General features: G+C 41.2%; 1 pseudogene; it reads left to right on the forward strand.

Moving 5' to 3' along the window:
- Positions 1-14,783: 14,783 nt before the first annotated feature.
- LOC100972932 (large ribosomal subunit protein uL30-like) lies at positions 14,784-15,525 on the forward strand (annotated as a pseudogene).
- The last annotated feature ends 56,564 nt before the right edge of the window (positions 15,526-72,089 follow it).

Genomic DNA, 72,089 nt, shown 5'->3' on the forward strand with positions numbered 1-72,089 from the left:
TCATTCATTTTCATTCTCCTTTCACTTCCTATAGCAATATATATATTTTTGATCATGTAGGTTGTATTTTGAAATGAGTGCAAAGGCAATGTACATTTGTTCATAAAATGACACTATCATTTTGCATAAATAAAATAACACTAAAAATTATATATTGTGATAAAGATAGAGAAAGAGATTTTAGCAAACTTCTTTTTCATCAAAGAATATATCAGTTGAATGCAAAATAGGTTCTGTGTTTGCGTAAATATCTTCTTCCTTTCAGTATACTCTTTCTCTTTTCTTCAGAAATCTCACGAAGCCCACAGACTTTATAGTAAGTACTTTTTTCTCGTTCTTTTTTCAACTTCTATATTAGAATCAGAGGATACACGTAGATGCCGAGGTTTGGTGTATGAATGAAACCTTCACCCAGGTAGTGATCATAGAACCCAACAGGTAGTTTTTTTCAACCCTTATCCCACTCCCACCCACCTCACTCTTGTATCCCCCATTGTCCATTGTTCCCACTTTTATGACCATGTGTACCCAACTTCTAGCTCCCACTTAGAAGTGAGAACCTGTGGTATTTGGTTTTCTGTTCCTGCACTGATTTGCTTAGGATAATGGTTTCTGGCTGCATCCATGTTGCTGCAAAGGACACAATCTCATTCTTTTTTATGGCTGCATAGTATTCCATGGTGTATAGGTACCACATTTTCTTTGTCCAATACACTGTTGATGGGCACCTGGGTTGATTCTATGTCTTTATAGCAAGATTTCTGATTGAAACACAAAGACTTTCTCTTCTGCCTTCTGAAAAATGTTAAGAAACTGAACATGTGTGTATGTGTGTATATACATATGTGTGTATATATGTATATATATGTGTGTATATATACACGCACATATGTATATATGTGTGTGTGTGTATATATATGCTTTTCCGTGGCCCTGAGAAGTTGCTTAAGCCTCGACAAATTTCCTATCACCTCCATGGGGGGGGGCTTATCTGCCCTGATAAGGGCCCCATAGGCTTTTCATGGTCCTGCTTACCCTCTCACACCCCTGGAAATGTTTCATTTATATGATGTCTTCCAACTTGAACTTGAAGAGATGACATTCTTTTCACTGCTCCCTCAGTGCCAAATTAATATCCAAAGTACAGTTGAAGTTTAAAGATTCAGTCTGTTGGACTGGGAACTGGATCCTAGTTTCTATTTATCTGCCTGTCTAGCTAGTTATCCTCTTTTTCTCCCACTCTCTCTCTCCTGGTCTCTCTTTCAATCTCCCTTTCCCACTATCATCTCTCAATCTACCACCTTTTTCTCTCTTTCTGTTTCTGTATCTTTCTATCTGGCCATCACTTACTGGTCATCTCTTTCTCTCTCTTCCTGCCAACCCTATCTACCGCCCCTGTGTCTATCCTCTATCCTTGCATATTTGTGTATGTAAATATTTTAAAATATACCTTTATATTTGGGAAAAAATGGGTTAAAGTAGTACTTTTTGATCAGGCTGTTGATAAAGTAATCTTAACAGAAATGGCACAAGAACAAGTCGCTATCTACAAAGGAAACCAAGGCCAGTAAACCCAACACAAAGTTTTAGAATAATTGCAATTTAAGGTGCCCTGGAATTATTTCCACACTCAAAATCATTTTTTTTTTCCATTTGAAGTGATTTGGCAGAGGGAAAATTACACCTTTTCCCCTTGCTATACAAAGAGATGCCCCCTCTTCATTCTTTTGTAATTCTAATACAAACCTTGGCAAATGAGACATGGGTTCTAAGGAACATCAAATTCCATGAGTTGAGGAATATCAGAAATAGGCATTTTGCTTCAGTTGGGCAAAATAGCATCTGTGTGTGAGGATGAGACTAAAAGATTACTCTTCTAGTGTGTTTCCATGTGTAACACATGCTGTATTCAAACTGCCAATTTGTTATTGGCTTTATGTCCTATTCATAGCATTGATTTCGTGTTCATCCTGTTTCCTAAGTTTTGGGTACTCTGTAGTATACATGTTTCTTTGCATCCACCATGATTTCTCCGTGAAAGCTGCGTTCCCAGTCCTTTGTTCATTCCCTGTCTCTTTCCCCTTACCTTCCCCCTGGGCCTAATTATGAAACAACTTCAAATAAATACAAAAATTTTTAAACAAAAAAAAATTCTGCTTCCTGTGAGCAATTGCCTAGCTTTTCCCCCCCTTTTCTCTTCAAGAGTTCTAATTCACTTGGAGTACCATGCAGTTGGCCAGGCCTGAGATTTCTGGAAGCTGTAATTGTGTCTCATTAATTCTTACAGTAATGTAGGGTAACTATAAGGAACATGCAATTAGTGGTTTGGTCAATGAACAGAGCAGTTAATCAGCAGACAAAAGATGGGGCTCAGGGCCCATTAGGCTAAAAGGAAGTGTGAGGGCTGTTCCGGGCTCCAGGAATGTATTCGAACATGCCTGACTGTTGGACAGGCTCAGAAGACTATGTTTGTCTTTTTGCTAAACCGGCTTTTTTTTTTTAATCGGTGTGGTATGTGTTTATTCAAACACTTGAGAGATTCCTGAGTATTCCGCAAGAGTACCCCAAGCCTTTTTCTCTCCTTGCGTTAGCTGGCCTCGGCTTCTTCCCTCCATTGTGCAAATAAACCCCCAATACACACATAACAAAAAAGCAAAAACAAGCCAAAAACAAACGAACCGACCTCCGCAATAAAAATAAAGAAGAAGAAAAGCACAATACTGCTTTACTGGAGCGTATTAAACATGGAAGTCCTGAGCTGACCCCTCTGTCATCAGAAAATAAATGAATGTGGAGACCAATAACGTTGAAATAAGCTTTTGTGTTCTCAATCATCCCCTCCGTATCCATCTCTAGAAAGTGGACCTTTATGCTTTTGAATGGAGGTGCTTTAAATACATGTAAATGTATGCAGATAAGCATATGAGTTTTAAAATGTTGCAGGCCTTATAGCTACAAGTAACCTCAATTGTGTGTTTTCTGTGAGAAAATCTTGTCACATTACTTTGGAAATTTGAATACAGAAGTTAACCCCAAGGAATAAGGTCCCTTTTTCTGGGTAACATGGACTATACTGCCCTTGCCTAGAAAAACCATGTGAAGTTTACAGATAGAATCCTGTGAAATGTTGTAAATGTGAAGCGATGATTATACAAGAAAATGGATTTATCAATAATACATTGCCCTGGGGTAATTCTGAGCTTGAGCAAACAGTTCTTCAAATAGCATGACATCGCTACTCCTAAGTAAAGCATACATTTGGAATGAAGAAGGAATCATTACATTTGCTTTTCAAAAGTGAAACCAGTTTAATTATTAACTTATTTCCTGAGTCAAGTGCAGGTCTGAAAACAAAGGTAGGGTTTTTTCTTTCTCCAAACCTGTCTGCGTTCTTATCTTCTTGGGATTCACATTGGAAACAAAGAAATGTTCAAAAAATGAATTCTCTTAGGCATTATGTTAGAGCTTCAGTTGTTTTTGAATAATTAGCTCATTTGTTAAATATTTGAAACATTTTTTACTTGGAGATAAGAATAGCCTAGTGGACGATGAGAGTTACAAATGATATACCCTTCTTATCAATTAATTAGGAACAGTAAACCCACTCAACCTCTTTTTTTGTTTATTTTGATTTTCTTCTGTAAAGAAGTGTTTTGTTTTATTTATTTATTTTTGAAATGGAGCCTCACTCTGTTGTCCAGGCTGGAGTGCAATGGCGCAATCTTGGCTCATTGCAACCTACCCGTCCAGGGTTCAAGCAATCCTTCTGCCTCAGCCTCCTGAGTAGCTGGGATAACAGGCATGCACCATCACACATGGCTAATTTTTGTATTTTTAATAGAAACAGGGATTTGCCATGTTGGCCAGGCTGTTCTCGAACTCCTGACCTTAGGTGATCCGCCTGCCTCGGCCTCCCAAAGTGCTGGGATTATAGGTATGAGCCACTGCACCCAGCCAAGAAGTGTTAATTTTTAATTCAAAACATCATGAAGTTTCTTATTTCCTTCAATGACATGCCATGCATTGTTTCAGAAATTGGGAGACTGGTGGGGATAGGGAAGGCGGTTTAATTCTGCACCAACTAGCTTTGGAGAGACAAAGGAATTAACCTTTGCACCTCAGTTTCCTCATCTGTAAAATAAGGATTTTTAGTCAAAGTAATCTTCAAGTCTCCTTTTAACTGTGCTCTTTTGCGACTCTTTTCAGCCAACAGTGAAACTGTTCCGAGTATTATTTAAACATAGGATTTATGTCACAAACTATCCATGGTAAACCATGGTTCCAGTTTGCTGCTGCTGATGCGGGCTATGGAATCATTAGAGGTTACTACCAGCATTAAATTTGTTGTGAAAGGGTTTTCTCTGTAATCAGTTTTTTTCTCCTTGTCTTGATTTGCCTGATTGCTAAATATCTCCCTTGTTTCCTAGTGAATAACACTCCTTCATGTTTCAGGAGCTTGTAATTACCTTGGTCTTTCGGGCAGCATGCTGTCTGCCTGCTTTCATCTGTGAGTGGTCTCTACTGGTCTAGGGTTTCATGTTGTGTATCATAAATCTCAGCAACAAACGGACTTCAAAATCTTCTGTACTTCTGTAAAGTGATACAATTGGGTTTTATGGCTGCACATTGCTTTATAAAGTAATCTGCTCTGGAATACATCTCAGAAACCATAAACACGGTGGCTGGGTATGGTGGTTTATGCCTGTAATTCCAGTGCTTTGGGAGGCCGAGGAGGGAAGGATTGCTTGAGGCCAGGAGTTCAAGACCAGCCTGAGGAACATAGTGAGACCCTGTCTCTTCAAAAAAAAAAAAAAAAAAAAATTCGTTGGGAGAGGTGGTGTGTGCCTGTAGTTTCAGCTACTCAGGAGGCTGAGGTGGGAGGATCACTTGAGCCAGGGAGGTTGAGGTGGCAGTGAGCCATCATGGTGCCACTGCACTCTCGCCTGCCAGAACAAGACCCTGCCTTGAAAAGAAAAGAAAAAAATGAAGAAACCACAAACATGTTACTTTTCTCATCAGGAACGGTTCTGCTTCACTTCAGCCTCATACTCCCAAGGAAAAGTTATTCACATATATATCGGCCACTTAGGAGGCCCATCCATACCCCCACCTGGCTGGAATTTCTGATACTGCTCAGCCCTCAAGGTCCAATCCATCCTGTTGGTTTCTCTGTCTTTTGTGACCCAACCCCTTTCCCTAAGACTTTACCTTTAACCACCCTTCCCATTTTAGAAATTCTGTCTTTTCATCAGATTGCACTGGGCAAAAGTCTTTCCTTCTTTTCTTTCCTGCCAAGATTTTCTCCAGCATAAATGTAATCTTCAGAGAATACAGAAGAATCAGTAAATTAACAATACATTCATGACTTATTCACGGCACAGGGTCAGAAACTCTCAGGCCAACATAGGCTAGGCAGATAACGTAGGAGTTAGGTGAGCCCAAGAGAAAATCACAGAAAGTGGTGGCGGGGTGGGGGTAGGGGGTATAGTGTTGAGGAGATGGGAAGCTGGGGTTGGTGAGGGGGTGGGGGGTGGAGCCCTCCAAAGGACAGGCCTCTGCTAAAGACAGCAGCCTGCTCTCCCTCCAGCCAATTATCGCCATACGGGAATGTAACCTGATATGGTTAGAGCTTCTGATTTAAAAAAAATAATAATAAGTTGGAAATGTAGATTTTATGCAAACTCTCCCAATTTTTATTTTTATATTTATTTATTTATTTATTTTGGGACAGGGTCTCTCTTTGTCACTCAGGCTGGAGTGCAGTGGTGCAATTTGGGCTTACTGCACCCTCAGCCTCCTGGGGTCAAGCAATCCTCCTGCCTGAGCCTTCCAAGAAGCTGGGACTACAGATGCACACCACTATGCCTGGCTAATTTTTTTTAAAATTTTTTTGGTCAGCACAAGATCTCTCTGTTACCCAGGCTGGTCTCAAACCCCTGGCCTCAAGAAATCCTTCTGCCTCAGCCTCCAAAAGCACTAGGATTACAGTTGGTGAGCCACCACTCTGGTAAAACTGCCTTTTGTTTAATTACTTGTGCAAGGAATCTTTTTGTTTTGAAAGGGTAAGCTGAATAAGAAAAAGTTTGTTTTTAGATTACTCAAATTACTTTAATTCCAAGGAGTTGGGTGAGGCAACAATATGTATTGCCCATAATATGAGGATGTTATTTAATTATATCTGGAGTTACTTGGCCAAGAGGGTGGTTAAAAGTTAGGTAATTTTTCTCCTTTAACCCTCACCATCCTGTTTGACATTCTCATATTTAATGCACGTAGAAGCCAAGACTTGTCACGGAGTTAGTAAGTGGTAGAGCCTGGCCCTAGCTCAAAGGTGCATGCTCTGCACCATCCCTGCCAAAGGGCTGGTCCAGGATCTCGGACATTCTTCAGCCTGACATTCCAGGTTCCATGCCGGATAATTATCCTCAGGATAATGCAGGGGTTACCTACTATTTTAAAAGAACTACAATCTTGGCCAGGTGCAGTGGCTCACGCCTGTAATCCCAGCACTTTGGCAGGCCGAGACGGGCGGATCACCTGAGGTTGGGAGTTCAAGACCAGCCTGGCCAAGATGGTGCAATCCTGTCTCTACAAAAATACAAAAATTAGGCTGGGCGCCATGGCTCATGCCTGTAATCCCAGCACTTTGTGAGGCAGAGGTGGGTGGATCACCTGAGGTCAGGAGTTAGAGACCAGCCTGGCCAACATGATGAAACCCCGTCTCTACTAAAAATACAAAAATTAGCCAGGTGTGGTGGGGGGCGCCTGTAATCCCAGCTACAGGGGAGGCTGAGGCAGGAGAATTTCTTGAACCCGGGAGGCAGAGGTTGCAGTAAGCCGAGATTGTGCCACTATACTAGAGCCTGGGCAACAAGAGCAAGACTCTATCTCAAAAAGAAAACAAAAACAAAAGCAAAATTAGTCAGGCATGATGGTGGGTGCCTGTAATCCCAGCTACTCGGGAGGCTGAGGCGGGAGAATCATTTGAACCCGGGAGGTGGAGGTTGCAGTGAGCAGAGGTCACGCCATTGCAGTCTAGCCTCGGTGACAGAGCAAGACTCCATCTCAAAAAAGAAAACAAAACAACACAAACAAACAAACAAACAAAACAAAAAAACAAAACTGCAATCTTAAGAAATTGAAGCTTCGTTAGACTTTGGTTGAAGGACCTGAGAGAGTAGAATTCCTTCAAAGTGTTCCTGAGGCAGGTCTTTATCCCTGAACATCTCAAAGAATAGAAAGCATGGGAGGGACTTACGCTTCGGTTGGCCAAGTGGTCACATGCTTCATATGATTTAGTATGGACTGCCAAGGGCCCCCTGCTGCTTCCAAAATAATTCCATCACCAGGCTGCCATGCTCTCAGCCATTCCCACCATTAGAAACCCATTCCTTTGGGTTAATAAAATGATCTCTAGAAATGCCTTGACGACCTACAAGTGGCAGGAGACTGGCTGAAATAACACATAAAACTGTAGACTGAATGATTTGATAATATTAGCAAAACTTTGAAATAATATGAGACAAGACATGGTATTTGTAACACATATAAAATATTTAACAGTGCCTGGTGTATAGTAAACAGTCAAACACTGTTCAAAGAGCGAAAATAAGGGATGGGAGGGGTGAAGTTGGGGGAGGCAGGAACAGGGTGGATGTGGTGGTGGCCGATGGGACACAGGACATGAGAGAGGGGCAGGGTTGTGAAGAAAGGAGGCTGAGACAGATGTGGCCTGCCACAGAGGTGAAGTTCAGCCCTGAGCCCTGGTTGTAGCAGTTTTCTCTCTTTCATCATAGTAGAAATCAGGCAGAATTTATGCCCACAATTTGACCATTGCAGGAGCTTTCTGGTTCCAGGGTTTTAGGACACACAGGTTTTGTTTCAGCGGTTTAAACTTACACATTTCAGCCAAGATGATGATAAACCTCAGGAAATTAAGGAAAGGAATACATGTGATATCAAAACCAAAAATTCAATCTTCCTTCGTATGTAAAACACGAAAGCCATAAGCCTGTAAACCCAAATTCTGGTAAAAATCCACTACAATGGGTTATTCAGCCAGTATGAAATTTATGTGCACCTTAAGCAAGGGGTTATTTCGCTTCCTGTATTTCCTGTTTCCAAATACTCTTTTGAATTGAAAATGGTGAGAAGAGTAAATTATATGACACTGGAAACGTCTTTCCTATTTCATTTACGATCAAGAACTACTGTTTGCATTTGTATTATGTAGCTACTGTAGATATTGACCAAATGTTGACAGACAAAAGGCACATGCACCCTGACAAGAGCCAAAACAAACAGGAAGGAACCAACAAGGTAGAACTGTTGGAAAGAACAAAGGATACACACACACGGGACCATGTGAACCTGTTCTTTGCAAGATGAGCCACTACAGCCGGGTGCGTAGAAGGTTAATGAGCCTGATGGATGGAAATGGAGCTGGGTTCTTCTGTGCATGGTGCAGGCTCTAATCCAATCTGGACCCACTATGAGTTAAAGGAGACACTGGCTTTCCAGGGAGCCATGCACACAGCTAGATGGGTTTCTGGGGAACTGGAAATCGTGGTTCCACCGCCTTCTTCTCCCATCTTTCAGGTGCAAACTTTTCACCTGAAAGGCTTTCTATTTAGACCTTCCAGGAAGTGAGACTAAATGGTGTGAAGAGGAGTGAGTAAAGACCAACCCTGAATGATTGATTGAGGATGCGTGTTAGAATGGGGCTAAAGCCCTGCCGATCCATCTTTTCTTTCCATAAGGCTTTTAGTTGGTTGCCACAATGGAGAGCAAAGGTAAGATGAGGAGACAGAGGAAGAGGAAGACTAATTTCTTTCCGGTTAGGAACAGGCAGACAGTAGAGAATAACTCCAGGCAATCTGGAGTCAAGGCAAAATGATCTATGTCCAGATCCCAGTCTTTCCGCTGCAGTCCACATTTAGAATAAACATACATGCATCTACACTGTTGGGTTTCTTCCCAAGCTGGAAAGGCCATAGTAGTAAGTTGGCAATTCAGACTTTTTTTTTTTTCCTTTTATTGACTAGATTCCAAATTGGGGGTAGAGGGGAGAGATAAAACTCAAATACCCCAAATTTGAACCAGATGACAAAATGTCACCCAAACCTTTTGCAAGGCAAGGCTGAAGGGTGCAGGTGTGTGTATCGGGTGTCGGTTCTTCCCTCCTTGGGTATTGACACAGTTTGCCTCTTCCCCGAGATTCAGTGAGTAGCTACTGCTGCACATAGGTACCCAGTCCCTAATGAAACTCAGCTGCACGAGTTTCATGGGGCTTTAAGATTTGTAAGCCCATGATTGGGGTTGAAGCCTTCCAGGAACCGCTGCCCTAATAGAACAGGGAAGGAAAGCTGATCTATCTCTGCAGGCCTACTTTTCATTTTAATGAGTGGCTCTGAAGGACGAGCAGGCTGCTAAACAATTTATTTTTCAGATAATACGAGGAACGGACTGGAAATACATTCAGAAGGAAAACACAGTAATTAATTTGTCACTGAAACCTGAGGGGTCCGGATCCACTTATAGGTGATAATGAATGTTTTGCATGTAATTAGCAAGAATAATTAGCACATTCCTGGTAACAAATGGACTGACTGGTACTCTGCAAACAAAATTAATTGTTGTGCTAACAGAGGCAATTGTGTCTCTTTATTGTCTGACAATGTCCCTTATATGCACTAATACCTACTTTAGAACTCAGCGGCTTTGTGCAGATAGGAAGGGGAATCTATAAAATTGTACCCCTTCCATCTGCTTCTCAGAAATTTCAAGACCACCAGGGGACTTGTTTGTCAAAACTTGTTAAACAATTTGTAATCTTTAACATGTGTTTTACTGTATTAACGGATGAACCGTTCAAATCAACTCACTGGTTAAGCCAGGAAAGCTACTCTAATCAATCAAATGCTGACATTTTAAACTCTGGGAACTTTTTTTCCTTTACCTTCTTTGGAAAGGAATAGATAAAAATATTGAACTAGAAGTGAGAGGGAAAAATTTCTTAAGTTCTACTGATGCATATTGAGTTTATTTCTGTTGTCTTGGCCTTATAAGGTGGGTCTGACTTGGAAGCCTGTTTGTGTTTGCAGGCTTGCAATTAGGCTGCTCAGAAGAAACACAGTGGTATCCCTTTTACAGTCCTTTAGACAGTTTTAAGCAGCATGTAAAATTTATACACACAGTAGGCTTCTTTCTCCCTGACTTTGAAACCTATTTTTTAAACTTCTACAGCTTACAATATAGGAAAATAATTTAATGAACATGAATATTCTAGTAATTCTTAGGATGGTTGGAGAAGCTGAGAATACTATGATATACTTTAAAGAGGATTCCCTAGGTCTGGTGCAGTGGCTCAGACGCCTGTAATCCCAGCACTTTGGGATGCTGAGGTGGGAGGATCACTTGAGCCCAGGAGTTTCAGACCAGCATAGGCAATATGACAAGAACCCATCTCTATAAAAAATAAAACACTTAGCCATGCATGGTGGTGCGTGCCTGTGGTTCTAGCTACTTGGGAGGCTGAAGTGGGAGGATCTCTTGAGCCTGGGAGGTTAAGGCTGCAGTGAGCCATGATTGTGCCACTACACTACAGCCTGGGTGACAGAGTGAGACCCTGACTCAAAAAAAGAGAGGATCGTTTATCAGAACTACATCCCTGTGTGTGCACAATAAATGATTATATGAACAGAACTGAAATCGAATTCAGGCTGCTGGTGGGTACCAGATTTCCACACACTAACCTGGCTTCCTGAGAGGAGTGGAGCAGAGCAAGGCTGGCCTTATTCTTGAGGTGTGATGTGGGGTCTCGCCCTTGGCGTCTTTGGGGCACCACTCTTGGGCAGGTACTTTTCCTCCAGCAAATTGTCTGCTCCTGGGTTTCTGTGATTCCATTTTTTCCTGGCTCTTCTCTCATCCCTTTAAAGTTCTTCTCAGTTTCTGTCCTTGTGCCCTTACCCCTTCCTCTTAGGGGAACTGTCCTCCAGTTCTGGGGCCCTCAGTAGTTCCCTTTTTGGGCACAGGGGTTGTTTGGCATCATCACTTGGCGGCCATATCCGTCTCATATTTCCAACTCCTTGTTGTCTACTTTCGTCTAGTAGACAAAGAAGAAAAGATCCTTTCCTTTTTCTCTCAAACACCTACAGATTTCTCTAAAACAAAATGGATTTTCTGCCTCCAATTTCTGCTTTCTGTTCATGAAACCACCATTTTGTCAGACACAGGGTGGGTGCAGTGGCTCATGCCTGTAATCCCAGCACCTTGGGAGGCTGAGACAGGTGAATTACTTGAGGCCAGGAGCTTGAGACCAGCCTGGGCAACATGGTAAAACCCCATCTTTACTAAAAATACAAAAATTAGTCAGGCATGGTGGCACTCACCTGTAGGCCCAGCTACTGGAGAAGCTGAAGTAGAAGAATTGTTTGAACCCGGGAGGCAGAGGATGCAGTGAGCGGAGATCGCACCACTGCACTCCAGCCTGAGTGACAGACTGGGACTCTGTCTCAAAAATAAAATAAAATAAAATATCAGCCACGGAGCCTGCAAATCTCTGGATTATCATGGTTGCCTCTGATTTCAACCAGTTTCTAAGTCATATCCAGTATTATTTTCCGAGGGATATCTCTTTGTTGTTTTTCATCCTATTGTCACCAGGCTACTCAAGCTTCCAAGCCTCCTCAGTAATTTTTCTGTTGTTAGGAAACTGGTTTCCCTATTGCTTTTCTTGTTCACTCTGCACACCGTAAGTATATGCATCAATTAACTACTTTGTATCATGTAATTCACTGGCTTAAAAATATCCGGTGGACCCCTGGCTTGACATCCAAAGCCCAAACTCCTTCACTTAATGTGCAGAATTCACCATTGTTTGATCCTAGTGGTTCCTATGTATAAATATGTTCTGGCTAGACATGCTGTTTTCATACCGATTTTGCACATTCTGACTCCACAAAGCCCCTGGCCTTCTTCCTTCTCTCATCTAAATCTATCCATTCCCTAAAGCTCTGTCCTAGTTTCCCTTCCTTGCAGACACTTCCCTGATCACTGGAAGCTGCGGTAAAATTCTTATCTGAACGCTCTCTTGCCTCATTCTGATCACTTGGTCAGGAATCAGCCTGCATTACCTACTATTGGCATTTACCTTGCATGTGTATTTCTTGCCTGTACAGTTAAATTTCTCAAGGCCAGAAACTGTGTCATATTTTAAAGCTGCTGCTAATTCCATTTGGTATCCGTTATGTTTAACATTTATTTCAAAGCCAATTTTATAAACATTGTCCTTTTTAGAGGACTTTATTCGTTTTTGGGTTCTGTCTTTGGCTCTGGGTCTTTGTCTTTTGCTTTTCCAGATGTTGGAAGCTCTTGAGCAAGGATTTGAACATTCATCCAAAGTCAGGCATCTTTGTGCTTCCAGGAGGCAGGGGTTCTGTGTGAGAGATTAAACAGCCATTCTCTCTGTGGCTGCAGGATTTCGCAGGGCACGCCTCTGGAGAGTAGTGAGTGGAAAAGTGGTTACAAATTAGAGGATACAGGTTCCTGTCCTTCTTTGTTGCTGTCGAGCTGTGTGACTCTGGGAAAATTGCTTTGCCCCTCTGAGACTCGCTTTCTCACCTGCGAAATCCATTCATTCATTCATCCAGCAGATAGTCACTGGGTTCCTACTGTAAGTCATTTTGACTAGGGGGTTCTCTGAGCTTCTAAATGTTTTTTTCTGCAGTGCTTATGTAACCTTTTGTTCATACCAGTTTATAACACATTGTCCAAAAATTAGTTCTATTTATTTGTTTTTCTTCTCAGATAGATTTTTTTTGTTTGTTTTTTTTTTTTTGAGACGGAGTCTCACTCTGTTGCCCAGGCTGGAGTGCAGTGGCGCAATCTCAGCTGACTGCAAGCTCTGCCTCCCAGGTTCATGCCAGTCTCCTGCCTCAGCCTCCCGAGTAGCTGGGACTACAGGTGCCTGCCACCACGCCCAGCTAATTTTTTATATTTTTAGTAGAGATTGGGTTTCACCATGTTAGCCAGGATGGTCTCGATCTCCTGACCTCGTGATCCCCCTGCCTCAGCCTCCCAAAGTGCTGGGATTACAGGCGTGAGCCACCACGCCTGGCTCTCAGATAGTAGACTTTTTGATGTAAGAGGTCACATCCAATTATCCTTGTATTTCTGGCACCTAGCAAAATACCTTTGGACTCTGCCTTTTTTTTTGAGACAGAGTCTTGTTTTGTCGCCCAGGCTGGAGTGCAGTGGCACAATCTCGGCTCACTGCAACTGCTGCCTCCAGAGTTCAAGTGATTCTTGTGCCTCAGCGTCCCGACTAGCTGGGATTACAGACATGTGCCAACATGCCAGCTAATTTTTGTATTTTTAGTAGAGACAGGGTTTCGCTATCTTGGCCAGGCTGGTCTCGAACTCCTAGCCTCATGTGATCCACCCACCTCGGCCTCACAAAGTGTTGGGATTACAGGCGTGAGCCACCGCACCCTGCCTCTGGACTTTGTCTTTTTGGATGAACGATCATGCAGAAAGATTTAGGGCCAGTCGTTTGTGAGTGACTACGGGTAGGAATTAAATGACGCTTATTTTCCTTGAATCTCTGTGTAGGAGCTTTTACTTTTGGGAGGCGAAACAAGTATTCTGCAGAAATTTCCTGCTTTGGTTAATTGACCACCGACTTTAACTAGGATAAATTTTAGCTAATTTTCTGACTCTTAAACATCCTCTTATGTGAAATCACTGGATGAGTTTTGCAGTTAGGCTTGGTTAACATTGATGACTTCTTACTTAGATGTCACATCTAGCCCCAGGATACTCATTAATCTAGTTGAAGTGATCAGATGCAGTTTTGGTGAAAATAGGTGGAAACAGAGTTTATGTTCTTCAGCAATTGGTCAGGAGGAGGAAGATTGATCTAAAAGAGAAAAGGTTGTATAAGCCAACACTTTAACGAGTGGAGAGATTATCCTAAGGTCTACCTTGTATTGTAGACAAACTGATATTAGCTTCTAACTGGGTCTTTAACTTAAGAAATGGGAATGACATGGGAGTGACTTGCTTTCTAACACAGCTGCAGTTTGCATTTCCTGTCTCCTCACATTCTTCTTTGTAATCCTTGTTAACTGGGAATGTGGCATTGAGTAAATTCATAAAATAAATATGGAGATTGTATTAGGCTAAAAATTACTTTGCGTTGTTATGCTTTGTTTCGTGTTCAGTTAGAGTAACTGAATCCGCAAAGTTCTCTTCTTTTATCCTTGGAATAATCACAAGCTGGGCTTCCACTGGCTGTTCCAGAAAAGAAAGTATGTTTGGCTAATTGTGTCTGTGTGTGTGTGTGTATGTGCACATGCGTGCATGAGTGTATAAGCAACAGGAAAAGTAAGTATTTTGAATACATATAATAATATACCAGTATTCAGGATTTTCATGGTCTTAGGCAAAATCATGGCTTAGGAATGCTTTCAGTTTGACTTTTCACTTACCATTTCCTTGTGACCTAGCTTCAGATTTTGACTTTTTTCTTCTTCTTTATTTAGCCACCCTTGTCAGTTTCATGTCATGTGCCAAGGCATGACAAGATAGTGAGTGTTTGTAGCCATCTAGGGGGAGAGGATAGTTTCTGGCTGCTGTGAATTGCTGGGGGCAGCCAAGAGGCTGTTTTCTAGCTAGGATTTTTGCACAAGTACAGCAGGAATCCCTTGCATGTGCCCAGTAGAAGCAGAATACTGTATTTCATGAGCATTAAGATACTAGGTTCCTCTTTTCTGGCTAGAACCATGGAGGGTGTTGAAGAGAAGAAAAAGGAGGTTCCTGCTGTGCCAGAAACCTTAAGAAAAAGGGAAGGAATTTCGCAGAGCTGAAGATCAAGCGCCTGAGAAAGAAGTCTGCCCAAAAGATGCTTCGAAAGGCAAGGAGGAAACTTATCTATGAGAAAGCAAACCGCTATCACAAGGAATGTAGGCAGATGTACAGAACTGAAATTCGAATGGCGAGGTTGGCAAGAAAAGCTGGCAACATCTATGTACCTGCAGAACCCAAATTGGCGTTTGTCATCAGGATCAGAGATATCACTGGTGTGAGCCCAAAGGTCTGAAAGGTGTTGCAGCTTCTTTGCTTTCATCAAATCTTCAATGGAACCTTTGTGAAGCTCAACAAGGCTTCAATTAACATGCTGAGGATTATAGAACCATATATTGCATGGGAGTACCCAAATCTGAAGTCAGTAAATGAAGTAATCTACAAGCGTGGTTATGGCAAAATCAATAAGAAGGGAATTGCTTTGACAGATAACACTTTGATTGCTGTGTCTCTTAATAAATATGGCATCATCTGCATGGAGGATCTGATTCATGAGATCTATACTGTTGGAAAGTGCTTCAAAGAAGCGACTTCCCATGGCCCTTCAAATTATCTTCTCCACGAGGTAGAAAGAAGAAAAAGACCACCCATTTTGTAGAAGGTGGAGATGCTGGCAACAGCGAGGACCAGATTAACAGTCTTATCAGAAGAACGAACTAAGGTGTCTACCATGATTATTTTTCTAATCTGGCCAGTTAATAAACAGTATGGGCTCTCAAACTGAAAAAAAAGATACTAGGAAATTTGGTCAGTTAAGTCAGTCCTGCCCTTTGGAATTCTGAAACTTCTTTTTTTTTTTCTTTTTGAAATGGAGTCTGGCTCTGTCACCCAGGCTGGAGTGCAGTGGTGCAGTCTCCGCTCACTGCAACCTCCGCCTCCTGGGTTCAAATACTTCTTTTGCCTCAGCCTCCAGAGTAGCTGGGATTACAAGCAAGCACCACCAGGCCCAATTAATCTTTGTATTTTTAGTAGAGATGGGGTTTCACCATGTTGGCCGGGTTGGTCTTGAACTCCTGACCTCAGGTGATCTGCCTGCCTTGGCCTCCCAAAGTGCTGGGATTACTGTGCCTGGCCCTGAAACATCTTTAAGTCAGGGGTTTCTGAAAGTATGTGGAACTGACTGGACCATCCTTATTTTGCACGTTATTTTGCTTTTTCACTTGTATTCAGACTTTGACTAAAAGAACACTGTGGATGAACGGGGAAATTAGGCACAGAGGGTAAAGAAACTAGGAGAATCTACTTACCTTTCATGTGCATTTGAAATGAAGGACAGATGTCTGTTCTGTTCTGGATATCTGTGGATGCTAGTGAATGGTCCTTTTGATCTAAGCAATTATGTCTAAGAGGTTAGAAATACTAGTTGACTTACATTTGAATCAGAGAAGCTGCTTTTTTTTTTTGACAGAGTTTTGCTCTGTTGCCCAGGCTGGAGTGCAGTGGCACGATCTCGGGTCACTGAAACCTCCACCTCGTGGGTTCAAGCGATTCTCCTGCCTCAGCCTCCTGAGTAGCTGGGATTACAGGCATGTGCCACCACGGCCTGCTACTTTTTGTATTTTTAGTAGAGGCACGGTTTCACCATGTTGGCCACGCTGGTCTTGAACTTCTGACATCAGGTGATACTCTCGCCTTGGCTCCCAAAGTGCTAGGATTACAAGCGTGAGCCACAGCACCCGACCAGAAGCTGCTGTCTTAATATTAAAATCCCTGTCCCACTTGAAAATTTTCCATGTCCAAATTGTATATGACATTACTGTCAGTAAATTTTCAGTCGCTTGTACCTCTGATTCCTTGAATACATAGGAAATCCTTCATTCTTCTCATCTGAGATATATACTAACGGGGCATTACACATTCACTATGTGTAATGGGGCAAGAGGGCTCTCTGGTTAAAGAGTTAGTGTGGACTCCTCCTGCCTTGCCCTCCAACAGCCCTCAACCCCTCCTTCCTCACCCTAATGGTGTCTTGAATGTAACTTACTAGTTTGACTTTCCCTGAACCAGAGCAATGAACTCATAGAATGATTTTAAGGTTGAGTAATTATGTCTCCAGGTGTTTGACATTTAAAACTTGAAGCTGAAACAGGAGCCTGGTCTCTGTATCCACTTATGATAAATGTCCTTGAAATATTCCACCTAAATACTCAGCTGTAGTCAGTTTGCACTTCAACTGTGGACATCATTAGGAAATGGAAAAAAGGAGTCTTTCTTCATTAATAATTGGGAAGGCAGCCAGTCACCAGAAGCAGGAAGGCTTTTTGAGCTAGAATGAGCTCCTCTTTTGAGCTAGAATGGTCTGATTCCACTTCCCCCAACCTTTCCATTCTCCCCAGGTCAGAGCATAGAAACTGGTGGAACCTAGCCGGGGTGACTTTCTTTGTTTAAGTTGTCCATAATGCGGACTAATATTTGGCAGCCAAGTGTTTTAAAACATTTATACACTGTCACAGTAAATAAGTTTCCAGGAGTAGACCTGTGTGAGCTGCTTAATATTCCTTGAGGGTATTTTAGATTTCCCTGAATCTTAGAATGCAACCTTCCTCACACTAATGGAGAATTCTATTGATTGCAGCAAATGACCTAAATACTTTTTGAGCAAGACTGAAATAAATATTATAGCAGCGGCAAGGGCGTTTCTCAAGGGTAGTAATTTCCTTTGCTTCTGAAAGCCTCCAGGGAATGATTCTATTTGCTCCATCTGGTGGGTCTCACTGTTTAAGTTGATAAATTTTCCAGGACACTGTAGAGTTTCTTTCTTAATGCTACATGAATTCTCTTCCTAGGGAGAAACATTTTGCTGTCTCAAGGATGTCAAATATATTCTATATATATGTTTGGGACAGGTATGAGCCACCTCTAGTTCATATATGTCAATCAGGAGGTATTGAGTGAGAGTGAACTATTCATCCAGTGTGACCTGGCTAGCCAGTCATGTGGAGGGCAAGGAGAAAACTGGAAGGAATAACTGAAGCTGCACCGAAAGAAAGTTAGAAGAAAAATATCAGGTTAGCTAGTGGAGAAATCTATACTATAATAGAAGTTATTAAGAAATAATTTTAGGCAGCTAGAGAGGAAAAGGGCTCCTTGGAAAATTTTCATCTCTTTTAAAGCCGCTCCAGAACAGTTTCTTGTCTAGCAGGAAAGCCTTGGCTCTTAGAGCCAGGGCGGCAACCTTTAATATGCAAATACAAGCCATTAGAAACTGGGTCCACCCAACATGGCGATTTCCACCGTTGTCCTCTTGACCTTGCGCCTACAAGTGCCTGGCAGCATGGTTGTCCCCACATAACCCCACGTGTGTAGAACATCATGGCAGCCCTGTATTTGCATACTAAAAGACTAGGGTGGGAGGGCCAGTTTTTTCGCGGGCTAAGTGAATGACATGCCAGGTCAAACCAATCCCCTGAGCCCTATGCAAACCAGACACCGCCTCCTCTAGCCTCCTTATATAACTATCTGGTATCCCCCGCACGCGGGGTCTCCTCTCTTGGCTTTGGAGCACCTCTCCCTCTGTCTCTGTATAGGCGAGCTGCTTCTTTCTTTCTTCTCCGCTCTTTCCTGCCTATTAAACTCCCTGCTCCTTAAAATCACTCCACGTGTGTCCATGTCGTTTTACCTAAATCGTGCAAGACAAGAGCCCTGGTGTTCCTGCACTCATCGGAGCCGCATCAATAGCATCAGTACTAAGCCTTAAATTTACCAGGGGTTGTAAGAGTCCCAGTGCCTCCATTAATCCACATCTGTGTATCCCCGAGGAAGTCTTCCTGGTCAGGTTGGTTTCACAGGTGAATTTGAGCACGTCTGCTAAACACTCAGCCTGTTTACCTTAGATAGATCATACTTTGAACCTGAAATCACTTTTCAAAGTTTCTTCCTTGCCGATTACCTTGCAGTCATGCCCTAGAAATGGCGACATGCACATCAGCAGCTGACGTTTGCACAGTGCCTTGCAGCTTCCTTTGTCACTGTAGCACCTGGCGCTGACTTCGGATGCTGCCCTGTACCCAGGGGCCTCTGCTGATCCTCCCCACTGCCTGTCCCCTCCGGAGCAGCCCCTGGCCGTGGTGCGGTAATTGGCACCGGGTGGATGATGAAGACAGATTTTTATTTGATTCTCACAACAACCCTGAGATAAATAGAGCAGAGATGTGGAAACCCAGGCCCAGAGAGATGGAGTGCCTTGCTCACTGCCTCCGTGACATGGGATGGCCCCAGAACCTGAATGCAGCTCTTCTGACTTCCAATGCAGGGCTCATGTCATGCCACCACTGCTGGTGGAGAATTGTCCTTATTCATCACTTGCATTGTTGGCAAATCAACTATATAGAATGTTCCTGGAAATCCCCTGAATCTTATTTTGGTATTTTGCCACCCATCCGCAGTTGACTGTAGAGCGAAATCATACCCTACCTGACTGTGGCCCCACCAGGTGCCATGTCCTGGGTGAGTGTTTTCTAGACATGGACTCGTTTATTTTCACAGCCATCCCAGGAGGTGTGAGTGATCCTTATCCTCATATTACAGATAAGGGAATGGATCCACAGAGCGGGGAAACCCCTTGTCTGAATTTCCTCAGTTAGTGAGCAGCAGAGCTGAGGTGCAGTCCCAGCTATCTGTCTTTAAAACCTCAGAGCCCCAGGCCATTGCTTGCTGTAGATCAGTGTAGCGCTGACTTCTGCAGCACCATGTCTTGATGCCTCACTTAACCCATTCTGTATTTTATTTTAGATTTAGGGGGTACACATGCATGTCTGTTACATGGGTATATTGCATACTGGTGAGGATTGGGCTTCAAGTATATCCATTACCCAAGTAGTGAACATTGCACCCAACAGGTAATTTTTCAACCCTCCCCCTTCTAGAGTCCCCAGTGTCTATTATTTACATCTTTACTTTTTTTTTTTTTTTTTTCTCCAAGATAGGGTCTTGCTCTGCCACCCAGGCTGGAGTTTAGTGGCACGATCATATCTCACTGCAGTCTTGATCTCCTGGGCTCAAGCGATCCTCCTGCTTCAGTCTCCTGAGTAGCTGGGAACAGAGATGTGCACCACCCTGCCTGGCTAATTTTAAAGAGGTGGGGTCTCACTATGTTGTCCAGGGTGGTCTTGAACTCCTGGGCTCAAACCATCCTCCTTCCTCAGCCTCCCAAAGTGCCGGGATTACAGGCATGAGCTACTGCTCCCGGCCTATTATTTCCATCTTTTATGTCCATGTGTACCCATTGTTTAGCCCGCACCTATAAGTGAGAACATGAAGTATTTGATTTTCTGTTTTCTAGTTAGTTCATTTAGGATAATGGCCTTCAGCTTTATTCATGTTTCTGCAAAGGGCGTGATTTCACTGTTTTTCATGGCTGCATAGTATTTCATGTAAACCCATTCTTATCAGAAAACTAACACCTGAGTTTAAGGCTTTCTGTGGGGATCCTGATCTGGTTGGAAGCTCTCTAACAGGATGTCCCTGCCCCTTCCACACTGAACCCCTAGACAACACCTCCATCAGTGTGCAAATCTGTGTCTGTTCTCTCAATCTCTCCCCCACTGTAAGGCAGGCTCACAGCATCACTGCCTTCTCTAGACTTTAGGAGAAACCAGATTCTCTTAGACTTTAGGAGAAACCAGATCTACATCCAGGTGAAGCAATGCCATCTGCATTTTCTTCCTTCTTTTCTTGTTTTAATTGGTATATCATTGTTGTACATACTTATAGGGTACATGTGATATTTTGATGCCTGTATACAATGTGTAATGATCAAATCAGGGTAGTAGGGAAGTGCATCACTTAACATTTATCTTATCTTTGTGGTGGGAACATTCCAATCTCCTCTTGTAGCTCTTTTGAAATATATAATAAATTATTGCTAACTACAATTTGCCTACTGTATTATCAAACACTAGAACTTATTCCTCTGTCTAACAGTTTTGTGTTTTCTTTCCTTAGGGCGTGTTTTCTGCATCTGTGGTCAGATTAGTTAGCCTTCTCCATATTTTCCTTTGTATCTTCCCTTTCAAAATAGGGAGGCAAAAATTAGACATGATGTCTTTGATAGTCAATCAACCACAGCCAGTTAGAGCTCTGGGCCCGTTTTCCAGCTTTTGCATCTCATCTGTGACAGTTCCTTCCCATCTTCATGCTCACTTTCCAGCGAGGGCGTTGGCCCCTGTTCAGTGTGTGAACAGGGTCACTCCTTAGGGCTTGCCCCGCGTAAAAGGGGGCTTTCCTGAACGCTTTTTTTTTTACCCTCAAAATATGATGACTTACATTAAACTCTTGGACTTCATTCTGATTTTGTGGAGCCATTTTTGTTTTTGTGTAACATTTAAAATGTATTGAAACAATACCTTTCTTAGAAACAAAACCTTTCTTAGAGAGGCTTTTGTCAAAGATGTAATCTCATATGCACTTTATAAATTACATTATTAGTCTGGAAACCTACATGCAAATTGCCAAGACTATATACTTTCTTGAGCTAGCACCTGGTGGATTATCCATTTCCCATCACACTTGCACACACACACCCAACACAGACATGTCAACACACATACACCCCAATATGCACATCCCAACACACACACACCAACACCCTCCAACACACACATGTACATGCCAACACACATACACACACACATACACATGTATCAACACACACACCAACACACCTCCAACACACACACAGACCAATGCACATACCCCAACACACATACTCACCAACATACACGTGTACCCATGCACACACCAAACATACATTCGCATGTACACACACCCCTCCAACACAACCCTAACACACACACAGTACACGTGACCACCACCAAAACACACACACCAACACCGCCAGAGCAATAGACACACAAACCAAAACATACACACTAATACACACCCACCCCCGCACATGTTGTAATTACACACACACACACGCACACAAATTTTTGAGCAAGTTTTCCCCTACAAAATCCAGAGTAAATTATAGCAAAATCTATATATTGCTCTGCTTTCTACTATGCTACCAGAGGAAGTGGTGAAAAGTTCAAGAATTTTAGACTTATAACTGAATGGGAAAATACTGGAACAGACAGGGAATTGCCGTATATTGGCATAAAGATAAGCAAATAGTTCAGAAAGCTATTGTGCTGTGTTCTACAAGTATTGGTTTTTTTGTGCCAAAAATTTCCTATTCAAATTTAATAGTATTCAATGGTCTACACAGAAATATGTTTTTTATTATATAGCTATAATTTGACCATGAGCTTAATATAATAATGTAATAGAGCATTTCTCTGTCTCTGTCTGCTTAGAGAGAGAGAATTTTATAGTTATTAAATTACAATCACTGTATTCTCAAGGCACATAAATGAATTCATTACTCAGGACAGATTCAAGCATAGAATACTATTTGAATAATGTAAGCCCTTAAGAATATATTTAATTATTCCTAAAATAAATTTAACATTGATAGGACTTGTTTTCATGACTGAAAAATTAGGAAGCGTGCAAAGAATATAAATATAGAATTAAAATGAAGCTAAGTATAAGGATATTTGGTTGTTGTTAATTGCTATGCTGAAATAATTTATTTTGCTAATAGGTGTCTCTGTCCATGTGTAGTGTCTGTGTGTATGGCATGTGTATGTATTTGTGGTGTGTGCATGTGTGTATGTGTGCATGTTTGTGCATATGTATACATGCACTGTGCCTGTCTGTGCATGCATGTGTGTGTGTGCTTTTGTGTGTGTGTGTGTGTGTTGTGAAGCCAGCAGCAATGTGAGTTTAGGCATCTGCTCTGGCAATGGGCTCTTCCTCCCTGGATCTTGCAATGTTTTGACACCATCTGACACAGAAGCTTTCTTGCCTGGGGTCTTCTCATTGCACAGACCACATTTTTCTCTCTGGATTTCTCATGACATTGCTGGTGACACACTGCATTCATGTTCGAACTCTGAAAAAACACTTTTGGTGAGATGAATCCACGTCCAGCTGTTTTCAGATGCAGATGTTTTCTCAGGGTAATCGTTGACTTCCAGCAAGACATCCTGGAGGACAATGGAGGTGAAGAGGAAATGGGACGCAAAGGAAACAGGCCTCGTTCCCCAGTCCGCCCACCTGTGTGCTGCCCTGGGCCAGTCATATCTCATCTTCACTGTTTGTCTCAGGCTTTGCTCATGGTTTTCTATTTTCTGTCCTTCTTACTGTTTTACCTCCCCTAATTCTACTATTAGCTATTACCTCCTCAGATCCAAGGGTTTCCACAATATAAGACCGACCCCCGTTCCCCCAGGGGGAACTCCCCCACACTAACAATAGCTTCTCTGTGTGCATCCTAGTGCCAGGCACCGTACTAAGTGCTTACCTGTAACATCTCGTAGGATCCTTAAGAGAACTCCATAAAGTAGATGCTATTATTATCTCAACTCTATTGCTTTAGAGAATGAAGTTCAGGTTAAATATTTGCCCAAGATCACACAGGGCTGAGATTGAGGCTTCCAACTGTGTCCTGTCTGCGTTGCTGCATCACTGTGTCACTGCCCTCTGAGCTCTCTCCTCTGCATAGTTGTAGCATCTACGTTAGACATGTACATTTTAATTTCCAGTAACAGCTTATTCGCTCTCTGGATCTTGCTTTCTATATTTCCCATGACTGGGTTTCATCTGTTCTAAGAGACTGTCATCATCCCATGTCTCTTGGCTGGTGAGTTTTGTACACCTTTGCATTTACACCTACTATTTTATTTAATCGTGGCTTGTCCTGAATTCACTGTGCTTTACCCCCTTGTTTCTTGCTGTCTTTTGTATTCTCCACAACTATTTCATTTCATCTCAGACTATAGAGAGATTCAATTTTATTTCTATTCTTTGCTGGTCTCTTTTGAAGTTATACATATTAAATGTAGAAAAAAACAATAACTTTCATGCTCTTCTAGAAAAATACAAGAACTTATAACTGAGCTCCTATCACTCTTCACGCCCATTTGCTATTGTTGCCGTCTTTTAGATTCAACCTCTATTTTGCAAACCTCACAAATGAGATCTTATCAATATCGTGTTTGATTGTTTTTATTTCTTATGTGCAGTTTTCTCCACATTTACCAGTTTCTTTGCTCACCATTTCTTATTAACTTTTATTTTAAGTTCAGAGGTACATGTGCAGGTTCATTACATATGTAAACTCACGTCATGGGGTTTTGTTGTACAGATTATTTCATCGTCCAGGTATTAAACCTCATATCCATTAGCTATTTTTCCTGATCCTCTCCCTCCTTCCACCCTCCACCTCCTGTAGGCCCTCATGTCTGTTGTTTCCATCAATATGTCCATCTATACTCATTATTTGTCTCTCACTTATAAGTGAGAACATGCAGTATTTGGTTTACTGTTCCTGTGTTAGTTTGCTAAATATAATGACCTCTAGCTTCATCCATGTTCCTGCAAAGAATGTGATATCATTCTTTTTTACAGCTACATAGTACTCCATGGTGTATATGTACCATGTTTTCTTTATCCAGCCTACCATTGATGGCTATTTGGGTTGATTCCATATCTTTGCTATTGTGCTCACCATTTCTTATATCCTAGACTTTCCTTTTGGAATCATTTTTCTTCTTCTGAAAGCTGCTGTATTAGCAGTTTTTCAAGTTTTTTAAAATCTGAAGGTGTTGTAATTATTATTTTGTTCTTGAAGGAGAGGTTTGCTCAATACATCATTCTGTATTAATGGAAAATATCTCACCTTTTTGAAGATATTCCACTCTTGTTTGTCTTCTATTATTGCCACTGCGAAGTCTGCTGTCTGTCTAATCGATTTGTTGTTGATCGTGGTGATCTATGTTTTCTGTTTGGGTGCCTTTAAGATCTTTTCTCCCTCTCTCTTAAGAAACTGTTCCTCAATTTCATGATAAATATGGTTTTCTTTGTGTTTACTTGCTTATTATACTTATTATACTTTCAGTTTATTTTATTTGTCGATTTATGGCTTTAACTCATTCTGGAAAAATTTTAGCTATTACATCCTTAAGTATTTTTTGTACTCTACACATCTACTCTCTCTTGCTAAAATTCTAATTAGATGTGTGTTAGGGTTTCACGTTTTTTCCCTCATGTCTCATAATCTCTTGTATTTTTCCTTCTTCTCCTCTGGGCTATAATTTATTTAGATTTATTTATAATTTATTTAGATTTGAGTAATTCATTTAGATTTATCTTCCAGCTTAGCTGAAGCATGGGCTTAATTTTCCAGGATATTTTTCCAGTTCTATTGTCTTAGTATCTTACTTACGTTTTTCTTCTTACAGTTTAACCTCTGAGCTTCACTGGCATGTATGTATGTGTGAGGCTGAGAATGTTGAAATAAATGCAGCTGTTCTTACTTCAATAATCAGGCATGTGAATTCTGGCCCAGATTTTCATCCTATGTAACTCCATGGGAACTCTCTAAGGACATGATTCAGATGACTGACCTTAAACAACCACCTCCCTGTTCATCCATCAATCATTCACAAATCCATCTGTTTCTGAGTGGGCTACTGCAATTGCACCAAAATACCTAACATCTGTAGTCTCGGGGGAAATGTGTTGCAATCTTCATCAGTGGTAATTTTCTGTAAGGAAATGTTAGTACAGAAAACAAGCTTCTCACAACAAATTGTAAGTATGACTACCATCATCTCTACCCACCTCAACCAAACCAGCAACGATGAAGATTATGATTTGGACTGCACACAGTGGAACTAGTAGTTTACCCAACAAGAGACATTTTTCTCAAAATGAAAGAAATCACTTCACATTTTTCATCTGTTCATGCCTTGACCATAAATGTGCTTTTGAAATTTTTGCTTTACCAAGTTTGCTCTGCTTGCCTCAGGTTGCTGAGTAACCAGATTGTTTCCTTCAATCTCCAGTCTGTGTATCTTCATTCAGCAAATGTTTTTGGTTGGAGGTGTGTGTGTGTGTTTAGGTATTTAGGGACAGTAAGTACACAGGAAGAAGGGATGAATGAGATATGGCTGCTGTCTCCATTTCAATTTCATGATTATGCCACTTCTGATTAGAATTCCATTTTAAGGCTAGGTGCAGCAGCTCATACCTGTGATCCCAGCACTTTGGGAGGCTGAGGCAGTTGGATCACTTGAGGTCAGGAGTTCGAGACCAGCTTGGCCAACATGGTGAAACCCCATCTCTACTAAAAATTAAAACAAAAAAATTAGCTAGGTATGGTGGCGGGTGCCTGTAATCCCAGCTACTCAGGAGACTGAGGCAGGAGACTTGCTTCAGCCCGGGAAGGGGAGGTTGCAGTGAGCCAAGATAGCACCACTGCACTGCAGCCTGGGCGACAAAGTGAGACTCCATCTCAACAACAACAACAACGATGATGACGACGACGACGACGACAACAACAACAACGAATTCCATTTTGCAAATAAAGTCTAGCCACAATCCCAGTCACACCACCACCAAACCCTCGGGACACAGGGAGCTCCATTTCTCCAGATGCCGCTGCTTCCTTTTCCTCTTCCATCTTTTTAGCCATGTGACATCTCATAAACCTGGGTCTTACTTTCCAGGGCCTCCTGCTATAATCCACTGGGTTGGGGAGATCATTCACATTCATGGTTTCACTTTACACTATTGACTTCCAAACATGCCTAACCTAGAGGCTGCATTTCAAATCACCTACTGGCCCTCTTCATCTGGATTTCTTTAGTCACTTCAAGTTCCATAAATCCAACATCAAAATTGTTAACTTCATCTTCAAATTAATTTTTCCTCTTTTCCGCTACTGTGCCCTGGGACGTCTTCCTTTGCTGAACTTCTGCAGCACTTCCTGAATAGTTTGGCACTTCTTTACTTCTTTGCTTCTTTTAGAGGTGTTATCATTCTTCCAGGTTCCCTTGTTAGAAATTTGCAGTCATTCAAAACTTTAATCTTCCCTATATTTATTTATTTATTTTTATTTCAAAAGCTTTTGGGGTACATGTGGTTTTTGGTTACATGGATTAATTCTATTGTGGTGAATTTTGAGATTTTAGTGCACCTGTCACTCAAGCAGTGTACACTTTACCCAATATGTAGTCTTTCATCCCTCACCCCCTCCCACCCTGAGAACATACAGCATTTGGTTTTCTATTCCTGAGTTATTTCACTTAGAATAATAGCCTCCAGCTCTATCCAAGTTGTTACAAAAGACATTATTTCATTCCTTTTTGTGGATAAGTGGTATTCCATGGTGTATATATGCTACATTTTCTTTACCCAGTCATTGGTCAATGGGCACTTAGGTTGGTTCCATATCTTTGCAATTGTAGGACTGATTTATTCATAGTAAGCATAGTGCCTAGAGCTGGGGATAGTTTTAGAGGCCCATAAAAATGTTTTAATTTCTTTTAAAATATAAATTAAAAAATTTAGGTTTTTTTCCTGATATGTAATATTAATATATTCATCTTAATAATAATAAAATATACATACAATATTCATTTTTTTCTTTCTTTCTGTTTGTGGAGGAAGGGGCCCATGAAGGCAAAAGTGCCTAACCTTCAATGACTAATCAGTCTTTATACCTTAATGATTATTCTCTTACATTTATCCCTTTCCTCTTCATTCTTCTCATTGTGATCAACTTAATCCAGTCCCTATTGCATTACTTCTGAATGACACCTACTAAGTGCTATCGGAGCCTGTATTAGCCCATTTTTAAGCTGCTAATAAAGACATACCTGAGACTGGGTAATTTATAAAAAACACGAGGTTTAATGAACTCACAGTTTCACGTGGCTGGGGAGGCCTCACAATCATGGCTGAAGATGAAAGTGACGTCTTACATGGCAGCAGGCAAGACAGAATAAGAGCCAAATGAAAAGGGAAACCTTTTATAAAACCATCAGATCTCATGAGACTTATTCACTACCATGAGAATGGTATAAGGGAAACCGCCTCTGTGATTCAATTACCTCTCACAGGGTCCCTCCCACAACATGTAGGAATTATGGAAGCTACAATTCAAGATGAGATTTGGGTGGGGACACAGCCAAACCATATCAGAGCTCGGGGATCATGCAAAGGCTCCTTGACTTATGATGTGGTTCCTTCCCAATAGACCCACTGTCAGCTGAGAACACATTTATTATTCCAATAAATCCATCATAAAGTAAAAAATCATAAGTTGAACCATCCATCATAAGTTGGGCACTGTCTGTCCATGCGAACAGGTCACACAGACAGGAGGTTCTTTATAAAAGCTAAGTAAATCCAAATCTGCCTCACTGAGATAAGCAAGAGTATAAAGAACACTGGCCTTCAAGAATATGACTGGAAATCAGGGATCCTAGCGGTTGTGTTCCAGATAAATCTGAGACTTGACTTCTTTACCTTTAAACTGGTTTAATATTTGCTCTACCTTCCTTACACTGTAGCTGTGAGGACCAGATGAAACAATGGGATTGAAGTAATTGCGTTAATGTTAAGGTGTTCTTCTATGATAAGCAAGCTCTGCCTCTGTTTCATTGACTCTTAGATCATGAATGTGCACAGATTCCTTCTTCCTTGTTACACTCAAGCCCAACCTGGCTTTGAGGCTGTCTGTCCTGAGCCCTGCCTCCCTCCTGCTCTGTTTCTCACTAAGCTCCCTCATGCAGATCTCTCAGTCCTCAGCCATCCTCATATCCCATCTCTGCTCCTGGCAACCCCCTTGTTGAAGTGCTTTGTATAGCCACCTCTCATTCTGGAATGCATCCTTAACTCACTCTATATATTTTCCAACCAGGTTTCATACTCCTTAAGGACAGACGCTATTCTCTTTCTTTATCCCATAGAACCTAGAGCAGCACCCTCCATCTAGTTTACGGAATTATTGATTCCCATGCCATTCCTCCAACCACTGTGTCTTCTCCTTCCCAGCCACCTCTCCATAGCCCACTTATCTCTCAGAGTCCCACTCAAGGCCTGAGTTCCTCCGAAAGCTTTTCCACTATTGTGCCCCGGAGACTTCTTCCTTCGCTGAACTTCTGTTGCCCTTCCTGAATGGTTTAGCACCTGGTCCCACAGCGTGTGCCTTTCTAGAAGTGAAAGAAGAGAATGTGCTTAGGTAGATGCATTGTCTGTGTTGTAAAGGGATTAAAAACATTTCGGACTGGTGTGTTTTGAGCTGAGAATATGTTTTGCGTGATTGAAAATGACCACTGTCAGATTCCCTTCAATAAAATGCAACAGAGAGAATGTCTAGGTGACTCCAATGTGTATTAAAACTGTATTGATTTTTGTCGTTGTTGTTTAGAGAATGGCAGTTTTGGGTTTAAAAGCCACTACGGAAATTAAAATGTAGGCATTGGAGGTCCCAATCCGGCCTTCACTAAGCTGACTACAATATTCTGTGTAATCCATGTGTGGTAACCCAACGCTGCTCCAGGAACCCTGAACCTGACACCTCTCTTCCCTGCCTAATTGCTATGATGAATTTTCACACTTGTAACGTAATACTTGGCTCGGTGCCATAACAGAGACCAAAAGGTCTCAAAGCGGCTCAATTCCTGAATAACTAAAGAAATTCATGAGTGACCCGAAGGTGCTGAACGGCCCTTATGGGCAGCAACTGGCTGGGTTGAATGTGAGATGTCTCGGGATTCCTGACGGTATAGGTCTGGTGTGTGAATTCTTTTTGTGGCATAAGGGAAATATCTAATGACAGCAGATTGCTTATTTTGGACCATTCTTGAGCCTGGTTTTAACATTATGGGGGAGAAATACACCACATTGGCTAAGTAAAGAGCCAGATGAAGAATTTCGTTGCAGCCTGGGTCCGAGGGGATGCCTGCCACCCACCTTAAGCCTAGAATCCGGAACCCAGGAACAATGCTGGCTGATGGGTGAGCCACACAGGATGTGCTGCCCCTGGGGCATGCGTCCTGCATGTTTTGGACTCAGCACTGGGGCTGGAAACTGCAAAACCTGGGGACTGGGAAGGAAGTGCAATGGAAACAGATCATCTCCTGATTCTACTATAGGTGACTATTGATTTACTGCAGTTTGGGGACACTTAAACATTTTAAGTAGCAGGGCAGGGCGTTTGGGTAAATGGGCAGCCTAGAAACTAGCTATAACACCCCCACTTGTGAATACCTTTTAAAATAACAAGTTCTCCTGTCTCTTCCTCCATCCCTCCCAGCCTCTCTCTCTCTTTATCTCTCTCAGTGTCTCTGATATGTACACGTAACAGAAACCTAAAGAAATTTCTGCTAAACATCTACCAATGAGCTTAGAATGCAAAGAACAAAACAAAATGAAACCAAACAAAAACCAGACACAATAATGACACTACTCCAGAGAGAGCTGTGGCTTTCTGTAAAGTAAGAGGAGGAGGGGCACCCACCGTGGCTGACTGATAACTCCCGCCATGGAAAGGTACAAGTGTCCTCATCCAGGCCCAAGCAGTACAAGGAAATCAGCTGAGTGGACTTCAGGATGTCCAGTTCTTCAGCTTTTCTTGAACTCTGTGAACCAGTAGCCTTAGAATCCCAACTGTTTTGTTTTATTATTTATTTACTTATTTATTTAGAGACAGTGTCTTGCTCTGACACCCAGGCTAGAGTGCAGTGGCTCGATCACGGCTCAGTGCAGCCTCAACCTCCTGGGTCCAAGTGATCCTCTTGCATCTGCCTCCTGAGTAGCTGGGAATATAGGCACGTGCCACCATGCCTGGCTAATTAAAAACAATTTTTGTTTTGGTAGAGATTTCATCTTGCTATGTTGCCCAGGCTGGTCTCAAACTCCTGGGCTCAAGTGATCCTCCTGTCTCAGCTTCCCAAGTAGCTGAGGCTACAGGTGTGTGTCACCTTGCTAGCTTTCAGTTATGTATTAGACCTCCTTGCTTGATTCTAATATGATTGCCACATAAATCAGAGACCTGGATGGCAGGGAGGCCTTCCTTTTGGGATCTATCTGTTTCATAAAGAGATAAGCCTTCCAGCAGGGAGTCTGCTGAACCATTCTCTGTAAGGTGGCCATTCTGCTGGGATTCACAGCAGAGCAGCTACCTTCCAAGTTATAGTAGAAAATAAGAAAGACAAGAACAAAGCCTCCTTTCCCCTAGCAAAATCAGTTTGTAGTGACTTAATTTTCTTTATTTTTTTCTTCGACTTTGGACTAAGAGTTGCTTTGTGAGTTTGAGACACCATCAAGCTTGACTTCTATTGGAGCTTGACATCAAATGATAGTTCATATCACTATCAGCGTTTTCTAGAGCAAGTACTCAGTAATTGGTATCTCCCTATAAATGAAAGTAACATCGAATAAGCATCCACCTATACTTTTTAAAAAATGAATGTTCGAAGTGGCTGTATTTGTCTGAGAAAAAGAAGAAACAAGAAATTCAATGGAGGCAGCAAATAGATTGGTAACAGAGGAAAATCAAACCAGTGACACAGAAAGCAAACCTGAAGAATGTTAGGAGAACAAAAAGGAACAAGGTCAAAGGATGAAAATATAAGGGAGAAAATATTAGTTGCAGAGGGCAGTTATCAGGGGTGCAGTCAATGTACGGGTGATAGACTTACTGGTAAAACAGAACAAATTTAACATCAATAATAAGAAAACATTAAAACAGTAAATACCAGAAGAATACTTCACCCTCTGCAGAGAACTTTGAAGGGGAATATGGAGACCTGGTGGGGCAGAGACTGCTAACTGTCTCTCAGTATTCATTCTCCCCTTCTTCCTTTCAGGGACAGAAACTTTTATCTGGGCACATGGCCTCCCAGCTGAAGACTGCATTTCACAGGCTTGCTGGGACTTGGGTGTGGCCATATGACTAAGTGCAGGCTAGTGGAATGGGAGAGAAATGATGTGTGCAACTTCAAGTCATTCTCTTCAAGATGAAGCTGCTCGGGTGGGTGCTCCATTTGTTCCCTCAGATTGAATGTGGGTGAGGTGTTGGATGTCAGCCTAGGCAGTTAGGAGATCAGTACCCAAGGAGATGTTGGGGTTGAACACTAAAGGGCCATGGGTCCCTGGGTCACTCTGTGCCTCCGGGTTTCCTAGCAAGTCTTGATTGCTTCTTCTGGACTTTTGCATATAAGAGAAATAGACTTCTGCCTTGTCTGAACACATAATACTTTGTTACAGCATTGTAGCCTGTGCTGTAACTGAAATATGCATGCCTTGTGCATACAAACAACTTGTGAATCATGAATGATGTCAAAGAAAGACTTTTCTGTAAAATGGAGCAACCCAATAGCCCAACACATGGTTTAGTAGCAATTGGACATCATAGGCAAATTATAAATCTTGACCTAAACCTTATACCTTATGCAAAAATTAACTCAAAATGGATCACACACTTAAATGTAAAAGGTAAAACTCTAAGAGTTTTAGAGAACAACAAAGGCAATCTTTGGAACCCAGGGCTAGGCAAAGAGCCTGTAGATACCACAACAAAAGCACAATCCACACAAGGGAAAATTGATGTTGTGCTGCATCAAAATTAAAAATGTTTACTCTGTGAAAGTCTACGTGAAGAGGGTGAAAAGGCAAACTGGAGGCTGACAGAAGATATTTGCAAACCACATGTCTGACAAAGGAATAGTATCTAGAATACATAAAGAACCCTCAAAGCTCAGTAGTAAAAAAACCCAAGACAATCCAATTAGAAAATGGGCAAAATACATTGCACCAAAATCAATACACAGCTGGAAAATAATCCCATAAAAAGATGACCAACATTGTTAGCCATCAGGGAAATGCAAATTAAGACCACAATGATGTATCACTACACATTTATTAGAATGGCTAAAATAAAAAATAGTGACAATGTCAAATGTTGGCAAAGATGTGGGAAAACTGGGTTACTCATACATTGTTGGTGGGAATGTAAATTGGTACTGTCATTTTGGAAAACAGCTTGACAGTTTCTTAAAAAAAATCTTAAAGATGTAATTACCTGTGACCTAGCAATTGCACTCTTGGGCATTTATCTCCCAGAAATGAAAACTTATATTCACATAAAAACTTGTACACCAATGTTCATAGCAGCATTATTTGTAATAGCCCAAAGCTGGAAAAAGCCCTGATGTCCTTCAACAAATGAATCGTTAAACAAATTGTACTATATCCATATGGTGGAATACTACTCAGCAATAAAAAGGAGCACATTATTTATGCACTCAGTAACGTGGATGAGTCTTCAGGGAATTATGCTGAGTGAAAAAAGCCAATCCCCAAAGATTCTAAGATTCCATTTATATAACATTTTCAAAATGTATACATTAAGAAATGGAGATATTAGTGGATGTCAGGGGTTAGGAGCGAAGTGTATTAGTCAGGGTTCACCAAAGAAACAGAATAAACACACAGACACACAGATACACACACACACACACACATACACACACAGAGAGAGGGAGGGAGAGAATGCTACAGAGAAAGAGAGGGGAGAGCCCCAGAGATACAGAGACAGAGGGATAGAGAGACACAGAGAGACACAGAGAGAGAGAGAAAGAGAGAGAATGTTAGAGAGAAAGAGAGGGGAGATCCCCGGAGATACAGAGACAGACAGACAGACACACACACACACACACACACACACACAGAGGTAAAGAGAGAGAGAGAGAAAAATTTATTATAAGGTAATAGCTCACTTGATTAGTCCCTACTCTCTGCAAGCTGAAAACCCAAGAAAGCTGTTGGTGTACGTTAAAAGTCCTAGCTTTGGCTGGGGGTGGTGGCTTATGCCTGTAATCCCAGCACTTTGGGAGGCCAAGGCAGGCGGATCACAAGGTCAGGAGATCGAGACCATCCTGGCTAATGGGTGAAACCCTGTCTCTACTAAAAATACAAAAGATTAGCTGGGCGTGGTGGCGGGCACCTGTAGTCCCAGCTGCTCCTGAGGCTGAGGCAGGAGAATGACGTGAACACGGGAGGTTGAGCTTGCTGTAAGCCAAGATCGCTCCACTGCACTCCAGCCTGGGCGACAGAGCGAGACTCTGTCTCAAAAAAAAAAAAAAAATTCCAAGCTTCATTTTTTTTTTTCCCTTTTTTTTTGAGACGGAGTCTCTCTGTTGCCCAGGCTGGAGTGCAGTGGCACCATCTTGGCTCTGTGCAACCTCCGCCTCCCAGGTTCAATCAATTCTACTGCCTCAGCCTTTTGAGTAGCTGGGACCACAGGCATGTGCCTGTATTTTGTATTTTTTTGTATTTTTGTAGAGACAGGGGTTTCGCCATGTTGACCAGGCTGGTCTCAAACTCCTGACCTCAAGTGATGCACCCACCTTGGCTTCCCAAAGTGCTGGGATTACAGGCATGAGCCATAGGGCCCCGCCTAAAAGTCTGAGCTTCTGAGAGCCGATGGCGTAGATTCCAGTCTGGGTCTAAAGGCCTGAGGACCAGAAGCACCACAGGTAGGAGGTCAGTGTCCCATCCCAGTTCAGGCAAAGGGCAAGGGAATACTCTTTCTCCACATTTTTGTGCTATTCAGGCCCTCAGCCTATTGGATGATGTCCACCTATATTGGGGAGGTCAATCAGCTTTACTTAGTCTACTTCAAATGCTCATCTCTTCTGGAAACACCCTCACAGACACACCCAGAAATAATGTTTAACCAGACAGCTGAGCAGCCTGCCATCCAGTCAAGCTGACACATCAAATTAACTACCACACAGGGTGTGGAGGGAGATTAGCCATCAGGAAAATGCAAATTAAAACCACAAATACCTTTCTCTTTTGGTGATTATAAAAAGGTGACACAAATTGTCCTTGCAGTGGTTGAGCTTTTCAATATTTTGATCGTGGTGGGGGCTACACAAATCTAAACATCTGATAAAATTGTATAGAGTGTGCATGTGCCTACATCCCCCCAACACAGGGGTACAAGTAAAACAGAAAATTTGAATAAAACTGGTGGATTGTATCAACATAATTATCGTGGTGGTGATATTGTGGTATAATTTTTGCAAAATCTTCCCACTGGGGGAAACAGATAATACAGGATTACTTTGTATTATTTCTTTCTTTTCTTTTTCTTTTTGAGGCAGAGTTTTTGCTCTGTTGCCCAGGCTGGAGTGTAGTGGCATGATCTTGGCTCACTGCAACCTCTGCCTCCTGGGTTCAAGTGATTCTCCTGCCTCAGCCTCCTGAGTAGCTGGGATTACAGGCACCCACCACCAGGCCTGGCTAATTTTTGTATTTTTAGTAGAGATGGGATTTTGCCGTGTTGGCCAGGCTGGTCTTGAACTCTTGACCTCACGTCATCCACCTGCCTCAGCCTCCCAAAGTGCTAGGATTACAGGCATGAGCCACTGCACCCAGCTTGTATTATTTCTTAAAACTGCATGTGACTCTACAGTTATCTCAGTAAAAATTTCAATGAAAAAGCTCCAGGAATCAGGAAATATCCACAACCTTTCTTAGATGCACTGGTCAAAAACATTTTCTAGAGCAATGAGAAATAAAAGAAAATTAAGAACTTGATTTGGAAAGGATTGTAAGGTGAACTGTTATAGCTAATTCCTGATAAGAGTTTTACATACAAAGATATTATAAAGAGATGGTCTACATTTCATAAAATATGGCCTTTATACACCCAAATGACATTGATAAAAGTTGTGATGGATGATGAGTGAGTCAAAAGTTCCAAGTTTCTTATCTTCTATAAAGAGAAAAAAATATTGCTTTGTCATTGCTGTTGATAATTAAATACATGTTTAGGACCTTGGAAAACTTGTTTGCCTTCTGTATTAGTTCATTTTCATGTTGCTGATAATGACATACCTGAAACTGGGAACAAAAAGAGATTTAATTGGACTTACAGTTCCACATGGCTGGAGAGGCCTCAGAACCATGGCAGGAGATGAAAGGCAATTCTTATATAGGGGAAGCAAGAGAAAAATGAAAGAAGCTAGCAAAAGTAGAAACCCCTGATAAACCCATCAGATCTCATGAGCCTTATTCACTATCATGAGAATTGCACAGGAAAGACTGGCCCCCATGATTCTATTACCTCCCCCTGCAAGGGGAGGGTAATAGAATGCTATTACCTCCACAATGCATGGGAGTTCTGGAGATACAATTCAGGTTGAGATTTGAGTGGGGACATAGAAAAACCATATCACCATCATAAGAATTAGAAGCAGAACCACCTTCTGGACCATTGTGGAAGGAAAGCAAACTATCTAGTCTATAAACACACATACACACAAATGCAAACACTGTAAAAGTAAATATAAAGCAAGATGATATAACTAAGAGAAAAACAGTTACAATTAATCTAAAATGAGAAGTAGAGGAACTTGAAATTCTGCCTTGGGCTGGGGTGTCTTGAAGCCTGTGCTGGGCACAGGGATGGGGTTGGATTCACCCACAGGTTGTAGAGTCAGGAGTTGGGGGTCAATCCAAGAGACAAAAATTTAGGATAAAAAATGAAAACAGAAATGTAGGCAGGGAGTCCACACGAAGTGTGGCTCCAAGACAGAGAGGCAGAGTGCAGATATGTGTCCACAGGATAGATATTGAGGTCACTTGACCAGTGCAAGGGGATTTAGCATGAAGGTTGATAGAGAATCTGGAGCGATTTTCCAAAGTATGAGGTCATAGCAGGACTTAAAAAAATACCTTTTTCCTTGCAGCAATAGGGAAGAGCTGCCTAAAGTGTCAGGCCAACTCAAAGATGCTGTCTACGGGAGATACACCTGAAATACCCAATGGAGAGAAGGCATCTTCTAATATCACAAAGGGTAAGCAAAGAGAACTTGGGGAATAGAAACTGGAGGCACCTAGGGGGCATTCTTTTTGACAGAGTTGTCTATGTGCCTTCCAGTTCTCTCCTTGGTTCTCTCTTGAATATTTTCCAACCAGGCTTCTGTTACTGCTGCCTCACAGAACAGCTCTTACCAAAGTCACCCTGGGCTCCACTGGCTGCCAATCCAGCCCTGCCTTGCTGACTTACTGGGCATTGGTTTCGTTGACTCTGCTGAAACACTGGCTTCTAGGACACCCTGGCCCTGGTTCTCCTCCCGCCCGTCTGGCCTCCCCTTCTTAACACCTTTGCTGGTTCTGCCTCCCCTCTTCAGCCCCTACATGTTGGAAGAGCTCAGGTCACAGTCCTTGGACCTCTTAAACAATTTTAAAAATATGATCTATACTCGTTTTCCAGGAGGAGTCATCCAGTCTCATGGGTTTAAGGTCCCTCTATAAGCTGATGAAAAGGAAGATACGCATCTAGTCTGCATTTGAGTGGCTGCTGGGAAAGCCAAGGTAGGATTTCCCATCCCATTTACCTGTCTCAAATCCTGGATGAACAATGCCATATGAGTCAGGTTTCTCAGCACTGGTGCTGTTGACATTTTGGGCCAGATAATTCTCTGTTGTGGAGCTGTCGTGTATTAGGGGATATATTATAGGAGATGATACGGCATGATATTATAGAATGTATTATAGGATGTGATACGATATCATATGATATAAAATATAGGATACAATATGATAGTATAAGACATGATAGAATAGGATGTATTATAGGATGTAATAAGATATGATAGAATGGGATGTATTATAGGATCGATATGATATAATATGACATTATAGGCTATATTATAGGATGTGGTATGATATTATAAGGTATACTATAGGAAGTGATATGTGATAGGATAGGGTGTATTACAAGACATAGGATAGGATAGGATAGGATGTATTATAGGCTGTAGAGCAGCATTCCTGGTCTCTATCCCTTAGATCTCAGCAGCACCCTCCCCCACAGTTGTGACAATCAAAAATGTCTCCAGACATTGCCAAATGTCTCCTGGGGTGCAAAACTACTCTGATCGAGAACACTGGTATAGGTAGTGAGAGGAGAAGGCTAAAAATAATCCCCAGAGAGAAGGAGTAAAGGTTGGACCTGAGTACTCAATAAATGGGATTAATGTAAAAATTAAACATGCAGAACATTAAATCTAGAGAAAAAGGAGGATCCTGAGGTACAGTTTGTTCACCTTCTGACTGCAAAAATATTTCATGTGTAGTTGGTACCAAAGTACTCCTCAAGAAACAATGTCTCCAAGGGCCAAGCCGACTGCTTATTTTACATAAAATTTCTGTATTTATGAAGGGAGGGAATAAGTTAAGTGGTTGGCTAAAAAAGTCAAAATTCCTGATGTTTATTTGCCTGATTGCTGACCTTTTTAATAATTTTGTTTTTCCATTTAATGTTGCCAAGTGGAACTGAGTATTCCTTATGGACTCATACGTACATAAGCCCAGAACTCTTTTTAGCTCAGTAGATGTGTTTCTATGGCCGATTTACATGGTCAATCAAGATCACCTATTAACGCAGCAATCACAAAATGATTGTTTTAGGGTGACTGCTTAGGATGATGGGCCACTCACTGTCACAAAAGATGAGCAAATTAAATGGAAGGCTGAAGGCTAATTATACAGAGTCCTTTAGTTTTAGGGTTTCCCCTCTTCTTCCTTCTTTCCCTCTTTCATTCTCAATTTCCATTAATTTCTTCTTCCCTTATTAATAATAATATTCTTTTGCTGGTGCAGAGAAAAAGACAAGCAGTAGAGTGAGAAGTGAATATAGGAAGAGAACAGTATATTTTTGACAGCAGTTGGGAAGGAATTATAGTGTTTAAAACAAAACCCTAAAGTCTCTCTATGATCACAGGTCTATTATTAATCTTTCTGGAGTAGAACGAGATGGCAGATGCATTCTGTTGCTAATATTATCTTTTGTAAATCTTTGCCTTGCTTTAGAATATTTCCATAATGAAGTTCACACAATGCCTGCCTTTTGCAGCTTTTATTGAAATAGTGATTTTTGTTATTTTAACTAACAAATATAAAAATTTGCCAATATTAATCTGATTTTGCTTTATGTAAATTCAGATGGTTTAAAAATAAGAGCCAAGGTAGAAAAGTGAGTGTAGTGCTAAACTGGTTATGAAAATATTGGAAGTGAATGTTAAAGAGGAAGCAGGAAGTTTGAAAAAGTCTTGATTATGTTTTCATAAATATTTGTTCAGTAGATACAGCAAATTCCAATATGTAAACACTATTAAAATAAGCCTTTTCTTTTTTTTCCTTCTCCATGAGTTTTGCAGAATTTCTAACCATGTTTCCCCTCCCTGCACTCACCATTGCTAATTTGCATGTTGTTAGGCTACATGTTTAATAACTATGTAGAAGTAGAAAATGAAAGGCAGTTTTATGCCATGGACCATAACTTTTGTGCATATAACATTACCAATGGCATTAGAGACACAATGGAATTAATGAATAGGTCCCATTTATGACATCTCAATGATCTCTGAAGGGAGTGGTTCAGATTTCACAAATTCTCTTCCTTCCTTCCTTCCTGCCTCCCTTCCTCCCTTCCTTCCTTCCTTCTTTCTTTCTTTCTTTCTTTCTTTCTTTATTTCTTGAGTCTCTCTATGCCACCCAGGATGGAGTGCAGTGGCGTGATCTTAGCTCACTGCAACCTCCGCCTCCTGGGTTCAAGCAATTCTCGTGCCTCAGCCACGCAAGTGGCTGGGATTACAGGTGTGTGCCACCACGCCCAGCTAATTTTTGTAGTTTTAGTAGAGATGGGGTTTCACTATGTTGGCCAGGCTGGTCTCGAACGCCTGACCTCAAGTGATCCATCTGCCTTGGACTCCCAAAGTGCTGGGATTACAGATGTGAGCCACCACGCCTGGCCACAAATTCTTTCTTTTTAATCTAGCTTTTAAAATGTAATTTTATTTAGATTCTGGGGACACATGTACATACTTGTTACATGGGTATATTGCATATGGTGAAAACTGGGCTGCTAGTGAACTCATCTCTCAAATAGTGAATATTGTACCCAATAGGTAATTTTTCAACCCTTTCCCCTTCCCACCCTCTTCACTTTTCGAATCCCCAGTGCTTATTATTTCCATCTTTATCAGCCTTCCAAATTCTTTTTCTTTGCTTTCTTTCTTTTTTTTTTTTTTTTGAGACAGGATCCTGCTCTGTCTCCCAAGCTGGAGAGCAGTGGTGCAATCCCGGCTCACTGGAGCTTTGACGTCCAAAGCTCAAGTTATCCTCCTACCTCAGCCTCCCAGAGCACATACATTCTTCTGACAGACTGGGAGAATATGCTTCATTTCATGAGATAAAAATGAAACTTGGTGCACATTTGCATTTATTTTGCTTAAGAGAGCTGAATGGTGTTTTCAGAGGTAGATTTACTAATTAAATTCCTAACGAGTGAACCGAGGGCCAGGCTTTATCCAGAAAAAGCAAGTATCTTTCAGACAACTTGTTCAAATGCATATAACCCTGCTTATTCTTTCCCCTAGTTAGAAGTGCACTCTTTAAGAAATGCCCTAGCGATGACAAGAGGCTATTTTTTTGTGACTGGGGAACATCTTTCCACGAGTGCAAAGTTTCCTGCAGTGGGAATACCCTGAGTCACAAGCCTGGCTTAGGCGCTTCAGAATCCCTGACTGAATCTTGGGAAAGTCACAGGTTTTCTCTGGACCTTTGGTTCCTTATCTGTAAGATAAGGTGGTTGAAATAGAAACCTTGCAAGCTTCTTTCTCGCATCCCATGATGACATACTCTTCAAGTCCTTAAGCAGGATAATTATGGCAAATGAGGGAAACTTCCGGGGGGTTGAGTTGCTTTAGATAGTGAATTTTGTTCTTCTGGCGAACTTATGTTTTTGGTACAAATTAATTTTTTTTCTCTGCCTGGTTCCTCTTGGAATCAAAGCAAACAAAATTCTCTGCCTTTTTCTCCCCCCTCTAAATTTCCCTTATTCAATTTTCACAAATGAATGCAACTATCATCTTCTAATTCAACTTTAGGAGAGGAGTATGAACTAGCTGAATGATGACAGCTTAGTAGAAAATCTGCCTCGTTCATCTATCTTGTTGCTATATTTTGTTGCTAGAGAGATAAACATTTTGTGGCAAATCATGGTGCGAGTCAGGATTTTGGCACAAGACAGATTTTGTAGACGCAGAAAAAAAAGGTGTTTGTGTCTAGCTCTGAATCCAAGCTTCTGATTGAATGGATGAGAGAAGATCAGATGAACTTTTCCATTTATTCATTCTGTTTCATCTCGGAGCTTTGCCTGGGTCAGGACATCTTACTCTCCAGTCACTGCCTTCAACCTTGGTGTGCTCAATTTTTTCTCTGGTGTCATTTACCTAAACTCCGAAAACTCCACTTATTTCACAAAACCCTTCTCAACCAATTGAATCAAAATTGGTGCGTTCCAAACCTCTCCCCTTCCACTCCCCTCCAACCCTTGGTTTTGATACAGGAATAGAATCAAGAAGGGAGTCATATATTCATTTTGCTTTGAAGAATTTTCATTTACTCCAGTGCTTTTGAAAGGTTAAAAATCCTTTCTGTGCCTATTCTTTTTGGAATATTGTCTCACTAAGACTGAGGAAAATGTCCTTGAATGCTTTAATTCAATTTTCAAGAAGTGTGTTCTCCAAACTCCATATTTTGGCCTTATCCAAACTTTAATCTCCATATATCCTAGGATATTAAAAAATGCATTTTTTCATGCAACTATAAATTAGACAATGCTGGGTGAATAAATAATAACCATCTCAAATGACTGCTGCAGGAAGAATGCTTGATAGTGTTAAACAGTCAATGCTGCAAAAATTGGAGAAGCAGTTTTAGTTTCCAACTTTAAGCAAGAAGCTCATCTTCTCCATAAAATGATGTTAACCATCCCCTGCCCTGGTCCCCACCAGCTCTGCTCCCCTCTCTGTCCCTCGCCAGTTACCACAGGGCAGACGCTGATGAGATAGACGGATCATGCCTGCATCCACATTACGTCACCCTGTTAGAGAGACAGTAACTGCAGCCATGTGGGCTCCTGGTCAGAATTTGGCAAGGGTACTAGAGGAAAGCAGGTCAGGTGCTATGGCTCACGCCTGTCATCCCAGCCCTTTAGGAGGCTGAGGTGGGTGGATCACTTGAGTCCAGGAGTTTGAGACCAGCCTGGGCAACATAGTGAGACCCTGTCTCTAGAAAAAAATTAAAAAACTAAGCTGGGTGTGGTGGCACATGCTTGTAGTCCCAGCTACTTGGGTGGCTAAGGTGGGAGGACCACTTGAGCCTGCAAAGTCGAGGCTGCAGTGAGCTATGATTGTGCCACTGTATTCCTGCCTAAGAGACAGAGCAAGATCCTGTCTCCAAAAAAAAAGGAGAGAGAGAGAGCAGGCACTTTGGTAGAAATCCATACACAAAATGCAGCCATCAAGCAAAGCACACAGGGAGCTCCTTGAATCAAGAGGCAGATATTCCAGGCTGGGTGTGGTGGCTCACACCTGTAATCCCAGCACTTTGGGAGGCCAAGGCCGGGGCCGACAGATCACTTGAGGTCAGGAGGTCAAGACCAGCCTGGCCAACATGGTGAACCCCATCTTTACTAAAAATACAAAAATTAGCTGGTGGTTATGGTGCATGCCTATAATCCCAGCTACTCGGGAGACTGAGGCAGGAGAATCACCTGAACCCAGGAGGTGGAGTTTGCAGTGAGCCGAGATTTCCCCACTGTACTCCAGCCTGGGCAACAAGCGAGACTCTGTCTCAAAACAAAAACAAAAACAAAAATAAACAACCAAAAAAAGGAGAGTCAGATATTCCAGAATGGCCACGGGACATGGAAACAGTGCTTGGTCACACTCAGGGGATTTCACAAGCTCTTTCCCGAGGAGAACTGGAGACACATGTCAACACCCAGTATGAATTCTTTGGGATACAATGACTATAACTGACATACAGTGCATTTTATGTTACCTGGATTCCTGAATATGAATCCAGTTATTCTCAACAAATTTGCATTGTTTCAAAAATCCTCATAAAGGCTGGATGTGGTGGCTCATCCCTGCAATCCCAGCAATTTGGGAGGCCAAGGTGGGAGGATCGCTTGAGTCCACGAGTTTGAGTCCAACCTGGACAACATAGTGAAACCCTGTATCTAAAAATAAAATTTAAAAATTAGGTGGGTGTGATGGTGCGCACCTTTAGTCCTAGCTACTTAGGAGGCTGAGGCAGAAGAATTACTTGAGCTCAGGAGTTTGAGGCTGCAGTGAGCTATGACCGTGCCACTGCGCTCCAGCCTGGAAAACAGAACGAGATGCTGTCTCTTAAAAAAAAGAAACAAAAAATGAAACCTTTATAAACACCCTAGCCTTAGCTGCTGCAACAAATAACTATGGTTGATTCAGTAGCTTAATACCCTAGAAGTTTCTCACTCACAAAATGGTCCAATGTAGATGTTTGTGGCCAGCAGGGACATTTGCACCACGTGGTGATTTAGGGACCCAATTCCTTCCGTCTGTGGATCTGTCCTGTCCTAGGGGTTCAAGCTCTCTTCATTGAGACGCTGGAAGGGGGAAGCCACGTTTTATCTGCTATTGTCATTGAGGCTGACCCCTCACCACTCAGTGTAGCCTCAGAAAAGAAATCTGAGCTAATCTGATTAATTTTTCTAAGGCCTAGTTTAATGAAGGTCTTGAACCAATGTGGAAAATGACATTTAGAAGTAAGTCCACTGGGAGATCTCTGGGAAAGGCTTTCTTTTCCTTAAGGAAGAGTTACAGGGCAGTTGCTCTTTCTTCTTTTCTTTCTCTGAACGATTGTGTCTCTCTCCTGTTCCCTTTAACCATATGATGTGCCTGTCCCTCCTTCACCTTCCGCCATGAGTGGAAGCTTCCTGAGGCCTCACCAGAGGCAGGTGCCAGCAGCATGCTTCTTGTACAGTCTGCAGAACCATGGGACAAATAAACCTCTTTATGAATTACCCAGTCTCAGATATTCCTTTATAGCAATGACAATAAACACAGGTTATTATTGAGATTTTTCTATTTGCAATTATAAGAAAATACATACTGGAAATGGAGCTGAAATGAGTCAGAGGCTTTTGTCAGTTTTCAAATTATTTACCAGGAATATTTGATACTTATATGTTTCATGTAAAAAAAGTAACATGTTTGTTATTTACCAGCTCCCAATTGATTGCATGTCCATTGTGCATTGTGGGTTATTTCACTGTCATTTGAAGTAGCTGCTTAAACTGAAATAGTTTATTTTGCAACTCACTTGACTGCTAATTGTTAAATGTTACTGTGTCTTCTGATCATGAGCATATCCTAGAAGCAGCTATTTGCCTATGAGAATTCCAGTGCACACCAAACTGACCCTAATAGGTCTGATTTTGCTGGTGAACTTGAATAGTAGGAAACCCCATTGCTTTTGTTGTCTTTCTTTAAGAAAATGACATAAGGTGCACAGTGATTGCACAGTTTCCCTTAATCCCCAGTAAAAAGTTGGCTTTCAGAATTAATTCAGCATTGATCTATTGCTTCGTGACCCACATCAGTCAATTCAATAATAATGGAAAATGCTTTGGGTTTATTAATAGCTATTTGGAACATTCCCAGGGTAAAAAATACAGTGTCTATTATTATTAATCACAAAATGACCCTTTTATTGTTTAGAAATTGTACAGAACATTATGATGAAGTTTATTTCGGTTCAGAACTTGATTACAGTTCTGCCCATCTGCAGTAGGAATTTCCTTGTGGAGCTCCAACCATGCGGTTTTATTGCTTGGGCTTTAGTAGTACTGAGAGCACATTGTTAGAGAAAATGGTCCATTAATCTCAGTGGCAACAGTTTAGTTTAGCCCATCCCTATAAATCCGTGATACAAGTTTTAACATGATGCAGATGTTACTGTGATTCTAGAGATGAACACTTTCTTTATTCTGTGCTATCCCAGTTCATGAGTATATTTTCTCCCTTGGGCAGAAAATTAAAGTGCTCACAAGACTTATTTTTAAAGGCATTTTTTTCTCTTCTTCAGTGTATGGGAATTAAATAAATGCCTTTGATTCTGGCTTTGCCATGGATGCTTTTCTTGAGCCGAATATAAGCCTAATTCTGTGTTTTAAGTTCTACCTGATTCTTTTTGCAGTATACTAATGCATTTCCTGAAGAGTAAAATTGAGCAGTGGAGGATGGGACCATTCACTCATTCAATACGGGTTTATTGAGGACCTACAGGACACAGCCTTTGCACCAAGGACACTCACAGACAGGTAAACAAGTCATTAAAATGCTTTGCGATGACAGCTGCAGCCGAGGAAAGCACCGTAAGTGAGTAGTGAAGATGGAGCAGCTGATTCAGCCTCGATGGTGCAGTATGAAATTTGTGGGAGAGGCCGGACGCGGTGGCTCACGCCTGTAATCCCAGCACTTTGGGAGACCAAGGAGGGTGGATCACGTGAGGTCAGGAGTTCGAGACAAGCCTGGCCAACATGGCGAAACCCTATCTCTACTAAAAATACAAAAATGAGCTGGGTGTGTTGGTAGGTGCCTGAAATCCCAGCTACTCGGGAGGCTGAGGCAGGAGAATTGTTTGAACCCAGGAGGAAGAGGTTGCAGTGAGTAGAGGTCACACCACTGCCCTCCAGCCTGGGAGACAGAGCCAGACTCCATTTCAAAAAAAAAAAAAGAAGAAGAAGAAGAAAAAAAGAAATTTGTTGGAGAAGATAATGTTTAAACTCAGTCTTGAAGGATAAATGGGCATTAGTAGAAGAAAGACCTTCTAGGCAAAGGAAATAACATGGGGAAGGAACAGAGAGGCTTGAGAGAATATGATGCATTCCAGAGAACTTCCAGGATTTTATATGAAGGATTTTAGTACAGGAAGGTCTGTGTTGAGGGGTGGTGAAATTTGAGGTTAGAAATGTGGCCAGGACCAGATCCCAATAGGGTTTATATGCAATAAAAGTAACACTTCCCCTAAATGGGATCAAGAGTTACGAAAAGATTTCATGCAGCAGAGAGGTTCAGTCACCTTGTGGAAGACACATTTCTGACATGGGGAATGGGTTGAAGGATGGGATTGGAGGCAGGGAAACATGGCAAGAGTAATTGGGGAGATGTGCTCAGGTGTCACAAGTTGGATGCTGGTGATAGTGTTACTGGGATGTAGTAGGTAGAGGCAGGTTGCTACTAAATGTTCTATAACACGTAAGATAATTCCCACACCAAAAAGTTAACTAGACCAGAATTTCAATGGTGATGAGGTTGAGAAACCCTGGGTAACAGTATGATAAATATTTCTAAGCCTAGTCAGTTGGCTAACTTGCACTTTTGTTATGATTACTTGGATATTACACAAACACAGAACTATTAAGTAGAGATGCGTCTGCTCCCTGATAGAAGTATACAGAACATTAGGACCAGAGTAGCCTTCAAGGTCAGCTAGCAATGTCTTTCTTTCTCAAGCTCTCTCATTAAAGATAAATTCGTATGTTTTAATGCAAAGCCCTAAAGAAGAAAGAGGGAGAGGTGCAACTCCTCTTGCTGTTTCAGGCAGTTCCTGGGGCACCTTCCAGAAACCCTGGGATTCTGCTCCACACAGTATGAAAAATATTTATCTAGTTTCACAGTGCCTTAGTCAACCTATAAGAAAATGGAAACTTAGATTAAGTGATTTTCCTAGGATTGCATGTCTGGCTGGTGACACACCAAGGTCTTCCAATTCCAAGCCCTTCCACAATAGAGCAGGCAAAAAATTAAACCACTTATTCTTGCTCTTTGCTTTCATTTCGCCAAACTGTATCTGTATGGTCTATTGAAATACACAATAAAATTATATATATATAAACACACACACACAACTAATTATATATAATATATATTATATATGTGTATATAATATATATTATATATGTGTATATATAATATATATTATATATGTGTATGTATAATATATATTATATATGTGTATATATAATATATATTATATATGTGTATGTATAATATATAATATATAATAATTATATATAATATATAATATGATTAGTTATATATAATATAATCAGTTAGGTATATGTGAGTATTAGTTATATATATGACTTTGCTAATACAAAATATATACATAGTTTGCTAATATATAATTTAAAAAGCAATATACAATTATATATAATTACAATGTACAATTATATATTATATATAATTATGTATTATATAATATATGTAGTATATGTATATTAATATTATATTATATGTAATATATACAATTGTATATATAATTGTTATATATTATATACAATATATAATTATATATTATAATTTTAATAATTTATTTTATATATATTGCACATATATAAAAGTTTGCGGCCAAGCGCCGTGGCTCACGCCTGTAATCCCAGCACTTTGGGAGGCCGAGGCGGGCGGATCACGAGGTCAGGAAATTGAGACCATCCTGGCTAACACGGTGAAACCCCGTCTCTACTATAGATACATAAAAAATTGGCCGGGCGTGGTGGCGGGCGCCTGTGGTCCCAGCTACTCGGGAGGCTGAGGCATGAGAATGGCGTGAACCCGGGAGGTGGAGCTTGCAGTGAGCCGAGATAGCGCCACTGCACTCCAGCCCGGGCCACAGAGCAAAACCCCATCTCGAAAAAAAAAAAAAAAATTTACTAGGACTGCTATAGCAAAATCCTACAGACTGGATGGCTCAAACAACAGAAATTTATTTTCTCACAGTCCTGGAGGCTGGAAATCTGAAATCAAGGTATCTGCAGGGTTGGTTTCTTCTAAGTTCTCCCCGTTTGGCTTCCACATGGCTGTGTTCTCCGTGTGTCTCCACTTGTTTGTGTTTAAATTTCTTCTTCTTCTTCTTCTTCTTCTTTTTTTAGAGATAGGGTCTCATGCTGTTGCCTAGGCTGGAGTCCAGTGTAGCAATTATGGCTCACTGCAGCCTCAAACTCCTGGGTTCAAATGATCCTCCTGCCTCAGCCTCACAAAGCTTTGTGATTACAGGCATGAGCCACCATGCCCTGCCCCAAATTTCTTCCTCTAAGAAACCAGTCATATTGGAATAGAGCCCACCCTAATCATCTCATTTTAACATAATTACCTCTTTAAAGGCTCTGTCTCCAAATACAGCCACATTTTGAGGTACCGGGGTTAGGACTTCAACATGTGAATTTTGCGGGGACACAGTTCATTCCATAATGATATAGAGATATAAAGTTTGTGTTTGTTTAAGGGTGATGATTACTCTCAAATCTTCCAGCAGAGTGCTGCTATCTGCCTTATTATATGATATGAGACCTGTTCTTATTTATGAAATGGGAATGCAGTAACAGACCTCTTTCCACCAGGTCTTTCACTGTAAGAGTGATCTACAGAAAGAACTGTAAAATATCTAATATTGGGAAGTGCTCCAAAGATATTCAATGAGCTGTGAGGCTCTTTGATAAAAATCTTTAAATAAATTTTGCACACCAGTAAGTCTGAATTGTAATTATATTGCATTACTGTTCCCGCCATGAGCACATTTATGACAAAGTTGGGAGCTCCCCAAGCACTTTGTGCATGCTAGGATTCTAGAAAGCTGACCTGAGGAAACAGAGGTAAGGGACTCAACACTCATTAGCTTTTGGAATTTATCAGAAATGTGAGCTTTGAGATTTTATGCCTGCCGCTTTCTACCTTTAGAAACCTAGGAGCTTATGTTCAAACTCAATTTTTGAACTTTGGAGAATGGGTTTCTAGTCTTGCGCTTGAATTGTGTTGTTGAAGACTTTCATGTAAAATATCTGTATTCATTTGTTCAGTGTGGGGTTTGTTCAAAGCAAGTGATGCCTCCTAACTTTGGGATGATATGCACATCTGGGTTGAGAGAATTCTCTGCACAAGAAAGAGAAAATTTGATGGTGTTACTTTATGTATGTCCAAAAAAAAAATCACAAAGTTGTGATTTTGATATAAACAGACAAAATTACTGTTTGGGAATCACTTTTTGGAAAACAGTGACTGAGATGGGCCTCGGGAGAGGAGTTCCTGCTGCTGAAGTGTGTCCCGGTAACTCTCTGTGTCTGTCTTCACTGTCCTAGCCCTGGCTTGTGTTCCCTCCTGCCTGGGTTCCTGCTGAAGCCCCCGCCTCTCTGCCCATCCTTCCCACTCACCAAGCCAGCAGAGAGATCTGCCAAAAATGCCATCTGATCGCGCTGCTCCCCTACTCCTCTTGGAAACCTTTGAGTGATTCTTCATTCCTTAGAGACCAATGTCCATCTGAGCTTGGTGTCTAGATCTCTCATATTCCACGCCTTCCCCTTAATTCCCTCTTCACCTCTGAATCCTGAGCCCAATCCACTAATCCCGCTTCCTTTCCTCTGAACGTCTGTTCAAATGGTCTTCTATTCTTTGAATACCATCATTTCTGTTTTGTCACCTGTCCGATCCATTTCTTGAATTGCAATTCTCCCCTCCTCCCCAGGAACCTTCTCAGGTCACCTCAACACAACCCAACTTTGTTAGCTGCCGGACATCTCACCATTTACCTTGCATCTGAGCATTTATTTATGTACCAGATTTTGTTGTACCCTGCAACCTGAAAGAGTAGAACCGTGTCTCAATCGTGGGTCATTCGTTCCCCAATACAGAGGCCAAAGTGCATTGTACAGAGGACTCCCTCAACAAATATTAGCTGAATTGTAGAAATGGAACCATTTAGCTACTAATGACGAAAATTTACCCTGTCTGTAAAGGTTTTGGATATGCTGTCTGTGCCATGCAATTTGAAGCCGTAACCTCTACACCAGACAAGTGAACATGGATGTGACTGAGCTGTGGAGCTGTTGAAAGGTGATCCTGCTTCTCAGGGGGGAGTGGATTTCCAGTTTAGGTGGCTCAGCTTGTTGCTGAGTAATGGTAATGAATGAAGTGCTGATAATGAATGAAGTGCTGATATGACATTCTTCTTGTACTTGGTGGTTTTGATAGATGAATGTTAACATCCAGTGAGCATAACAAACTAGAACTGGTTTTCTTTCAAAAGCAATGGCTTGTTTGGAAAACGTTGATCCAGTTGGATATGCAGTGTGGAGTTTCTATAGTCACACTTCATGATGGGCCCTGAATTTGGATGTAATTTCTATATACTGCTTCATATTGTTGTTCTGATTGAGCATCGCTTTCCATTCACAGAACTCATTTGTGGCAAATGCCTCATGAAATTTCCTAGGATTTAATGATTGAGCCTGGTCTGCTTACAGAAAGTATTTTATGGGTGAGATATACGTAGACTGAAGACATTATATTTACTATATTTTAAAATATATTTTAGCTTTTGTATTTTTTTCTAGTGACTTTTTATTTATTTATATTTTTGAGAAGGAGTCTTGCTCTGTGACCCAGACTGGGGTGCAGTGGCATGATCTTGGCTCACTGCAACCTCCGCCTCCTGGGTTCAAGTGATTCTCCTGCTTCAGCCTCCAAGTAGCTGGGATTATCATGGAGAATCATGCGCCACCACGTCTGGCTAATTTTTGTATGTACTTTTTAGTAGAGATAGGCCAGGCTGGCTTTGAACTCCTGACCTCAGGGGATCCGCTCACCTCAGCCTCCCAAAGTACTGGGATTACAGGAGTGAGCTACTGTGCCCGGCCCATATTGACTTTAATTTGATACGCTTCGAGTATAAATTTCTTACTGATGTTCATAGCATTATTTCTCACTGTTCTTCCTAGAGGAGTCAAATGGATTTCCTTGCTGTACAATGAACACTCTGGTATAATTTTGCTCATACTCTTCCTTGGTCTGCATGCATTTTGTTATTCCTAGTGTTGTTTAATTTCTCTTTTGCCTGATCAGTTTTGCCAATAGTTTATTCATTTTGAATTTTTTCCCCTAAGAACCTACTTTTGCTTGTGTTGTTTCTTTTCATTGATTTTTTGTTGTCTTTTTAATTGATTTCTATATGGATCTTTATTATTTCCTTCTATGTTCTCCAGATTTGTCTGTGGTCTTTTTTTTTTTGGTTCCGTTTATTCATACAAAATTTTTATTGTATTATTGAGTTGTAATTTACATAACATAAAGTTCATGATAGTTAAGTATATAATTAAATGAGCATTAGCAGATTTATAGAGTTGTGCAGTTGTCAGTACAATTTAGCTCTGGAACTTTTCCATTATTCCCAAAATTTCTCTTGAGCCTGTTTTCAGTCTTTGCTCCCATTCTTCCTCCCACAAGCCCTAAGCAACCACTGATCTACCTTCCGTGTTTAATAAATTTTCCTTTTCTGGACATTGGCTATAAATGGAATAATACAATATGTAATTTTGGGGGTCTCGCATGTTTCATTTTGCAAAATGTTTTTGAGGTTAATCCATATTATACCATGTATTGGTATCTTGTTCTTTTTTACTGCTGACTAATATTCTGTTGTATAGATATACAATATTTTGTATATCTATTCACCATTGTTTCCAGTCTTTAGCTATTATGACTAACGCTGCTATGAACATTATACAAGTCTTTGTGTGATTATATATTTCCATTTCTTTTGGGTATGTTTCTAAGAGTAGAATTGCTGAGTTGTATGGTAATTTTCTATTTCACTTTTTAAGAAACTGCCCAGCAGTTTTCCAAAATGTCTATGCTATTTTACATTCTCATCAGCAATGAATGAGGGTTTCAATTTCTCCATATTCTTACCAACACTTGGCATTGTCTGTCTTTTTGAATATTGTCATTCTAGTAGATGTATAGTGATATTCTCATTGTGGTTTTAAGGTGCATTTCCCTAATGTTTAATGTTGTTGAGCATCTTTTCATGTGCTTATTAGTCGTTTATATATCTTCTTTGGTAAAATGTCTGTTTTGGCCATTTAAAAAATTGAGTGTTTTGTCTTTTTATTTTGAGTTGAAAGAGTTCTTTATATATTCTACATGATTTGGCAATACCCATAGTTTGTTGCTTGTCTTTCCAATTACTTAATTGTGTCTTTAGAAGCAAAACATTTTTAACTTTAATGAAGCCCAATTTAATAATTTTAAAAAATGACTTGTGCTTTCAGTGTTGTATCTAAAAACTCTTTGCCTGATCCCAGATCATAAAGATATTCCCCTATATTTTCTTTCAGAAATTTTTATACTTTGAACTCTTAATTGAGGATTTTGGGATCCTATTTGAGTTATTTTGTGTATGTTGTGAGGTAAGAGTCTAAGTTATTTTCTTTTTTCTATTTTTTTTTTGCCTATAGACATCCAGTGGTCTCAGCACTGTCTGTTGAAACAACTGTCCTTTCTCCACTGAATTATCTTGGCAGTTTGTCAAGAATCAACTGAATGTAAATATAAGTGTTTATTTCTGAATTCTGTGTTGTGTTCTATTGATCCCTGCCTATTTTACACAAACATCAAATCATTAATGATTGTAGCTTAATAGTAAGTTTGAAAATTGGGTAGTGTATGTCTTCAAACTTGTTCTTCTTTTTCAAAATTATGTCGATTCTGTAGATCCTTTGCATCCTCATCCACATTTTAGGATTAACTTGTTGATTTTCTAAAGACAAGATGATTAGATTTTTAATAGAAATTACATTTAATCTATAGATCAATTTGGGAAGAACTGTCAAAAGTTTGACTGTGATGTGATTTCTTTGTGCTTAGTCTGCTGGGGTTTCTTGAGCTTCTTGGATCTGTAGGTTATCTTCTCTTTTTATCAAGTTTAGAAAATTTTAGGCCATTATTTCTTCAACTATTTTCTGCTTCTTTTTCCTTTTCTTCTGGGAATACCATTACAAGTGTATTGGTAGCCTTGATGTTGTTCCACAGGTCTCTAATGCTTTGATAGCTTTTTTTTTCAATGTTTTTTCTCTGTTCATCAGATTGGATAACTTTTATTGATCTATATTTACATTTGCTGATTCTTTTTTCTGCATTTTAAGTCTGCCAAATATTCTCCTAATTAATATTTCCTACCAGTTATTGTACTTTTAATTTCAGAATTTTCATTTGGTTCTTTTAAAAAATAATTTTTCTGTATTCAGATTATGTGTTGAGTCATTATTGTCACAGTTTCTTTGAACCTTTAAATATGGTGTTCTTTAATTTTTAAGATATATTTATAATAGCTGCTGTGAAGTCTTTGACTACTAAATCCAACATCTGGAAACACTCAGAAAGTTTCTGTTAACTGCTTTTTCTTTTTTCTTGAGAAACACTTTCTCGTTTCTTCCTATGTCTACTAAGTTTTGTTGTTGAATTCTGGATATTTAGATAATATATTGTTTTAACCACAGATTCTGACTTTTCTCCTTGAGGTTTGTCTGTTGTTTAATTACTTGCCTGGATTAAATCTGAGAAGTTTGTCTCCCCACAGTGTGTACATGTTGATGTCTCTGTTCAGTTAACTTTTTATTTTTAAGCCTTGTTTCCTAGGGTTTGTTTCTGTGTCTGCCTGTCTTGGTATTCAGTCAAAGATTAGTCAGAGGCTGAGCTCAAATGCCTTAGGTCAGTAAGGCTTCTCTACTTTGTGCTGCTGGATCTACATGTGAGTCAGAGAGCACGTTCAGTCTTGGTCCACTTTCGAGTCCACTCCAGGCCTTATTCTATGCCAGGCCTCTTGTATCTCCCCTGAGCATTTGCAGGCTCCGTCATCTAGGAATATATGGGTAGGTTGGACCTCCCTTGGTCTGTGTTGCTCTCTACTTTGTGCTGCTGGATCTACATGTGAGTCAGGGAGCACGTTCAGTCTTGGTCCACTTTCGAGTCCACTCCAGGCCTTATTCTATGCCAGGCCTCTTGTATCTCCCCTGAGCATGTGCAGGCTCCATCATCTAGGAATATATGGGTAGGTTGGACCTCCCTTGGTCTGTGTTGCTCACGCACAAGGCTTGGGACTACTTGGAATACGCAGAAGATCTTATGAGCCCCTCTCTGGGGCTCCTCATCAAATCCCTGAATAGACCACTGGTTAATTATGTGCCTTCACCATGACTGCATTCTTAGGTTAGCAGAGCCACTAGCCCTCTCTGCTCACCAGGTTTGGCTATAAGATTTGCAGGTCCTAGCACGAAATGAAAATTGCTAAAAAATCATTGTTTATGTTATGTCTGCTGATTTAGAAGCTATAGATTGTATTGCTATTTTTTATCTAATTAAAAAATACATCCTAAATCATATTTTTTTTGACAAGGCTTAAAGTTATTTAGTTTTTCTCCTTCCTAAACATGACATGAATCTTGACATTCTGTTCCGTTAACTCCACTTTCTATTTCTCCTTTTTTGATTGCCATCTAGAGTTTTGTCTTGATGTGTTCTTTTAATACAAAAAGAACTAAATCACTTTTTAATTAAGAAACTCAACTGGATAAATGTTAAAAAAACAATAAAAATTAAGTTAACCAACATTTGATCATTTACTGTGCTCAAAATAATTTCTTATATCCTTTAAGAGTTCATTGAGTTGAGATCTCAGAAAATCAGTACTTTTGGTTTTCGAATGTCTGGAAATATCTGCATTTTATTCTTACCTTTGAGGGATTGTTTGGTATAAAGTTCTCGATTGAGAGTTGCTTTTCCTCCTCTCATTTACATAATTGTCTTTTGAATCTGTTGTTGATGTCAGTCTAATCATTTTTCCTCTATAGATGATTTGTCTTTTCTCTCTAGTGGATTCTTGGATTTTTTCTTTAGCATTAGTGTTTACTGTAATATATCTATATGTAAGTTTTCTTGACTTTATCCTGTTGAGTAGTTAAAATGCATTTTTGATTTGAGCATTCATTTCCGAAAAGTTTCCAGTTATCTCTTTTAATATGTCCATTCCTTCCATTGTTTTTTCTGTAACTCTATTTATTTATTATCACTTTTGTAGAGCTGGGGTCTTCTTGTGTTGCCTAGGCTTGTCTTGAACTCCTGGCCTCAAGCAATCTTCCTGCCTCAGCCTCCCAAAATGCTGGGATTACAGGCATGAGCCACAGCATTTGGCCATAACTCACTTTAGACATATATTAGAATCACAGTTCTCAGCAGGAAGCAATTTTGCCCCCCAAGGGATATTTGGCAAAGTTCAGAAACATGATTGATTCTGACAACTTGAGGATGCTACTGATTTCTAGTGTGCTGAGGCCAGGGATGCCGTTAAACATTCTACAAAACATAGGACAGTGCCTCATTCCCAAAACACAACAAAGAATTATTCTTCCCCAAATGCCAACAGCCCCTGGCTGAGGATGTCACTTGAAAACCACTCTCAAATCTTAAACTAATTTTTCATCTTTTTTTTTTTAAACTCTGTTTCTTTATACTGTATTTTAGGTGACTTCCTCAGCAGTGTTCTCTATTCTCTCATTTAGTTTCGTTTTCATTTTAACATTTATCCAGTTGAGTTTCTTTCTAAAATTTGGTAGATTATATTTGTCATTTCAAGATATTTGGATGATTCTTTATAACTTATTTTGGTTTTTGTTTTTCTTTTGTCTGTGTCTCTCACCACCAATAATTTCTTGCTTTCTTTTAATAGAAGTTATTCCATTTCTCTCTTTCAGCATCTAAACATACTTACATTAAAGTCTATATTATATAGTTTCATCACTTTGTTTTTACCTGGAATATATTTGCCTCCTTGTCTTAGACCATTCAGGCTGCTGTAACAAATATACCATAGACAAAGTGGCTTATAAACAACAGATATTTATTTCTCACAGCTCTGGAGGCTGAGAAGTCCAACATCAAGGTGCCGGGGGATTCTGTGTCTGGTGAGAATTGGCCTCCTGGTTCATAGATGGTTGGCTTCTTGCTATGTCCTCACATGGCAGGAGGCAGAAGGAAATTATCTGGGGCTTCTTTTATACGGACACTAATCCCATTCATGAGGGTTCCACTCTCATGACCTACTCACTTCCCAAAGGCCCCATCTCCTAATATCATTACATTGGAAGTTAGGTTTCAACACACGAATTTTAGGGGCACACGAGCATTCAGTCCATAGCATTTTCTTCCTGCCCCTCAAAATTCATGTCCTAACATGCAAAATACATTTATTCCAGCCCAACAGTGCCCCCCTCCCTGCCCCAATCTCAACTTGTTCCAGCATCAACTCAAAAGTTCAAAGTTCAACATCTCATCTGAATATTATCTAAATCAGATATGGGTGCGACTCAGGCTTCAATTCATCCTGAGGCAAATTTCCCCCTAGTCATAAGCCTGTGGAATCAAACAAGTTACCTGATTCCAAAACATGATGGTGGGGCAGGCAGAGGGCAGACATTCTCCTTTCAAAATGGAGAGAAAAGAGAAGTGATAGGTTCTAAGCCAAAACCTACCAGGACAAATTGCATTAGGCCTGAAGCCTTGAGACTGATCTTCTTAGGCCTGATAGTCTGCCTTTCAGGCTCAATGGGGTGGACGTCCCACCTTCCAGATCCTGTCTTCTGGACACACTGGGGCTATGATCCTGCCCCTACAGCTTTCTTAGGAAGAAGTTGAGCCCCTAATGCTCCTGGTTGGTCTGCCCCCTGGATTTGGGAGGCTCTTTCCTAATGGTGACCCCCTGCCTGGACTCCACCACCATGACTCCAAGGGATATTTCTCCTGTCCTCTGAAATCTAGGTGCAGGTATCCATGCCCCCTGGGCTTGAGCATTCTTTGTTTGCTACCAGAGTTTGCTGCCTGTGTCCTCCAGAGGGATGACCATCATGGCCTGTGCCACACCTGGGTCTACCAGAGCCACAATTGAGGTGGCTGAAGAACTGGGTGCTGGAACATGGGGAATGGAGTCTGTGATGTTAGGTGTGCTGGGCAGTGTGCACCAATGTCCCACAGGCAATGGAGTCCCCTCCTTTGCATTCATCTATTGTCTTGAACAATAGTACCTGGTTGAGGCTGCTGACTGATCTTATCAAATGGTCATGTGGTCACACCCTTAGTGTTTCTTCTGAACACATTTTCTCATTTTTTGCAATATGAGCAGGCTGAGAATTTCCCACACCTCTAAGTTCTTTTTTTATTTTGATTAACAATTCCCCTTTACACCATTTCTCTCTTTTCTCATCTTACTAGAAGCAGTCAGGAGGAACCAGGCTGTTCCTTCAACATTTTGCCTAGACTTTCCTAAGCCAAATCTCCAATCTCATCACTCCCATGTTCTAACTTTCACAAAACACTAGGACAAGAACCAATTTAGCCACCTTTTTTGCCACTTTATAACAAAGATCTTTCCTCCCACTTCCTTGCCAGGCCTCATCAGAATGGCCCTTAAGTGTCCATATTTCTATCAACATTCTGTTCAGGATTACTCAGGTATTCTCTGAGAAGATTGAGGCTTTTTCTACAGCTGTCTTATTTTCTTCCTGAGTCCTCATCACAATCACCTGTGGTGAGGCAGGCTTTTTCTAGCATGAACACCCAAACTCTCTCTGCCTCTATCCATTGCCCAGTTTCAAAGCCACTGGAATATTTTTAGGTACCACTTCCTGGTACCAATTTCTGTTAGTTTGTCTGGGCTGCTATAACAGAACACCATTACCTGGCAGCTGATAAATGATAAACATTTATTTCCCACAGTTCTGGAGGCTAGGAAGTCCAAGACCAAGGCACCAGCAGATACAGTGTCCAGTGAGGCCTGCTTCTGACTCTCTAGAGAGAGTGTTTTCTTGCTATAACCTTACGTGGTAGAAGGGGTGGGAGATCTCTGAGGTCTTATAAGGGCGCCATTTCCATTCATGAGGGTTCTGCCTTCATGACCTAATCATCTCCCAAAGACCTCATCTTCAAATACCATCACATTAGCGGTTAGGATTTTAACATATGAATTTTTGGGAAATGCAAACATTTATAGTACCTCCATGTAAAAATTTTATGACTATTCTATTTGTATTAGATTTTTTTCCCCCATAGTTTTTCAAATTTAGATTTTCAGGTTCATTTTAAATGATAAGTTTTACATTTTTTTTTTTTTTTAATTTCTCTCTGTTCTTACTTCACTTTGTCTATGGGTTTTTTAGTTTTCTCTCCTGAGATTTCTGGGCCCCAGTCCAGACCAGGTTTTATGATGTTATTTTGGGGGTTCCTATCCCAAGTCATAGTAAGGGGAGTACAGATTTTGTCCCTAGGCCAGCAGGTAGCTTACTTAAGTTTTGGACATGAAATTGTGTCTGAGCTTGTCTACTTTTGTAGCTTGTTCAAATCTGTTTTAAAGGGGGCATTTGGTACTGTTCCCTTAAATTCCAGCACAAAGCACCATCCCAGCTTCTGATTTCAAGCCTATCCCTGCTTGGCCATGTGACTTAGAGAATGTCTGGCTTCTTCTGACTCACAGGAACCAAACTCTGGCTACCACCTCCAGCAGACTTGTGTTTTCACTCAACTTGCTCTTTCATTTCCTTCTTCTGTGGGTATCCGTCTTTTGTTTTTGAAACTATTTTTTTTGTTTTAATTTCTATATTTTATTTTATTTATTTACTTTTTGAGAAAGGGTCTAGCTCTGTCACACAGGCCAGAATACAGTGGTACAATCATAGCTCACTGCAGTCTCCAACTCCTAGGCTTAAGCAATCCTCCCTCCTCAACCTCCCAAGTAGCTGGGACTACAGGTGCATGTCACCATACCTGGCTATTTGGGTTTTTCTTAATTTTTTTGTAGAGGTGGGTCTCACTATGTTGCCCAGACTGGTCTTAAACTCCTGGGCTCAAGAAATCCTCCTGCCTTGGCCTCCCAAAGTGCTAGGATTACAGGTGTGAGCCACTGCACCTGGCCTATATTTTATTTATCATTGCCATGTGTTTGAAAGAGAGAGGGTACTTCAAAGTATGAATTCACCACACTACCATGTCCAGTAGATTTAAAAAATAACTTCTAATGCCTATTATTTCTTTCAACATTCAGCTGAAGGGACACTTCTTGATTTAAATTTCTTTCATATTCTTACTGTCTGTATAGTTTTTTAAAAAGTCAGTCTGTGTTATGTTTGATGATATCTTTTGTATTCTTATCCTGATCTTTTTCATTACAATTTTTTAAATCCTTATTTCTTATCTTTTCGACTAGATCGTGAGTTTCTTAAGTGTAAGGGCTCTATGTTTTACTTCCTTTATTATTCTACAATGCACAGAATAAAGCTTTGAATGGAATAAATGTTCTTTGTATTTCTGTTGCATTGATTATTCTATATAAAGTGGAGGTATTCATGAGCTGTACTTAGGGAAACAGCCTCTAGATGTTACCCCATAGTGAAGAAATGGACATTATGGTTTTAGAAGTAAGATAATCTGACATAAGTTTTCTTTGATTAAACACCATTGATGACATGAATTTGCATTGAATTCCGGAACCATGGAACATTTGACCTGGAAGAAATTTCATGATGCTTTTATTCTGACCCACTCTATCAGTTAGATTGTGTTTGTCCCCTAGGAAAGAAATCTAAGTTACAGTGAAATGAAATAAAGGTTATTTTTCTCCTGTAAGGGAGAAAGCCAGCAGTGCTCAGTGTAGCCAGGGTTAATGTGACATCTGAAAGATGATGATGGGGACCCACTTCTTCTACTGCTCTGCTCCTACACTTTGGTGGGTGCTTTTCTTCCTGAAGGCACTAAGGCCACTGCCATGCATCCTGCCATTGTTGCTGCATTCCAGGTAGGAATTAGAAGGAAGGGAAAAAGGCAAAAGTGCTATGTTAACTATCCCATTTGATCAGAAAAATAAAGCTTTCTAGAAGTGCCATGCAAAGATTTCTACTTACATCTCATTGGCCAGAACTGGTCACAGTGGTCTGGGGAAATAAATTATTTTTAACTGGACACATTGCCACCCTACACAAATTAAGAGGTCTATTAGTAAGGATGGAGGGAAATGGAAAATAGGTAGGCAAATTGTAGAGTGTGACCAACTCTTAACACTTATATGATAGAGAAGGACCCCTCTGGAAGGATTTTAAAGGGATTTTCCAAATGATGAAGTTGGGGAGGACAGACTGTAGATGAGTGAGGCTACTGACAGATAGACCAGTTAACCTACTGATGCAGGAATCTAGGCAAGAAACAGTTCTGAACTAGGGCAGTGGCAATTATGGCAAAGAGGTAGAGGCAGGATTTAAATGATTAGGAGTTGGAATGGATAAGTTTAATGACAATCACAAAACCAAAAATCATCTCAATTTTATTTTACAGTTAGATTTGGATTAGTTGTAAAAAATCTAAACCTCTTATCTTTCAGCATTGGCGAAGAATCTGCAGATATGTAGTTTATTTCATTCCATTTTATTTATTTATTTTTAAAAATTTTACTTAATTCTGTATTTTAAATAAGAGTAGAAGGAAGAGGTGTGAGCCAGCCTCAAATTTCAGAGGTTAATAAGACAAAGAGTTGTCTGGCATGTTCGAAGAGGGTATGCTACTTAAGGGCTTCAGATATGGTGAAAATTGAGCTGGAAACATGGTGAGAATAATATCCCTTTTGTAGGAATTTGGACTTGAAGTAACACAAATCAATGAATGTTTTAAAAACAACTGCTGTTTTAAAACTCACAACCAAGTTTATGTAATTACACTGTTCTTATTTGGAGCATTTTACTCATCCTTAGACCTCAGACTCCATACTGCGAATGATGGTGAGTGTGTTTCCTAAATGCAGCAGATAAAACAGCCATCATCACAGCCCAAGCAAGATCTATGCCTCTATGACATTCTTTTGACCCAATCAGTTAAGAAAAGTTTGAATTTCTAGGTTTGAGAGAAGGCTACTCCTTCTGAGCTGTCATTTGAAATGCCAACATATCTCAGCTGTAGGTCAATGGGAAGTTGCATGTTTTCTATTGACCACAGAACAAAGTAGCCAAATATTAATCAACATGCTTGAGAATGAGTGCAAGAGCTGAATGCTACCAGTTTGAATCCTTCAAGAAGATTAAAAAATTATGTGTCCCCAAACCTTTTTCTCTTTTTTTGTTTTCTTTTTTCTTTCTTTCTTTCTTTCTTTCTTTCTTTCTTTCTTTCTTTCTTTCTTTTTTTTTTTTTTGAGACAAAGTCTTACTCCGTTGCCTAGGCTGGAGTGCAGTGGCGCAATCTCGGCTCACTGCAACCTCTGCCTCCCAGGTTCAAGCAATTCTCATGCCTCAGCCTCCCAAGTGGCTGGGATTACAGGTGTGTGCCACCACACCTGGCTGATTTTTGTATTTTTAGTAGAGACGAGGTTTCACCATGTTGGCCAGGCTGGTGTTGAACTCCTGACCTCAGGTGATCTGCTCGCCTTGGCCTCCCAAAGTGCTGGGAGTACAGGCGTGAGCCACTGTGCCTGGCCACCTTTGTCATTTAAGAATATTAAATGAAATAATATTCAGAAAATGGAAATACAGAGTCAAATTCAAAATTTAAGTGTTATGTGATAAAATTATAACTGATATGAAAAACAAAACCACAGGAGAGTTGAAGAAGAAGGGAGTTGGAGACTTGAAGGGGTTTATAGGCCAAGGGGAGAAAGCAAGTTTGATTGAGTTTATACTCCAGCTATGTAGTCCTGAACTTCTGGAAGTTTCCACACATTGTCATTAGTGCTTATAGAAGAAACAGATCATCTGGATGCCTGACTGATAGTTTTATGTCTTACTCAGATATCGTTGTGTGTTCTTACTGGACTTAACAAATATACATCTGGAATCCATGCCTTTTAAGCAAAGATGAAAGTTGTCTTTAAAATGATATAATGAAAACTTAAGAGACAAAATGAGAGCTTTATAATTTATTCTTCAAACATGGTTGGGTTATGGTAAAGATTTTCACATGTGAATGGCTATTTATGGAAAAAATCAACTCACTGCTTAATTTCTTAAAAACAGTATTTCAACAATTTAGGTCAAAATCAACAAAGATGTGATTCTCCTTACTGCACATGGCTCATTCTTGCGTTTGACTTCAGTTGCGTACATAATGCCTTTTATCTTACAATGTGAGTCTGTCTACCTTGTTAGAATTCATAGAGCTACAGATTGGAAATGTGGTCTAAATGGAAAACTTTTTGAACATAATGTGGTGCATGTCATTATTTTTCTTCCAAGAAAATAACATTCCAAAGAAGATGATTTCATTTGATGAATGGATCTACAAAGCAAAATTGTCATGCCCTAAAATCCAAATAGCTTTCCAGGAAACATGTAAGTTTCCCAAATTTCAAAGTCAGATTGTAAATACAGCTGCTGTGTGTCTGATCTTCTACCAATAAAATCTTTGCAGTGAGCAAGTGCAGTATTTTGCTTGGCAAGTTATTGTGTTAACTTGTGATTCAGATTGTTAAAGTTATTAAAAAATTATACATAATTCTGTGATCTAGCAGCTGGGACAAAATATAGTTTTGATTGCCAGTACAATATAATAATTTCCTGAGTTGGTATTTTGATAATTGAGAACACAACTTAAATTATGTATTTTTTTTAAGGGAAGGAAGGTTCTTAACGGTTATTTAGGCCAGTTCACTCACTTGAAACTGAGGCTCAGAGATAGTATTTGACTTATCCATGGCCACAAGCCTGCTTAAACACCTTTTTAGTTTGCCTGGTCTACTGGATTCTGCAAAGAATAAATATTGCATGCAGAGAATATTGCAATTTGGGATTGTCTTTTAAATGTGTGTTGATATGTGCGTTGACAGGATCTCTCTTACAATTTGTTGTTTTTTTTCTGTTCACCCTTCCTTTTCTCTTTATGAAGGACCCATTTCATATGGGTTCACGTGGGAGTGACTTCCCCACAGGTGGCCAAAACACATTAGCTTGGCCAATTGGAATTTCATACTCTTCAGGCCACATGACTAGTTCAGGGGTGGGTTCGAGACCAGCCTGGCCAACATGGTGAAACCCCGTCTCTACTAAATATTCAAAAATTAGCGGGCATGGTGGTGGGCACCTGTAATCCCAGCTATTCAGGAGGCTGAGGCAGAAGAATTGCTTGAACCCAGGAGACGGAGGTTGCAGTGAACCAAGATCGTGCCATTGCACTCCAGCCTTGGCGACAAGAGCAAGACTCTGTTTCAAAAAAAAAAAAAAAAAAAAAGGCATTTAAATGGACTGCAGTTTTCTTTTGCTTATTTTAAAAGTGGGCTGGGGAAGACAGTCTTCAGGCGGGCAGGACAGGAGGCATGAGGAGGCCTGGGTTGCTCTTGTTGGGGTCTTCGAATCCCTGCAGATTCAGAGGGCCTTGCCCAGCAGCTGAGGGGCACGCTTCCCAAGCACTACAGCCTGGGAGCTCAGATTCACCTGGTCACCAGGTTCCAGGCCATGGTGCTGGGGCAGCTTCTTCTAACTTCAAATAGGTGGAGTTCCTGCCACAGCAACATTTTGTCACCAGAATCTGCTCCTCCTCCCCGAGGGATATTTTCCCATTGCTCTCGGTGGACAGCACTGCCCAAGGTACGTTTCCTGTTCCCACTGGGTTATTCAATCCAAACAGATCAATGAATTTGCCCTTGTTTATTTTGCTTGAGAAACACAATTGCTGCTATAGACAAGTCCCTTTAACATGACCTCAAGCATTAAAATATCTCACAAGCCACGTCAGAGGTTTACTAAGACATTTAGAACTGGCTTAATCTTCATTTTTACACAATAGACCAGACAGGACTAAATCAGTCCTGGACTAAGACCTGTGGGAGATGACTCGTAGAGCACTTATTATGTTCAGGTATTATCTGGAATCCATGCGGTTTCATCAGCCCCACCAAGTCTTATTAGCCATGTTAGCCTGTATCACACCATACTCACTATTGTCCTAAAAGGGGGAAACCACAAACTAGAGATAGAAAAGGGTGAAGTTTGTGGTCCTGAGTTCCAAATTATCCTCAGAGACTTCCCTCCCATGATTTCCTGTTTTTTTCTTTCTTTTTTTTTTTTGGAGACAGGGTCTTGCTCTGTCACCCAGGCTAGAGTGCAGTGGCAATTGTAGCCCACTCACTGCAGCCTTGAATTGCTGGGCTCAACCTACCTCAACCTCCTGAGTAGCTGGGATAACAGATGCATGTCACCATGCCTGGCTAATATTTATTTATTTATTTATTTTGTAGAGAGGGAGTCTCGCCATGTTGTCCAGGATGCTCTTGAACTCTTGGGCTCCAGCGATCCTCCTGCCTCAGCCTCCCGGAGCACTGGGATTACAGCCATGATTTTCTAGAGCTGATGTTCTCCGAATCATTAAACTGTACTGTTACTTCAAGAATCAATTTCAAATGTTACCTCTTTGATGAAACTTTGACCCCTTGCACTAGGTCGGAGTAATGTCTTCCACCTTGGACTCCCAGTAGCTTTTCATCTGTCCTACTCAATAGGGATGAAGTATAAATAAATATATATATATATATATATATATATATATATATATTTGGAGACAGGGTCTCACTCTGTTTCCCAGGCTGCCAGCAGAATGTTCTGCAGCCTCCAACTCCTGGGCTGAAGCAATCCTCCTGCCTCAGCCTCCCAAGAAGCTGGGACTACAGCTGTGCACCACCACCACCCCCAGCTAAGGTTTTAAATTTTTGTAGAGGTAGGTCTTGCTGTGTTGCAAAGGCTGGTCTCAAACTCCTGGCTTCAAGCGATCCTCCTCCCTCGGCCTCCCAAAGTGCTGGGATTCTCAAAGGTGAGCCACTGTGCCTGATGCTCTATTTTCATATACTGCTTCCACGCTCAGATTCTAAACACTTTGAGGCTGGGGCTGTCTCCTCTGTATTTACTGTGGGTGCTGCACGTGGTAGCTACTCAGCAACTATGTGGATGACTCCAGGTTGACCACACTGCATTGGTCTGTGCCTGCAGTTCCTAGGCATGTGTGATTTTGGTCTTTTACCAGACCAGAACTTTTTAGAGGACAGGACTGTTGTCCTGCCTTCCTTGGAATATCCATAGTGCTTAAGACATACTGAATGCTACCCATGAAAAGATATCACCAGGCTGATTGATAAAGTGTTATAGCCATCTTCAGCCTCTGATCAATTTTGGTTGTCCTGAGAATGTCCTGGTTCATAGTAGAGCATGATTTGAGCAGACTCAACTCGTCTGTTCTTATTTTGGATCTCTGAAGGGTCTAGGATCAAACATACTCATCACAAAACCGGGTGGCCATGGTCTGACTCAGGGCCTGGAGGAACTTGTGAAGCTGCAATTCCCGTATCGGAAACCAGCATCCATCCAGAAGGTTGAACTGCAAATAGCCCAAGCCTATGCCTTTTGTACTTCAATCAGCATTTTAGAAAAAAATATAAATAGACTAACTCTATCAAGTTTTAGGGGGTGAGGGGGCGGGAAGATGCAAATATCTGAAGTAAATAACTTTAGACTTTAACTATGGATACTGTGAAGTCAATTCCCTAATTACATATATAATAAATCATTTTCCCCTCAGCAAGAAAACTAATTAATGAGCAAAACACAAGCGGACTCTCACCAACCCTTAACAGATGCTTATGTAGAATTGTCAGGATACCAGAAAAGATCGTTTTCAAAAGAAGGAAGTTCCAATTCCTTCCATTTCCAGTCTTCCTGCTGTAGGTAACAGTTGCTGTACTTAAAGCCACAGCTGCCCTGAAGGAAGAGAATCAGTGCACGGGGCAGCTGAGAAGCCCAGGTACCAGTGAATAATTCAGGAGCAGTAAGCTGTCCCGTTGCTCTCCTGTACTTTCTCCACAGAAGTTTTTTTTGGGGGGCAAAGGATCCCTGGGAGTGATTTCCTTCATTTCCACCACAGAAAAGACCAGGCAAGGAGGAAACACCAAACCCAGAGACTGCAGCAGACCTCACAAAACAGAGGCCGTACTTTTAAGGATTTTCCCTCTCTTTTATTGACTAGCCAGCCTCCAGCCTCAAAAAAAAGAAGTCATATACCCATCTTGAATTCATGTGTTTTCCTTTTTTTTTTTTTTTTTTTGAGACAGTCTTACTTTTGTTGCCCAGGCTGGAGTGCAGTGGTGTGACCTCAGCTCACTGAAACCTCCTGGGTTCAAGCGATTCTCCTGCCTCAGCCTCCTGAGTAGGTGGGACTACAGGCATGCACCACCACGCCCAGCTAATTTTTTTGTATTTTTAGTAGAGACGGGGTTTCTCCATGTTGGCCAGGCTGCTCTCGAACTCCTGACCTCAGGTGATCCACCCACCTTGGCCTCCCAAAGTGCTGGGATTACAGGCATAAGCCACTGCATTTGTTTTATTTTTTGGGACAGAGTCTCACTCTGTTGCCCAGGATGGAGTGCAGTGGCACAATCACGGCTCACTGCAGCCTCAACCTCCCAGGCTCAAGCCATCCTCCCACCTCAGCCTCCAAAATAGCTCGGACTACAGGCGTACACCACCACACCAGGCTAATTGTTTTAATTTTTATGTAGAAACAGGGTCTCACTTTATTGGCCAGGCTGGTCATGAACTCCTGGGCTCAAGCGATTCTCCAACTTTGGCCTCCTAAAGTGCTGGGATTACAGGTGTGAGTCACTACACCCAACCTCATTCTTTAATTTGGATAATAAATGCTTTTCACACCTGCCCAGGCTCTTAAATATTCACAAGAGACTTAAAGGGACTGAGTGACTGATTCCTCCCAGCCTCTAAACCACCCTGCCTGGGGCTTGTCTCAGGGATCTCTAAAAGCCGCCACCACCCCGGCCTCAGCACCCACCGTGCAGCTCAGCAACTCTACAGCAGCTCCCAGCTCCTTGTGGCTCTCTCCTTTGCCCTCCTGCTGTTAATGAACTCTGCAGGGTCACATAGCTATTCATGCCTGTTATGACTTCTTGGCTCCTTAACTAGACTGTAGGCAGATATTATCTGAGGGGGTCTACTCATCAGCAGCTGTTTCTTCAGACTAGCTTCTGAGAAATTAGCCCCTTTTTCCAATGGGCAGGCTCTAGCCTCTCCTGGATAATTCACAGCAAATGGGATTCTGTGCAACTAACAAGAGAATGCAGGTGCATACAGGGTGTGCTAGATGGACAGGAATTGCAACCCCAGTACTGTAAAAAGAACTTGTGTCTAAGGGTAAGAAGTATGCATTCAGATTCCTCTAAAAGTTCCCTGCCTCTTTGTTCTAGCCAACATTCCCAGGACATCTGTTAACACAAAAAAGAAATAGCCCTCCATCTACTTGTTAAAAAAAATCATTAAATAGCTAACATTGACTGCACACCCACCAGGGGCTCAGCAATGTTCTGAGTGCCTCATGGGTATCATCTTAGTTTGTTCTCAGTGGCCCTATCAACAGGTACAGCTGTCTGTTTCTATAATCACCTCTGTTTCACAGAAGAGGTAAGTGACCGTCCAGCCATGAAGCAGGTGCCCACACTCATGGATGCTGTGCCAGGAAGTCCGGCCCACACAGTCCACTCCTCACCTCTGCACTGCACCAGGCCACCTTTCCTCCACCTGCGTCAGCACAAAAGGCTGTTTTCCTCATTCTAATGTACCTTCTGGTATAGTTATTCACCACAGGATTGATGAAACTTATCAAAATTTCCTGGGTGAAAGAGAGTAGAATTTTTTTCAGTCACCGCTTTTTACCCTAATAATTCCCAGTCGTGATGCCATACACCTCCAGGAGCACCTGGTCTTCTATACAAATAGCATCCTCTGGATTGGGCCAAGATTACAACCCAAGCTCCTGGCCCCCTTCTTTTCTCTTTCCTCTTTGAGGATCAGTATGTGTTATTCATTTGCCCATTGTAAAAGCACAAAAATGCTTGAGATCCTGTGTTCCCTAAGTGCTATGTGACTTAGAATTTTTCATGTTGTAAGTAGCAGAAACGAACTCCAATGAGGCTCAGCACAAAAAAAAAAAAAAAAAATCTTTTTTACTTATTCACCTAACAGGAAGGCATCCAGGGCGTACACCTGCTTCAGCTACAGTGTGATCCAGACACTCAAACGATGTCCTCAAGTTTTGATCCTTTAGTTTGCTCTGGTTTCTTGTGTATTGACCTCATTCTCTTAAGATGGTCATCAGATGTTTTAGGCTTAATACTAGCAATTATAGAAGACAGAGAGTACCATTTTTATATAGCTCCATAAATGGGACATGTTGGCCAGGCTGGTCTCGAACTCCTGACCTCAGATGATCCGCCCATCTCGGCCTCCCAAAGTGCTGGGATTACAGGCAGGAGCCACTGCGCCCGGCCTAAATGCCCTCTTTTTGGTTTAAACTTTTTTTTTTTAACCAGAGATGTAGTGATGTCTGCAATGATTCTCTACAGTGGACGCTCAGAGCAGAATCTGTGCCTCTGCATGTGAGATACTAATAGGAATGCTGAGAACTTCAACAGTGAAATAAATCACATGATGATGACTTACGACAGTAAGGCTTGAATCCCTTAGGCAATTAAAAGGTTAAATTTGCTGACAAATTCCTTCTCTATAAAAAAGTCTAAAAAGTCAAAAGAAGAACAAAAGCATGATGTCTGGCTGGATCCAACACATTCTCCTCCTGTCCTTGGGGCCTCTTCCCTCTGAGGCTGGTGGGAGGGACAGAGAGGGACAGACAGAGAGAATTCGAGTTTCACCCTCAAAACCTCAAAATGTCAATGTTATTATAACGTGAGGCAGTAAGGAGCTTTCGCTAAAAAACAAGTAACAAAAAGAAAAAACACAGATAAAATACTATCTTATGTTCTGCCGTTTCCATGGCAAAATCCGTTAAGATCCATTACCTCCGTGTCTTCTGACTTTCTGCCTCTGTCATCGAGCTGCTGTCCTCCCGGGTCACTTGAATGAACTCTTTGGGGTTTTCAGTGGCTTCCTTTTCTACGTTTCCACAGCCTCATTCTTCTTCTGTTCTTTTTCCAGAGTCAGGGTCTTGCTCTGTCACTCACACTGGGGTGCAGTGGTGCAGTCATAGCTCACTGCAGTCTCTGACTCCTGGGCTCAAGGGATCCTCCCTCAGCCTCTTAAGTAGCTGAGACTACAGGCATGTACCACCATTCCCAGCTAATTTTTAAAAATTATTTTTTGAAGAGATGGGGTCTCACCTTGTTGCCCAGGTTGGTCTCAAACTCCTGGCTCAAGTGATCCTTCCATCTTGGGCTCCCAAAATGCTAGGTTTACAGGTGTGAGCCACTGTGTCCAGCCTAGCCTCATTCTTCTTAATGTCTTGGTAGCATTTCACCACTGCTTCCTCCTGGAAGCTGTCTTTCTTCACTGCAGGGAAACTGCACCATCCTCCTGTGTTTCTGAGCAGTTCCATCATCCTTTGCTCCCTCTTTGCTGGCCAGCTCCCTTCCAGTGCCCTCCAGCTTTTTTGAGCATTAAATGAGGTGATATTTGTGCTAACATTTAGATGATGTAGCTATCCCCACAAAAAGTGTTGCTAATGTGATCCTGTTCTGTTTCATGTCTTCTCATCTGAAAGGTGATCTATTTTTCAGTTGCCTGTTCTCTTTGGGTTTCTTGCTTTGTCTCTGGGAAACCTCATTCTGCACTGAACCGATCACATTTCTCTCACATTGGCCCCTCATTCTGCTGTATCTCCTGTGCTTACTTAACTTGGACAGAGGTTCCAGAAGACAGAGAAATGTGGTGCGAAGGTCACAGCTGCTCTGAGAGTCTGTCAGTGAGGAGACATTGCTGGACATTCCTCAAAGGAACCCTCTTTGTCAACAAGCATGAGGTCCTGTTAGAAGGACAGAGTAAACAATGCCACGGCCTTCAACACACCAGCAAGCTTCCTATTGCTATTTTCTGGGCTAATTGACCTGTTCTTTTGTTTCCTCAATGCTTTCATTAGTTCTGTAATCAGGTCACTGTGTTAAATCCCCTCTGTTCAGAATATCTGGTGTTGTTTCTGTTCTCTGGGCCACCTTAACTTGTTCTCCCTGCCTTTCCAAGCTCCAGGGCACTGGAGCTTTTCATTGGAGCAGGGTCATTCACTTATCACCAGATTCCATAATCTTGTCTGCAGAGTCCAATCATAGTTGGAAATTTGACCAAGGCTTAGTATATAAAGGGCTCGTGTGTATGTGTGTCTGTGGAGGGGAGTGGTGGTGGTGTGATAATATATAAAAAATTTTATTTTTTATATTATGGATACATAATAGTTGTACATATTTATGGGGTGAATGTGACGTTTTGATACAGGCATGCAGTGCATAGTAATCAGAGAAGACCTCAATGCCCCACTTTCAGCATTGGGAAAACCGTCCAGACAGAAAATCAACAAGAAAACATTGGACTTAATCTGCACTGTAGACCAAATGGATCATTCCACACTGGTAACATTTTCTAGTTTAGCAGTTTGCTGTAGTCTTTTTCGAAGGCTACGAAGCATAAGTAACTTATTTTTTTGAGACGAAGTCTTGCTGTGTCTCCCAGGCTGGAGTGCAGTGGCACGATCTCCGCTCACTGCAAGCTCTGCCTCCTGGGCTCACACCAGTCTCCTGCCTCAGCCTCCACAGTAGCTGGGACTACAGGCGCCCGCCACTGCACCTGGCTAATTTTTTGCATTTTTTAATAGAGATGGGGTTTATAAGTAACATTTTTGACATAGATCTAGGCGTTTCAGTATAATTTGATTTTGGGTTATATCAGGAGAGAGAACACACATGAAATCTTAATAAAATAATAACCAAAGGAGAAAACTGTCCCTGGTAGGATCCCTCTGTGTTCTAGCACTTTCTGGTTCTCATAGGCACTGGTTAGTCAGGGAAGGTAGAAGCTATGCTGGTGCCAGAGCACCGGGCTATGTGGGTGCCAAAGCATCAGGCCACGTGGGCATCAGAGCACCAGGCCACGCGGGCCAGCTGGGGCTGGGACCTTCCCCCCTTCCAAAGAGCTGTGGACTCTGGCTCAGGCCATGTTCATCTCTAAAAGGAATTTTGCAAACCTGTTGCTTCTGTTTTTTTTTTCTTCCGGACTTACAGTAATCACAGAAAGAATTTAACTTCACTTAATTTAAAAGGATTTGGAGCGGGAGGGGCTTTTCAATTACCCACAGGTGCTGTAGGGGCTGGCGCAGGCAGTGGGGTTGGGGGAGTTCTACTTTAGAAACCAAGGTCAGCCACACTCCCTGGTGGGAAGATACTGACGCATATCCCAGCGAACACTCCCAGCCTAGTCCTCTAATTGTTGAGTAACTCCTGGGGGACTCGTGTCTGATTGCTCTTTGGCAGAGTCTGAATCTGAGCTTCAGTGCTTAAAATGTATGGCATCTAATTCTAATTGAGGATAATTCCACGTCCCCACATTGATTTCAGCTCCCTGCTTCTTATGACCAAGGAACTGCATTGAAAAGAGTGTTTCCTGGCTGTTGAATGATGATGAAGCTGAGTTCCAGCTTTCTCGGTTTGGATCTAACTGGACCGGAACAGGTCATGGCAAGCTTCTCTTGGCATTTTAGTTGCTGATAAATGAACAATAAACTCTGTTTAATACTAAGCTGTGATTATTTTTTTTTTAAAGATGCACTGCCCTTCATCTTTGGGCAACATTTCTATGACAGTGAAAGTGATCAAGGCACATGACTAAGGGGAAACTCCATGAAATGACACCCCTTTAAGAAAGAAAGAGCCCCAAGCCTCAAGCATGTTAAACGAGATCATCGAAGTCAGGTGCTCAGCATAAAGTCACCATACAGAACATACTCAATAAGTGTCAGGGGCTGAGAGGCAGTCTTTCCAGGGAGGAGAAATGAATATGAAATAATGGGTAATCACAGCTAGATAGGAGGAAAAAGTTCCAGTTCTCTAGACCACTGTAGGGTGACTACAGTTACAATAGTATATATGTTTAGATAGCTAGAAGGATTTTTTTTAACTTATATTTTAGGCTCAGGGGTAAATGCACAGGTTTGTTTTATAGGGGAGCTGCATGTCACGAGGGTTTGGTGTACAGGTTATTTCATTACCCAGGTAATAAGCATAGTACCTAAGTATCTTTTTTTCTGATCCTCTCCCCTCTCCCACCCTCCACCCTCAGGTAGCCCCCAGTGTCTATTTTTCCCTTAGTGTCCATGTGTTCTCATTGTTCCCACTTATTGGTGAGAACATAGGGTATTTGGTTTTCAGTTTCTGTGTCAGTTTGCTGAGGATAATGACCTCTGGCTCCATCCATGTTGCTGCCAAGGGCATGATCTCATTCTTTTTATGGCTGCATAGTATTCCATGGTGTGTATGAACCACATTTCCTATATCCAGTCTACTGTTGATGGGCATTTAGGTTGATTCTATCTTTTTGCTATTGTGAATAGTGCTGCAGTGAACATATGTGTGCATATGTCTTTATTGTAGAACAGTTTATATTCCAGAAGGAGAATACTGAATGTTCCCAACAAAAAGAAATGATAAATGATAGAATTGATGGATATGCTAATTACTCTGATGTGATCTCTATACATTAGATGTATGGAAACATTGCTATGTATGCTATAAATATATATAATTATCATGTATTATTTAAAAAATAAAAACTAAAAAATAGGTAATCAATATTAATCAAT

The sequence above is a fragment of the Pan paniscus genome, chromosome 8, assembly GCF_029289425.2.
Source record: "Pan paniscus chromosome 8, NHGRI_mPanPan1-v2.0_pri, whole genome shotgun sequence".
Classification (NCBI taxonomy): Eukaryota; Metazoa; Chordata; class Mammalia; order Primates; family Hominidae; genus Pan; species Pan paniscus.